Genomic DNA, 72,089 nt, shown 5'->3' on the forward strand with positions numbered 1-72,089 from the left:
AGACGTCCCCTCCTCCAGCTGGTATAATAATAACTCCACTACCATAGACGTCCCCTCCTCCAGCTGGTATAATAATAACTCCACTACCATAGACGTCCCCTCCTCCAGCTGGTATAATAATAACTCCACTACCATAGACGTCCCCTCCTCCAGCTGGTATAATAATAACTCCACTACCATAGACGTCCCCTCCTCCAGCTGGTATAATAATAACTCCACTACCATAGACGTCCCCTCCTCCAGCTGGTATAATAATAACTCCACTACCATAGACGTCCCCTCCTCCAGCTGGTATAATAATAACTCCACTACCATAGACGTCCCCTCCTCCAGCTGGTATAATAATAACTCCACTACCATAGACGTCCCCTCCTCCAGCTGGTATAATAATAACTCCACTACCATAGACGTCCCCTCCTCCAGCTGGTATAATAATAACTCCACTACCATAGACGTCCCCTCCTCCAGCTGGTATAATAATAACTCCACTACCATAGACGTCCCCTCCTCCAGCTGGTATAATAATAACTCCACTACCATAGACGTCCCCTCCTCCAGCTGGTATAATAATAACTCCACTACCATAGACGTCCCCTCCTCCAGCTGGCATAATAATAACTCCACTACCATAGACGTCCCCTCCTCCAGCTGGTATAATAATAACTCCACTACCATAGACGTCCCCTCCTCCAGCTGGTATAATAATAACTCCACTACCATAGACGTCCCCTCCTCCAGCTGGTATAATAATAACTCCACTACCATAGACGTCCCCTCCTCCAGCTGGTATAATAATAACTCCACTACCATAGACGTCCCCTCCTCCAGCTGGTATAATAATAACTCCACTACCATAGACGTCCCCTCCTCCAGCTGGTATAATAATAACTCCACTACCATAGACGTCCCCTCCTCCAGCTGGTATAATAATAACTCCACTACCATAGACGTCCCCTCCTCCAGCTGGTATAATAATAACTCCACTACCATAGACGTCCCCTCCTCCAGCTGGTATAATAATAACTCCACTACCATAGACGTCCCCTCCTCCAGCTGGTATAATAATAACTCCACTACCATAGACGTCCCCTCCTCCAGCTGGTATAATAATAACTCCACTACCATAGACGTCCCCTCCTCCAGCTGGTATAATAATAACTCCACTACCATAGACGTCCCCTCCTCCAGCTGGTATAATAATAACTCCACTACCATAGACGTCCCCTCCTCCAGCTGGTATAATAATAACTCCACTACCATAGACGTCCCCTCCTCCAGCTGGTATAATAATAACTCCACTACCATAGACGTCCCCTCCTCCAGCTGGCATAATAATAACTCCACTACCATAGACGTCCCCTCCTCCAGCTGGTATAATAATAACTCCACTACCATAGACGTCCCCTCCTCCAGCTGGTATAATAATAACTCCACTACCATAGACGTCCCCTCCTCCAGCTGGCATAATAATAACTCCACTACCATAGACGTCCCCTCCTCCAGCTGGTATAATAATAACTCCACTACCATAGACGTCCCCTCCTCCAGCTGGTATAATAATAACTCCACTACCATAGACGTCCCCTCCTCCAGCTGGTATAATAATAATCCTACTACCATAGACGTCCGCCCCTCCAGCTCCCACAGAGTAGGAGTGTATCTGGACTGGTCAGCCGGCACTCTGTCCTTCTATAGAGCCTCCTCTGACACACTGACCCACCTGATCACATTCACCTCCACATTCACTGAGCCCCTCTATCCAGGGTTTAGGGTTTATGATGTTGGCGACTCAGTGTCCCTGAAATAATAACTGGACACACACACACACACACACACACTGAACACACACACACACACTGAACACACACACACACACTGAACACACACTGAACACACTGAACACACACACACACACACACACTCTGGACAGACACACACACACTGAACACACACACTGGACACACACTGAACACACACTGAACACACACACACACACTGGACACACACACACTGAACACACGCAAACTGGACACACTCAGAACACACACACACTGAAACACACACACACACACTCACTGGACACACACACACACACACTGAACACACACTGGACACACACACACACACACTGGACACACACACACACTCAAACGGACATACAAACACACTGAAAACACACTGGACACACACACACACACACACACACTGGACAAACACATACACTGGAAACACACACACACTGGACACACACACACACTGGAAACACACACTCACTGGAAACACACACACGCTTGACACACACACGCTTGACACACACACTGGATACACACACACATACACACACAAACACTGATACACACACAAACACTGACACACACACAAACACACATAAACACTGACACACACACTGAACACACACACACACTGACACACAATGGACAAACACACACTGGACACTCACACATGACAGGCTTGTAATATTTTCTGATCTTTTACCACTTTGCATTTTTTATGATATATTTTACTGTTTGTGTTTGTACCACAGGAGGTTGGTGGGACCTTATTTAGGGAGGACAGGCTTGTAATGGCTGGAGTGGAATAAGAGGAATGGTATCAAACACGTTTCCATGTGTTCCATTTCATTCACTCTGTTCCAGACATTATTATGAGCCGTCCTCCCCTCAGCAGCCTCCTCTGGTATGTACTGTCCTGTATGTGAGAGAGATCCAACAAGGAATTACAATGTATGTATTACTTTTAATACCTGCAAATGACAAATAAACTACTGGAACTCCTTATGAATGTCTGCAGCCGACAAGAGGTGAAAATATTACCGGAATATTCTGCAAAATGTTGATGAAGACGTCACTCAATCCACCCAAAACAACATGCAGTCTTTCCAAAAGACTCCCATGAAGTTATAGTGTGACGTTATGAGTCGACGTTAAAGTAACATTCTCACAACATACTGCACTTGATTTTATCCTGTTTTAGATGTATCCTCTGTTTAAACATTTAAACTCTTACAATAACACCGTTAAAATACCAATGTGATCATTTCTTGTCTTTTATGTTGGAAAAACAAATTGTACAATTATATGTGGACATACGCTCCATAGTTGTACAAGTATACATGGTTATATTGTACTTTTCATAATAAAACATACTTGAAACAAGAAAAAGCATGTTAATTGTGGAAACAATTTCGTTATTGATTTTTACATTGCTTCTCCCTGTCTCATGTTGACGTTTGTCATGAATCTTGACCCGGAGGCAGAACTGTGCGATTTCCTCTAGATATGTCAGCTGCAAAGTCAGAATTGGCTGTGGAAAATGTTGTTTTATGGTCTTAATTTAAGGGAAGGATTAGCAGTGTGGTTAGGGTTGAGGTTAACCTGTTAGGGCTAGGGGGCAGTATTGACACGGCCGGATAAAAATTGTACCCGATTTAATCTGGTTACTACTCCTGCCCAGTAACTAGAATATGCATATAATTATTGGCGTTGGATAGAAAACACCCTAAAGTTTCTAAAACTGTTTGAATGGTGTCTGTGAGTATAACAGAACTCAAATGGCAGGCCAAAACCTGAGAAGATTTCAAGCAGGAAGTGGCCTGTCTGACAAGTTGTGTTTCATCTGGGCTCTTTTTATTGAAGACTGAGGATCTTTGCTCTAACGTGACACTTCCTACGGCTCCCATACGCTCTCAGAGCCCGGGAAAAAGCTGAACGATATCGAGGCAGCCTCTGGCTGAAACACTTTATCGCGTTTGGCAAGTGGCCGATCAGTACTATGGGCTTAGGCGCATGCCCGAGTCGACCGAATGCTTTATTTTCTTTCGTCTGTTTACCTAAACGCAGATTCCCGGTCGGAATATTATCGCTTTTTTATGAGAAAAATGGCATAAAAATTGATTTTAAACAGCGGTTGACATGCTTCGAAGTACGGTAATGGAATATTTAGAATTTTTTTGTCGCGAATTGCGCCATGCTCGTCACCCTTATTTACCATTCGGATAGTGTCTTGAACGCACGAACAAAACGCCACTGTTTGAACATAACTATGGATTATTTTGAACCAAACCAACATTTGTTATTGAAGTAGAAGTCCTGGGAGTGCATTCTGACGAAGAACACCAAAGGTAATAACATTTTTCTTATAGTAAAGCTGACTTTGGTGAGTGCTAAACTTGCTGGGTGTCTAAATAGCTAGCCCTGTGATGCCGGGCTACCTACTGAGAATATTGCAAAATGTGCTTTCACCGAAAAGCTATTTTAAAATCGCACATATCGAGTGCATAGGGGAGTTCTGTATCTATAATTCTTAAAATGATTGTTATGCTTTTTGTGAACGTTCATCGTGAGTAATTTAGTAAATTCACCGGCAGTGTTCGGTGGGAATGCTAGTCACATGCTAATGTAAAAAGCTGGTTTTTGATATAAATATGAACTTGATTGAACAAAACATGCATGTATTGTATAACATAATGTCCTAGGGTTGTCATCTGATGAAGATCATCAAAGGTTAGTGCTGCATTTAGCTGTGGTTTGGGTTTATGTGACATTATATGCTAGCTTGAAAAATGGGTGTCTGATTATTTCTGGCTGGGTACTCTGCTGACATAATCTAATGTTTTGCTTTCGTTGTAAAGCCTTTTTGAAATCGGACAGTGTCGTTAGATTAACGAGAGTCTTGTCTTTAAAATGGTGTAAAATAGTCATATGTTTGAGAAATTGAAGTTTTTGCATTTTTTAGGTTTTTGAATAACGCGCCACGGGACTGTTACGTAGGTGGGACGATTTGGTGCCACCTACCCTAGAGAGGTTAGGATTAAAATCGGATTGTATTACTTTGTGCCTGTGCCAGCTAGGGAAAACTTTGCTGAACTGCCTCCAGGGCAAGATTCATGACAATAAATTCCAACCTGCCTGCAGGGCAAGATTCATGACAATAAATGCCAACTTGCCTCCAGAACAAGAATAATGACAATAAATGCCAACCTGCCTCCCAGTCATCCCCTCATCTTTACAAGGCTGCAGAACATGCAAGCTAGTGATGTGGGGGTTCTCTCATAACCCTCAGTCCCCAGGTGGGTAGATGGCAGGTTGAATAAAGAGAAGCTAGTGATGTGGGGGTTCTCTCATAACCCTCAGTCCCCAGGTGGGTAGATGGCAGGTTGAATAAAGAGAAGCTAGTGATGTGGGGGTTCTCTCATAACCCTCAGTCCCCAGGTGGGTAGATGGCAGGTTGAATAAAGAGAAGCTAGTGATGTGGGGGTTCTCTCATAACCCTCAGTCCCCAGGTGGGTAGATGGCAGGTTGAATAAAGAGAAGCTAGTGATGTGGGGGTTCTCTCATAACCCTCAGTCCCCAGGTGGGTAGATGGCAGGTTGAATAAAGAGAAAACAATAGGCAACATAAAACAATCCATAAATGTATAATTATTAAGTAATTAACACAAAACATTAAGGACACCTTTCTTTCCATGACAAACTGACCAGGTGTAACTCAATATTAGGAAGGTATCCTTAATATTTTGTCCACTCAGTGGCTCTGACCCTTTACGTAACAGTCAATCCTCTTTTCCAGGAAACCTTCTTTAAATTTCCCCAAATGCTTCCACACTGATGCTCTCTCACAGCTGCTCCAGGGCCTCGGGTTGAGGAGTCATTCTCTTCTAACCTGATCACAGCTGCTCCAGGGCCTCTTGGGTTGAGGAGTCATTCTCTTCTAACCTGATCACAGCTGCTCCAGGGCCTCTTGGGTTGAGGAGTCATTCTCTTCTAACCTGATCACAGCTGCTCCAGGGCCTCTTGGGTTGAGGAGTCATTCTCTTCTAACCTGATCACAGCTGCTCCAGGGCCTCTTGGGTTGAGGAGTCATTCTCTTCTAACCTGATCACAGCTGCTCCAGGGCCTCTTGGGTTGAGGAGTCATTCTCTTCTAACCTGATCACAGCTGCTCCAGGGCCTCTTGGGTTGAGGAGTCATTCTCTTCTAACCTGATCACAGCTGCTCCAGGGCTTCTTGGGTTGAGGAGTGATTCTCTTCTAACCTGATCACAGCTGCTCCAGGGCCTCTTGGGTTGAGGAGTCATTCTCTTTTAACCTAATCACAAACAAAGACAAGATTCAAACAAATAAATATGATGGTCCAACATAATGGGGGGGGGGGGGGGGTAAAGGGGAGAGGGGGGGGGGTATAGGGAAGGTAGGGGAGAGGGGGGGGGGGGTATAGGGAAGGTAGGGGAGAGGAGGGGGTATAGGGAAGGTAGGGGAGAGGAGGAGGGTATAGGGAAGGTAGGAGAGAGGGGGGTATAGGGAAGGTAGGGGAGAGGAGGGGGGTATAGGGAAGGTAGGGGAGAGGAGGGGGGTCTAGGGAAGGTAGGGGAGAGGAGGGGGTATAGGGAAGGTAGGGGAGAGGAGGGGGGGCATAGGGAAGGTAGGGGAGAGGAGGGGGGACTTCCTCCATGTCAGGTAAGCAGCCTCCAAGTCTACCATCACCAACTGACCAGACTGAGTGAGTTCTGAACATCCCTCTCTGTCCTCTGATGCTGCGTCCAAGTCTTCTTGGGTCTTTCTGGTGTCTCTGTCTTGACTCTTTAGTGAGTTTTTTCAGTTCTTTCCCAGGCTGCCTGGAAAACACAAAAAGATGGCAACTACATAAGAGTTATAAACTATCAAAATAAAGAGAATCCCACACTCCATATTTAAACTCCCAGTAATTTATTGGGTATTTACCAACGTTTCAGCATCACTGTACCTTCTTCAGGGTGATGTCATTAAGTTAATTACAATGAATTAATGAAACTGTTAAAAAAAACAATAGTTTATAGCATATTAAATAAAAAAAAATAGTAGGGTATATATCCGGCTCTCAATGTAATCTGATTCATTATGATATAGGATCAGGTCCCCCCTCTCCATGTAATCTGATTCATTATGATCTAGGATCAGGTCCCCCCTCTTTCCATGTAATCTGATTCATTATGATCTAGGATCAGGTCCCCCCTCTCCATGTAATCTGATTCATTATGATCTAGGATCAGGTCCCCCCTCTCCATGTAATCTGATTCATTATGATCTAGGATCAGGTCCCTCCTCTCCATGTAATCTGATTCATTATGATCTAGGATCAGGTCCCCCCTCTCCATGTAATCTGATTCATTATGATCTAGGATCAGGTCCCTCCTCTCCATGTAATCTGATTCATTATGATCTAGGATCAGGTCCCCCCTCTCCATGTAATCTGATTCATTATGATCTAGGATCAGGTTCCCCCTCTCCATGTAATCTGACTCATTATGATATAGGATCTTTTTATTTTTATTATTTCACCTTTATTTAACCAGGTAGGCCAGTTGAGAACAAGTTCTCATTTACAACTGCGACCTGGCCAAGATAAAGCAAAGCAGTGCGACACAAACAATAACACAGAGTTACATGGAATAAACAAGTGTACAGTCAACACAATAGAAAAAAGAAAGTCTACATACAGTGTGTGCAAATGGCTTGAGGAGGTATGGCAATAAATAGTCCGTAGTAGCAAAGTAGTCACAATTTATCAGATTAACACTGGAGTGATAGATGAGCAGATGATGATGTGTAAGTAGAGATACTGGTGTGCAAAAGAGCAGCAAAGTAAATAAAATCAATATGGGGATGAGGTAGGTAGATTGGATGGGCTATTTACAGATGGGCTATGTACAGCTGCAGCGATCGGTTAGCTGCTCAGATAGCTGATGTTTTAAGTTAGTGATGGAGCAATAAGTCTCCGGCTTCAGCGATTTTTGCAATTCGTTCCAGTCATTGGCAGCAGAGAACTGGATGGAAAGGCGGCCAAAAGAGGTGTTGGCTTTAGGGATGACCAGTGAGATGTACCTGCTGGAGCGCTTGCTACGAGTGTGTGTTGTTATCGTGACCAGTGAGCTGAGATAAGGCGGAGCTTTACCTAGCATAGACTTATAGATGACCTGGAGCCAGTGGGTCTGGCGACGAATATGTTGCGAGGGCCAACCAACTAAAATGACCTGGGTTGCAATCATGAAAAAAACTACCCGGCCTTCATCGTTTGACACTGAGAACATTGGGAGAGATGAGAGCTGACGTTTTATTAAATGTGCAGATTATGTATCTCAGTCACAGACAAGAAGCTCAATTAAGACATTATCTTCACCACTGGGACTGGGGACAACAGGACCACAGGCCAAATAATACAGCTCAACACTTCCACACTACCACAGTGAGTAGAATCAGGCTTCTGAACACAGAAAACTTGCAGAATTATTAATGATGAATTGTATTAGACATTTCTGTTGTTGAGGAGGATGGGAGACCCACAGAGACGTCAAAATGTGTTTCAAAAATCGTCAAAGAGTAATTATTTTAACCTAAAGCATTTAATAAAGACACTTATAGTACAATATTATGGGGAATAGGAATGAGAGGGCTACTTACACCATTTTGGGAAGGGATCACAGCAGTGATTGAATGAGGGTATGAGGCATGAGTTGAGGTGTTCAGAGCTTGACCAGTGCAGGACAGGATTTGACTGGGAAGACAATAACACAAAAACACTACACAGTGAGACAAAAGAGCTCAGAATGAGTTAGTCCAAGCAAGGAGTAAAATCATAGATGTGTAATAATGTGATTGTGATTGTGATTGACTCTACATAAAGTAATGAGAGAAAATTAACAGGGGTTCCCTCACCGTGCTTGGAGAGGAAACATTCAATGTGCCAGTGGATGAGTGGGCCACATGAGACGTGGCTTCCAGTTCATGTGAGGAGGTAGTTGACAATGGTAGTGGAGTGGTCATCACTTGTTAAATCATGGAACAGGAGGGGACTCAGCTGGAAATACAAATAGCAGATACGTTCCCTTGAAGCTGAGCCATCGTAGGTTAGAACAACAAGTTTGTCCATGAAGATATACACGGAATTCACATAACGCCCACTTGGAAAATCAATGTAGCCCAAGAAACTTTTTCTGAATAAAGCCCTGATCATCCACATACAGAACCTGACGATAACTGAGAACGGCAAGCAGACTGGTGGCAACCATAGGTCCCAGAGTGGGGGGGGGGGGCAATTTTTTTGCCCCGGGGTCCAGAGTTTGTCCTTATCTGTTGACCTAACCAGGAAAACTCTGGACCCTATAAGGTATGACAGTGATGAATCAGTTGTAAAAGGTTTTGTAAGGGCTCTGATGGAACCAGTTTTAACTAAATCAGGGCACATGGTTTTAATAACTCTTAGGGCTCGCGGACCGCTAGCGAAACACCTACGACAACATCCGGTGAAATTGCAGAGCGCCAAATTCAAAATAGAAATATATTAAACATTCATGAAAATACAAGTGTCATACACCATTTAAAAGCTTAGAATCTTGGCAATCGAACTGCATTGTCAGATTTCAAAAGGCTTTACGGTGAAAGCATAGCTTTCGATTATCTGAGGACAGCACCCCACAATAACATATTTTCCAACAAGCACAGGCGTCACAGAATCCCAAATAGCGATAAAATAAATCACTTACCTTTGAAGATCTTCCTCTGTTTGCAATCCCAAGGGTCCCAGCTACACAATGAATGGTCGTTTTGTTCGATAAAGTCCTTCTTTATATCCCAAAATAGTCTATTTAGCAGGCGCCATGACTTCATAAATCCACTCCTTCAACATGCAGACAAAGAAGTTATAAAAGCTACCAGTAAATTTCGTCCAAACAAGTCAAATAACTTGTCTATATCATCCTCAGGTTGTCTAAAATGTTAATAAACTACAATATTTCATACGGGAAGTACTGTGTTCAATAGGAATGCCAAATTCGCAAGTGTGCACACTCTCCATCAAGCGCAAAAACACTGATTTGACCCAAGCAGTCAGCTCACTGAAAGTGTAAATATTTATTTATTTTTCAAAATAGAAGCCTCAAAACCTTGAATAAATACTGTTGACATCTAGTGGAAGCTATTATGAATTGCAATCTGGCTGACGGACATAGGAGTTTTCAATAGCTTTACAAAATATGAGCATGTGATTTTATCTATTTATGTTTTGGTCGGATATTCTTCGGGTTTTCGCCTGCCATATCTGTTCTGTTATACTCACAGACATTATTTTAACAATTTTGGAAACGTCAGAGTGTTTTCTATCCAAATCTACCAATTCTATGCATAGCTTCTGGGCCTGAGTAACAGGCATTTTACTTTGGGCTCGCCAGACTCTCCGAACTTCCGAAAACTGCCCCCTAGCCCTAAGACGTTTTAACGGTCCTCACACTGTTCATGCTCTCATTTCATAGACGCGTACTGCTCACCTGTTCACCTCGTAATGAATAATGTGGAAATTGAGCAAGTTGAGGAGACTAAACTGCTTGGAGTAACCCTGGATTGTAAACTGCCATGGTCAAAACATATTGATACGACAGTAGCTAAGATGGGGAGAAGTCTGTCCATAATAAAGCCCTGCTCTACCTTCTTAACAACACTATCAACAAGGCAGGTCCTACAGGCCTTAGTTTCTACCTTCTGTCATGGGAATTCTGTTCCCAATGTTCATAAACCGAACTTCAATCAAACTACTCTGTCTGCCCCCCAGAGGGTGTAAAATTCTGGTTGAATGACGCAGACGGAGAGCCAAGCTACAATTTGTCAGAATGTTTATTTACGAGAGCTCTGAATATCATACAATGTACACAGCCTTTTATACCTGACATTTGGTCATACCATATGTCATACCCCTTACAAATGCCCCTCCTCTTCTTTAACACTGTCAATGCTTATTTACAAGTCTTCTCCATCTCATACATTGCTTATCATATCCTGCCCCATGTTACATAATCTACTGCAAGCCTAAAGGTTTCTCCCCTCCCTGGGTGGGGAGACCTTCTTCCTGTTATCAGTTTCACAGTGGTCACAAGTTGTCTGCTGTCTGGTTACTTACATTGCTAAATCATTAACCTCTTGGGGCTATGTGGGACGCTAGCGTGCCACCCGTGGTGCACCCTATCAACAGCAGGTGCATTTCAAGAGCGGCAAATTTGAAACCAAATAAATGTCAAAATTCAAATTTTTCAAACATACACTCTTTGAAAGATAAACATCTCCTTAATCTAACCACGTTGTCCGATTTCAAAAAGGCTTTACAGCGAAAGCAAAACATTAGATAATGTCAGCAGAGTACCAAGCCAGAAATAATCAGACACCCATTTTTCAAGCTAGCATATAATGTCACATAAACCCAGAAGACAGCTAAATGCAGCACTAACCTTTTACAAACTTCATCAGATGACACACCTAGGACATCATGTTACACACAGCATGCATTCTTTTGTTCAATAAAGGTCATATTTATATATAAAAACAGTATTTTACATCGGCGTCTGAGTTGACTAACTATTTTCCCCTCAAATGCGTCCCGGGAAACAGTGCATAATTCCATTTATTACTATTCGAAAACAATTTTTTTAATTTATATTGTCAATCTAACATTTATAGATGAATATCTCTTGAGAACACCTGTCATACCAGATTTTAAATTAACTTTACTGGGTAATCACACTTTGCGATAAAAGGAGATGCGATACTCAGAAAATGAGCCTGGAATACTAGCGCCGCGCCATCTTGGAACAATCGCATGTCACATCTCATCTTGTATAATATTGTCAATAATCGCCTACCTTTAGTTGTCTTCATCAGAAAGCACTCAGAATCCCAGGTCCACAACAGATGTATTTTCGGTCGAAAAAGTCCATAATTCATGTTCCATTAGCCTGCTGTTGGTAGCGTGTCCTAGGGCTATCTCCAAATCTTCCGACGTGCGCGGGACAGAAGTTTAGGAAAATGTACTTTTCCCCTCCTCTAGGTTCGTTCAAACATGTCAAACGTTGTAAAACATTAATCTTCAGGGCCTGTAACACCAAGAGAGCCAATAAGATTTGACGGGGACGATTGCAGAGTGTTTAGAAACACTTCCAAAGGTGGGGGTAGACAGGGCCGCCGACGTCATAATGGTGATGGCTCATCCCCTGTGACCAATTTCCAACGCGTATCATTCACTGAGTTTCGACTGTATAAGGCTCAAACCACTGTGAAAAGACTGGGGACATCTAGTGGAAGCAATAGGAAGTGCTCAGTGAACCATTGCTCACGGTTTGATTAATAGGCAAAGTGATGAAGTCGAGTCCACAATTCAGAATTACACTTCCTGTTTCAATCGGTCTCGGGGTTTTGACTGCCATATGAGTTCTGTTATACTCACAGACACCATTCAAACAGTTTTAGAAACTTTAGGGTGTTTTCTATCCATATATAATAAGTATATGCATGTCCTAGCTTCTGAGTTTGATTAGTAGGCCGTTGAAAATGGGAACGAATTTTTTTCAAAATGCGCTGTGGCGCTCCCTAACCTAGGGTAGCCCCAAGAGGTCAACTTTTCTGACACACACACATTAGTACATTCATCTTATAATCACTCGGTTATACCTTTTTTAGGGTGAAATCATTTAGTCAAACCTTTAATCATATTATTTCCATTACAATCAACCCTATTGGCTAAATATTTCACATACACTATAACACATCTATTTTTATTGGATTCAGAAATGTCACACAAAATCAAACTAGATCAAAGAAAACGAATACATGTATTTTCATTACATACTTATCAATGACTGTTCTAAGCCTATGTCCAGTCATAACTCTTCGGATTAGGATTTTTGCTATGACCTTCATTTAGAGAAACAGTCTTCCTAAACATTAAAGATGGTCTCGTCTAACATGGGCTCCTCGTAATTGAATGAATCCTCCACCAGGCTCGGCGGTAGGTATTTGTCATCCCACTGGTCTGAACTTGGAATCGGTCCGTATCTCACCATCTGCTCCGTCATCGATCTCTCCAGAGCCCTGGAAATGAGACCTCTCACACAAGGGACCAAACAACAACCACATAATATCAACACAGTCATACAGGTGAAAGCAGCCCACAACAGTGATTACAACCTTTTTCCATTTTCCGAACGTACTATCAAACCATCCCGTGAGTGCCGTGTCCACCCTGGAATTTTCTGCTAACTCCTGAGCTAAATTGTTTAGACCGGCCAGGGCCTTGGTCACTGATCCATCTGGAGCTGTGTTCTCAGGGATGAAAGTACAGCATTCAGATCCGAACATCACACACACACCACCCTTTTCAGCCAGAAGCATATCCAAAGCTATTTTATTCTGCCATACCATCAAAGTGGTCGCAGCTGTCTGTTCTGCTAACCCTTGAATTGCCTCTCTGGTATAGTTGATGAAACGCTGTTGGTTATAATAAATGTAATTTATCCAATCCACATTTTTATTGAGAGTCAACCACCAAAAAAGACTTGATTCCAATCCAGCCCATATCTGATTCCTTGCTTTAAACTCATCAGGCACCCCCCTTGGAACCCCAATGCTATCAATGTAAATTCTATCGTCAAAGGACCCTGACGGAGCACTCCTCCCCTCTCTTTCACCTGGCACTAGGTCTTTGTGTTGTATAAGGGTGAAGGGCATGCCTAACTGTACCAATGCACAAATACCAGTACAATTTGCAGGCAGGTTTGGCCACAGCTTCATACCTCCACACAACCACCAGACATCCGCTCTCTGCCTTTTTATCTTACTAAAGTCCTCGGAACTCAACCACCCAGTCAGGTCCCTCATTGTCTCGTCAGTTGTAACATTCTCTGTCCTATTGCATGTTCTTACTTCCCCTACGTTCCATCCGTGTGTGTTGTGTCGAGCCACACAATAATAGTCTCCTCCTGCAACTGTGAAAGGGGAAGTCTGGATCTAATGGGCACATAGGATACAGATAATGCAGATCAGTGCAACTGTCTGGCTCCCTTGCCTTCATGAACAGCTTTACCATACAGGCCATTCCCTTTGGTAAATTAATTCCATCGAGTAGAAAGGGGATGGTTGTCAACTGAAGTTTGGCTGTTGTGCAGGCATAACCTTCTTCTTTAGCTACTGATCTAGCTGTATACTGAATCCATTCCAGCCATAGGTTGGAATCCCCAAACCAAGTCTCCACCTCAATCACTTCCTTAAGATCTTTCGTCTGAACTATCCTCACCGGTCCTTGGCTCTGGATGACTACACGGTAATGTCCGTTTTATCAGGGGTACTACTGGTATTCTGGCTGGCGGTAGAACTATCTCCTGTCCTAACCTCTACTACTTGGAATGGTACCGCAGTGTCGACAATGGTCTGGTCAAGGCCAACATACCATAACCCTAAATCCTCTTTCTTTATGCTTTTAATGGTCATTCCTATCTTCAAGCAATACTTCCCTTGCTCTGGATTGCAGTCAAAAACCCTGGCCTTCACTATACTCTATCTGTTTCTATATTGGGTGTGTGGATTGACATAGCCTTCTCTCTCTGTGTTATCTATGACCTGATTCCATGAGTTACACCGGGATCTACACAGATATCTTCCCCATGAAGTCCAAGTCCTAGACTGCCATGAGGTTAGGGACCCCATTTGGTCTGCATAGAACTCTATTGAGACATCCTTCCCTAACTCTAATCTCACTTCCTTTTTATCCAGATCGAGTGACCTTTTGTACCTAGGCCATATAAACTCCTCATCTTCTAGACTATGGGTCAAGTTACCACTTTCTGACTTGTCGAGTAGTTCATGGTGTATTAGGAATATGGCTCCCACAATCAGACAGCTCAGACTGACCAGTACCCCTGTAAAGCCCCACCCCCTCCCGGAGAATATATCACTGGCTAGAGGCCAACCCACACTTTCACTTCTATGAATGCACATAGTGAGGATTGGGCGGGTTAGGGAATCTTCGTTAGAGAGGTAACCCCCGAACCTTATTGGTATTCGGTTCTTCTCCTAACTCTGTGATTGTTCGACAGTGTCAGTGTGTCTTACCCTCCCGCAATGTGTGATATGAACCCAGGTAGCTCTTTCAGCTATTCTCACTGTGAAGGCTATTACCAGGAACACTTGGTATGGGCCCTCCCACCGTGGCTGCTTCCAGTTCTTTTCGTCTCAGGGACTGGATCCACACCCAGTCTCCTGGTTGGATTGAGTGAATCGTCTTCTGTAATTCACCTGTTGGACACAAAGTCTCGGACATACGGGTTTGGTTAACCATGTGTTCTGTTAGTATATCTTCAACTTCTATGTCTACCTGTTCTGGCCTCCCTAACTCTGGCATTCTATATGGTTTACCTGATCAGCTAAAATGTAATCCATTATTTAAAGAGATAGATCCTAGTAAACCAACTACCCTAATCGTGTCCACCCAGTAAGTTGGGACCGCTTCTTCCCATTTAATATACTTATCTATTATAAAAAATGTTTTTTTAAATAGTTCGTTATCCAATAGGCCACAAAGTGTTTCCGAACCTGCTCTACTATCCCCCCTGTTGACACATGGCTCTGCCCATGTGTCAATCTTGCTGCATCTCTAAACATTGACTTAGGTAGTATTGGTAACTTATCATGATACCAAATACCGTCCTTATATAAATTGCTCCTAACTTCTCCCATTTCGAAATCCCTTTCACTGATGCTCTAGACTGACAATTTTAACATAGATTTGTCTATGTTTACTTCCTCTTTAAGAACTGCTGTGTCGACGGCTGCGGTTTAACCTGTTTATGAATGATGACTCTGCAGTCCCTGGCTGAAAAACAGTAGCGCATTTGGATAGTGGTCGATCTGAGAACAATGAAACGGGCGCACGTGTGCACGTGAAGAGTCCATTTTACATTTTCAGTCTTTGAACAAAAACAACGTCGACCCGGTCGGAATATTATCGCTATTTTACGAGAAAAATCGCATATAAATTTATTTTAAACAGCATTTGACATGCTTCGAAGTACGGTAATGGAATATTTTGAAATTTTTTGTCACGATACGCGCCGGCGCTTCACCCTTCGGATAGTGTCTTGAACGCAAGACCAAACGCAGCTATTTGGATATAACTATGGATTATTTGGAACCAGTATAGACCTAGTCTGTTCATTATATACATCTACATGATGTATTGTTACACCATGTAGGAGCAGTATAGACCTAGTCTGTTCATTATATACATCTACATGATGTATTGTTACACCATGTAGCAGCAGTATAGACCTAGTCTGTTCATTATATACATCTACATGATGCATTGTTACACCATGTAGGAGCAGTATAGACCTAGTCTGTTCATTATATACATCTACATGATGTATTGTTACACCATGTAGGAGCAGTATAGACCTAGTCTGTTCATTATATACATCTACATGATGTATTGTTACACCATGTAGCAGCAGTATAGACCTAGTCTGTTCATTATATACATCTACATGATGCATTGTTACACCATGTAGGAGCAGTATAGACCTAGTCTGTTCATTATATACATCTACATGATGTATTGTTACACCACGTAGGACCAGTATAGACCTAGTCTGTTCATTATATACATCTACATGATGTATTGTTACACCATGTAGGAGCAGTATAGACCTAGTCTGTTCATTATATACATCTACATGATGTATTGTTACACCATGTAGGAGCAGTATAGACCTAGTCTGTTCATTATATACAGCTACATGATGTATTGTTACACCATGTAGGAGCAGTATAGACCTAGTCTGTTCATTATATACATCTACATGATGTATTGTCACACCATGTAGGAGCAGTATAGACCTAGTCTGTTCATTATATACATCTACATGATGTATTGTTACACCATGTAGGAGCAGTATAGACCTAGTCTGTTCATTATATACATCTACATGATGTATTTTTAGTCCATGTAGGAGCAGTATCGACCGATAGTAGATGGCTACTTATTTAGATGTTGTTTGACTTAACCTCTATGGGCTAGGTGGGACGCTAGCGTCCCCCCCGTGGTGCACTCCATCAACAGCAGGTGCATTTCAAGAGCGGCAAATTTGAATCCAAATAAATGTCAAAATTCAAATTTTTCAAACATACAACTATTTTACACCCTTTGAAAGATAAACATCTCCTTAATCTAACCACGTTTTACGATTTCAAAAAGGTTTTACGGCGAAAGCATAAATTTAGAGTATGTTAGGACAGTACATTTACAAGAGTTGTGTGTAATGTTTTGTCAATTCAAAGACAGGGCCACCAAAACCATAAAACCAGCTAAAATGATGCACTAACCTTTTCCAATCTCCATCAGATGACACTCCTAGGACATTATGTTAGACAATGCATGCATTTTTAGTTCTATCAAGTTCATATTTATATCCAAAAACAGCGTTTTACTATGGCATTGATGTTGAGGAAATCGTTTCCCTCCAATAACCGGCAGTCAAGTCAGCGTCACAAATTAAATAATTAAAATTAGAAAACATTGGTAAAATATTATATTGTCATTTAAAGAATTATAGATTTACATCTCTTGAACGCAATCAACTTGCCAGATTTAAAAATAACCTTACTGGGAAATCACACTTTGCAATAATCTGAGCACTGCGCCCAGAAAAATACGCGTTGCGATACAGACTAGACGTCATGTTGGGGAGATCTAAAATCGAAAATACTATGTAAATAATCCATTACCTTTGATTCTCTTCATCAGATGTCACTTCCAGGTATCACAGGTCCATAACGAATGTAGTTTTGTTCAAAAAAGCTCATCATTTATGTCCAAAAATCTCCGTCTTGTTAGCACATGATCTAAGCCAGCCGGACTTCTCGTCATGAACGAGGGGAAAAAATATATTTCCGTTCGTTCAAACATGTCAAACGTTGTATAGCATAAATCATTAGGGCCTTTTTTAACCAGAACATGAATAATATTCAAGGTGGACGAATGCATACTCTTTTATAACGTATTGGAACGAGGGTACCCAACATGAACTCGCGCGCCAGGTGTCTAATGGGACATCATCGTTCCATGGCTCTTGTTCGGTCAGATCTCCCTCCAGAAGACTCAAAACACTTTGTAAAGGCTGGTGACATCTAGTGGAAGCAATAGGAAGTGCCAAAATATTCCTCAGCCCCTGTGTTTTTCAATGGGATAGGTTTAAAGGTAATACAACACATCAGGTATCCACTTCCTGTCAGAAAATGTCTCAGGGTTTTGCCTGCCAAATGAGTTCTGTTATACTCAGACACCATTCAAACAGTTTTAGAAACTTTAGAGTGTTTTCTATCCATATATAATAAGTATATGCATATTCTAGTTACTGGGTAGGATTAGTAACCAGATTAAATCGGGTACATTTTTTTTATCCAGACGTGCAAATGCTGCCCCCTAGCCCTAACAGGTTAATGTTACTACTTAGCTTCGGCTGGTGGAAGTCCTGACGAACCATTTCCAGATAAAGCGTCCGGAGTGAAAAAGTTTAATGAAAATAAAAAGTTGAGTGAGGGAAAAACTAACAATATAAACGTAATTAAAAAGCTAAAAACCGTAAAGTTAGGTAGCAAAGTAAGGTTAGCAATAAGATGCACAGCAGCACGTAACAAGTCTGCAAGTTGTGACCGGAGACTTGTTAGGTGAAGTTATGGGTCCTACAGTAGGTCTATGTTGTTGTTAGGTGAAGTTATGGGTCCTACAGTAGGTGTATGTTGTTATTAGGTGAAGTTATGGGTCCTACAGTAGGTCTATGTTGTTATTAGGTAAAGTTATGGGTCCTACAGTAGGTGTATGTTGTTATTAGGTGAAGTTATGGGTCCTACAGTAGGTCTATGTTATTGTTAGGAGAAGTTATGGGTCTTACAGTAGGTGTATGTTGTTGTTAGGTGAAAGTTATGGGACCTACAGTAGAATTATGTTAGGTGAAGTTATGGGTCCTACAGTAGGTTTATGTTGTTAGGTGAAGTTATGCGTCCTGCAGTCGGTCTATGTTATTGTTAGGTGAAGTAATTGGTCCTACAATAGGTCTATGTTATTGTTAGGTGAAGTTATTGGTCCTATGTTGTTCGGTGATGTTTTGGGTCCTACAGTAGGTCTATGTTGTTGTTAGGTGAAGTTATTGGTCCTACAGTAGGTCTATGTTATTGTTAGGTGTAGTTATGAGTCCTACAGTAGGTCTATGTTGTTGTTAGGTGTAGTTATGGGACCTACAGTAGGTCTATGTTGTTGTTAGGTGAAGTTATGGGCCAATTGGTTAAAAACTTAGTGTACGAACCCTTATTGTCAGGCTGATGGCAAAGCTAGCCAAAGAGCATTTTACTGGTTGAAGTATTTTTTAAGTATAAAGCAGTTGATTTGCGACAGTAACACAAACATATTAAGTAGGTGATTCAAGCGAGCCTTACAATTCAAATCCAAAAGTAATGTGAAATGCACTTATAAGCAACCTGAAAATGGAGGCTATTTTTGCTGTCAGCCTCTGAGAACTCCCCTGAGTTTTCCCCCACGGTGGTGAATTAGTGAATAGACACAGAGCTTAATGTGAGTTTCCTTGAGTAGCACTCCTGATCTTGTCCTGATAGTGCGCTGTAATATTCAGAATACATTGTGAAAAACTAAAATCTTTGCTCACCATTTTTTGCTCCAGATATACTACATCCATAACTAGTGGTTTCCTCATTACCAGATATACTACATCCATAACTAGTGGTTTCCTCATTACCAGATATACTACATCCATAACTAGTGGTTTCCTCATTACCAGATATACTACATCCATAACTAGTGGTTTCCTCATTACCAGATATACTACATCCATAACTAGTGGTTTCCTCATTACCAGATATACTACATCCATAACTAGTGGTTTCCTCATTACCAGATATACTACATCCATAACTAGTGGCATCTATCTGACAGTGCACCAGAGAATACACACAGGAGAGAAACCTTATATCTGTGGTCAATGTGGGAAGGGTTTTGCTGCATCTAGCAATATTACTCTACACCAGAAAATACACACAGGAGAGAAACCTTATAGCTGTGGTCAATGTGGGAAGGGTTTTGCGGCATCTACCTATCTTACTCTACACCAGAGAATACACACAGGAGAGAAATCTTATAGCTGTGGTCAATGTGGGAAGAGTTTTAGTCAATCTGGCCATCTGACAGTGCACCAGAGACTACACACAGGAGAGAAATCTTATAGCTGTAATCAGTGTGGGAAGAGTTTTACTACATCTGGCCAGCTGACTTTACACCAGAGAAGGCACACAGGAGAGAACCTTATAGCTGTGATCAATGTGGGATGAGTTTTACTAGATCTGACCATCTGACTTTACACCAGAGAACGCAAACAGGAGAGAATCCGTATAGCTGTGGTCAATGTGGGAAGGGTTTTGCGGCATTTACCTATCTTACTCTACACCAGAGAATACACACAGGAGAGAAATCTTATAGCTGTGGTCAATGTGGGAAGAGTTTTAGTCAATCTGGCCATCTGACAGTGCACCAGAGAACGCACACAGGAGAGAAATCTTATAGCTGTGATCAATGTGGGAAGAGTTTTACTAGATCTGACCATCTGACTTTACATCAGAGAACGCACACAGGAGAGAAACTATATAGCTGTGGTCAATGTGGGAAGAGTTTTGTTAAATCTAGCCAGCTGACAGTACACCAGAGAACACACACAGGAGAGAAACTCTATAGCTGTGGTCAGTGTGGGAAGAGTTTTACTGAGTCTGGTGGTCTGACTAAACACCAGAGAACACACACAGGAGAGAAACCTCTTACCTGTGACCAGAGATAATCTGATAAAAAAAATCTCTGATCAAATATCAGAAAATACATACATGAAGAAGTTGTTTCATGATATCTATGAATTAATGTCACAATGTAGAAAGTTTTAACATTGTAGAAGGAGTATTTTAATGATGTCACAATGTAGAACCCTAAACGTTTGTCCCCTGTTCTATTGATTTCAACATGATATGGATATTAGCCTCAGGGGGAAAATCCAGGCTCTGAAATGGAAGAGTTACTATTTATGTGATTTAACAAAAAGTGACTAACAAAAAAAGAGCTGTGTTACACTTACCACGTCGGTGACCCACTTGAATCAAAATGCAACACTTCAAAATGTATCTGGCTGTTTTCTACAAGTTGTCCTCTAACCAGGGATGTACACATTATTCCCAGATTCCGTGTGGTTTTTGAGCTGTTCGTTTTAACAGGATGAGTAACCTCATCTCCCTTCTGTCACACAATTGATCATTCCTTTGTTTAGTACAATTGATCTCATCGTGATATCGATGAGTGATGACAAATAAGTGTTGTGTTTCTTTGTTTAGCGACCCCTAAATTTAAATGCATCAGTCCAAAATGTAGCTGACTGTCTTCTGCAGGTTGTCCTCTAATCAGTGAGGTAAAATATATCTCCCATTTCCATGTGTTTTTTAGTTGTGTTAGTTTCAACATCATGTACAACCTGATTTCCCCCCTAATGGATATCAGTGATTTATTGCTACTTGTCAAAACAACAGTGTTTTGGTGCTTGTGCAGTTTATAAGGAGCTTGGTTTAAAAAAAAACAAGTAATATGATTATTGTGGCACATGTTTTGTGTATATAGCACATTTTATGTTTTCAATTTATCCCAAACTGTTTCTGCATGTTGGTTATTGATTTAGACACGTTAAAACTGTGTTTTGACATTGGGGATATCCCACCTAGCAAAATATAATATAAAATAATAATATGTTTCCTCTTGAAGTCAGACATGTCTGTGATAAGGACGACTTGGTTGCTGATTGTCTCAAGGGTGGGCAGTCAAAAACATTTGTGTTTTGCGTTTAGCCAGTGCGTTGCCATGGATAACAATTTATTTTGACTGGACTTTTTTCCATATTGGAGATGTTTGTTTGAGTTCTAGAGTTCTGATTCTTAGGAAGAATTTTATATTGTAGAAGGTGAAGCATTGTAGTTGATTATTATGTGGAGTGGAAGTTGTTTTCTGTTGGTGGTGAGCAAACTTGTCCAACAAAAATATAGGATATATTTGTTGTCTTAAGGGTGAAGGTGTTACAGGCTTTGGTTTTTCCATTTATGTTTTGAGGTTGGACTTTAGCACGTCTAGCTCGTTAGCACGTATAGCTCGTTAGCACGTCTAGCTCGTTAGCACGTCTAGCTCGTTAGCACGTCTAGCTCGTTAGCCCGTCTAGCTCGTTAGCCCGTCTAGCTCGTTAGCACGTCTAGCTCGTTAGCACGTCTAGCTCGTTAGCACGTAGGACGCACTGATTGGTGTCACCTCGTTAGTCAGTATGTGTTACACCTGTGCTGGCTTGTCCATCTCGTTAGTGGGAAGGTGTTTCACCTGAGCTGGTCCAGGTTCTATTTAAGAGTGTCTGGCCCAGTGCTCCAGTTGTCTTGATACATGTGGAGAGTCAACACCTTTAGTTGCTCCACCTTTTTGGTTTGCTTCCTGTCTTTAAGTTTGGTGTGGGTTTTTCTTCTGTTTGCCTCTTCTTGGGCAGATTTAGTGGGTCTCATGGTGGGTGTCTTTTAGGTCCCAGTTGTTGTTACTAGTCAACTTCCAGTGGACACCCCCATAGTGTCTATCAGAGCCCCTCCTAAAAAACAAGTTATATTTTGGGTTGGATATTGCATCCAATTAATATTTTAATCAATGACATTTCTTTAGGGTTTATTAGTCTTTCAGTTGTTAATCTTCTGTTTTTTATCCTCTTATGTTTGTTTACTAAATATTTCTGTTTATTTTCATAATTTTTTCCTGTGAAGCCATTGTGTTGCATCCTTGTCTGACATGTGCTGTATAAATAAAGCTTGATTTGATTTGAACATATTGCAAAACAAATGAACCCAATGACTGACCAATCAACAGACTCTTGCTAAACCAATGAACAAATATGTGCAAAAGCAACACATCTTTATCCATCTTAGTATGAAAAACAGTACATCTCCCACTATGTCAAAATAGTGCTGGTATGTAAGTTTTGTATCACTTTTCAACCAACCCAGTGCATTTGTTGAAGATAAATGTTTAATTCAACAATATGTCAAAGGATTCAACTACTACAAACCGAAACAAACAAATGGATCAACCAGATCAATCCCACTTTTCCAGCCTGCTGAAGGCGTGGTGGAGTGGTAAACACCACCCCCGGCTCTACCAGGGGCTTGAGGTGGTCTCCCACAGCTCTGCTTATGTCATGTTCTGTGGCCTTGCTGTTCCATTTCTTGACTGTCCCTGCAACACAGAAACACATTTAGTCATATTATATAAAACACTCAAAGTAATGGATATGGAGCATCTATGGCCTCAGTTACACCTGGCACCAACATGTGACTTCTGTCATCTGATCTCTCCAAGCTGCATTAGGTTCAGATCTACCAGGATGGGCCTTTGACAGTCTGGACGCAGTCAGGCCACTGAATATGCATCAGCAATGTATAGAGATGCTGGGAAAAGTACATTTGACACAAATGACCTTCATAATAAATCAAATGTTGTTGGTCACATACAGGTGTTCAGCAGATGTTATTGCAGGTGTAGTGAAATGCTTGTCCTTCTAGTTCCCACAGTGCAGTAATATCTAACAATTAATATCTAACAATTTCACAACAAATACCTAATACACACAAATCTAAGTAAAGGAATGGAATTAGGAATATATAAATATATGGATAAACAATGTCAGAGCAGCATAGACTGAGATACAGTTTATACATATGAGATGAGAAATGATATGTAAACATTATTAAAGTGACTAGTGTTCCATTTATTAAAGTGGCCAATGATGTCAAGTCTATATGTAGGCTGCAGCCTCTCTGTGCTATTTATCAGTCTGATGGCCTTGAGATAGAAGCTGTTTTTCAGTCTTTCGGTCCCAGCTTTGATGCACCTGTACTGATCTCGCCTTCTGAATGATAGTGGGTGAACAGGCAGTGGCTCGGGTAATAACAAAGAACATGTATGCCTGGGGGGAAATTCACTTTCATACAGCAATACCAGTGGACAATTTGCACTAAATAAACATAAATGGAACATATTCCCTTTTGCTGACGTGATGAACCACTAAGGGGACATAAATATTTAATCCCAAAACTTTCCCTTTGGTTTAACTGTTTAAGACGGTCCCCTTTTCTAATAGAGGCCGGGATGTGATCAATACCCACAGCTTGTAGGTGTAACCGATGTGAAATGGCTAGTTAGTTAGCGGTGGTGTAACCGATGTGAAATGGCTAGTTAGTTAGCGGTGTCCCCTTAGTGGTTCATCACGTCAGCAAAAGGGAATTGTTATCATATAGAAACATCACTTGTTAGATATTAATTTGTGAATGCAAAAACAACAATGTGCCCCTCTTTGAGTCCCCAGGACTGTAGGCAATCGTTCTGAAGGGATCTCCAGTTACAAGGTATCTGTAGGAATATGGAAGACAATGTAATTATTAGACTGTTACATCACCAGGTCATTGTGGATTACTAAAGTATAATGTCCCTGATAACAAATCATGATAACATTGGATTGATAGATGCATGGGCACACATATGTACATGTGTAGCATGTGACAATGACAGAATCATATCAAGGATGGCATCACAAATGAATACATAAATACCACATGAAGCTTGATGATGAGTTGATCATTTGAATCAGCTTTGCAGTGTGAAGGCAAAAACAAAAATATGCCCCTCTTTGAGTCCCCAGGACTGAGAACCACTGCTCTTCATTGAGACCTCTTCATATGTAGACTGGCTTTCATAGAGCTCTTTATCTGAGGACAGAAAACCTCACAAGAAACAGACTTCATTATAGTCAAATTACACCACACTGAATATTATGTTACTATTATCTCCGTCCTCACTTCTAGGGACAGGAACTACACAAAAGTACCTGCCCTATCCAGAATAGCCTCCTCTCTCACTGACAGTTGGGGCTGCTATCCTTTCACCCTCCTCCATGGCTGTTAGCTAGCTACCTACAAATGCATGTGGAGTTTGTTTTTTACAGTGATAAATAGATAGCTAGCTAATATGAAGTTAGGTAGCTGGTGATATTTAATTATATCTATACAGAATGTGATATTTAATTCTATCTAGCTATCTATCTATACAGAATGTGTAGTTGGCTAGATAGCTAGCTCATTTAGCAGCTCATTTGAGTTAGCCTGCACTGTAGCTAGTTAGCTAATAATACATCGGGTTTTTTTACATTTTCAAAATCTATTTACTTACTTACTTGAATAGGTTCTTCCAGCCATGTGGACAACTGGAAACAGGGCAGTAAAGTTTGTCACCAGAGCGTTTTAGAGGATATTACTATTGAACTATGTACCCATTTAATAACCAGACCTTCATACAAACTTGCTCTGCTGAATTCTTGACGGAGTCACAATGGGCGGCCTAAGAGGCATCTAGTCCATCTGCTGACTGGACGCAGTTCAGTAAAATGTACATTTTATCTTCAGACAACAAGTTAAAGGGGTCAAATACTTATTTCACTCATTAAAATGCAAATCATTTTATAACATTTTTGACATGCGTTTTTCAGGATTTTTTGTTGTTGTTATTCTGTCTCTCACTGTTCAAATAAACCATTAAAATGATAGACTGATCATTTCTTTGTCAGTGAAAGTGTAGCCCAATGTCAAAACACAGTTTTAACGTGTCCAAATCAATAACCAATATGCAGAAACAGTTTGTGATATATCACTGATATCGATTAGGGGGGAAATCAGGTTGTACGTGTTGAAACTAACACAACTAAAACAAGGGAATGGGAGATATATTTTACCTCACTGATTAGAGGACAACCTGCAGAAGACAGTCAGCTACATTTTGGAGTGATGCATTTAAATGTAGGGGTCACTGAACAAAGGCACACAACACTTTTTTGTCATAACTCATCGATATCATGTTGAAATCAATTGTGCAGAGAGGAGGGAGATGAGGTTGCACGTCCTGTTAAAACTAACAGCTCAAAAACCACATGGAATCTGGGAATAATGTGTACATCACTGGTTAGAGGACAATTTGTAGAAAACAGCTAGCTACATTTTGAAGTGTTGCATTTTGATTCAAGTGGGTCACCAACGTGGTAAGTGTAACACAGCTCTTTTTTTGTTAGTCACTTTTAGTTAAATCTCATAAATAGTAACTCTTCCATTTCAGAGCCTGGATTTTTCCCCTGAGGCTAATATCCATATCATGTTGAAATCAATAGAACAGGGGACAAACGTTTAGGGTTCTACATTGTGACATCATTAAAATACTCCTACAATGTTAAAACATTCTACATTGTGACATTAATTCATTGATATCATGAAACAACTCCTTCATGTATTTTCTGATGTTTGATCAGAGATCTTTAATCAGATTATCTCTGGTCACAGCTATAAGATTTCTCTACTGTGTGTGTTCTCTGGTGTACTGTCAGACCGCTAGATGAAACAAAACTCTTCCCACATTGACCACAGATATAAGGTTTCTCTCCTGTGTGTGTTCTCTGGTGTAAAGTCAGCTGGCCAGATGAAACAAAACTCTTCCCACATTGATCACAGCTATAAGGTTTCTCTCCTGTGTGTGTTCTCTGGTGTAAAGTCAGCTGGCCAGATGAAATAAAACTCTTCCCACATTGACCACAGATATAAGGTTTCTCTCCTGTGTGTGTTCTCTGGTGTACAGTCAGAGAGCCAGATGTAGTAAAACTCTTCCTACAATGATCACAGCTATAACATTTCTCTCCTGTGTGTATTCTCTGGTGCACTCTCAGAGTTTCAGATTGACTAAAACTCTTCCCACATTGATCACAGATATAAGGTTTCTCTCCTGTGTGTGTTCTCTGGTGTGATACCAGATGGCCAGATCGACCAAAACTCTTCCCACATTGATCACAGTTATAAGATTTCTCTCCTGTGTGTGTTCTCTGGTGTGATACCAGATGGCCAGCTCGACCAAAACTCTTCCCACATTGATCACAGATATAAGGTTTCTCTCCTGTGTGTGTTCTCTGGTGTGATACCAGATGGCCAGATCGACCAAAACTCTTCCCACATTGATCACAGTTATAAGGTTTCTCTCCTGTGTGTGTTCTCTGGTGTACAGTCAGAGAGCTAGATATAGTAAAACTCTTCCCACATTGATCACAGCTATAAGGTTTCTCTCCTGTGTGTATTCTCTGGTGCACTCTCAGAGTTTCAGATTGACTAAAACTCTTCCCACATTGATCACAGCTATAAGGTTTCTCTCCTGTGTGTATTCTCTGGTGCACTCTCAGAGTTTCAGATTGACTAAAACTCTTCCCACATTGATCACAGATATAAGGTTTCTCTCCTGTGTGTGTTCTCTGGTGTGATACCAGATGGCAAGATTGACCAAAACTCTTCCCACATTGAGTACAGCTATAAGGTTTCTCTCCTGTGTGTATTCTCTGATGCATTTTAATGCCTGATGAGTTGAATCTCTTCCCACAGTCAGAGCAGCAGTGAGTTCTCTTCCCTGTGGATCTCTGCAGGTGTTTCTTGAGGTGTTCTGATCTGGAGAGACTCTTCTCTGCCTCTTCAGCATCATGATGTTGTTGAGGCTCCCCAGAGGATCCAAGATAGTGAAGTATCTCTCCTGTGTGAACAACAAAGTCAGACAGATGATTAAAGGCCCACAACAGCGGTAATCCACTGTAAAAGGTGATGCCAACAGCGGAGCCATGATGTTGGACAACAATTGACGTCTGTAATGAATGTAATGATTACTTGACATTTGTCTTAAAATGAGCAAGAATAGTCATATTTTATCTTGTTTTCACTATAGTAGTGAAATCGATGATTGTAGGCTAGAAATAAGTTATTCATGTTGTTGAAACTCTAAGCAGTGTGCCAGACGACTTTTGGTCTCCAATATAGGCCCCTTTCTGTGTTTGCTAAAATTGCGGCATGAGGGCAATGCGCAGAAACTCCTCCCTGCTAATGAGGAAACCGATAGTTATTACATTTACATTACATTTAAGTCATTTAGCAGAAGCTCTTATCCAGAGCGACTTACAAATTATGGATGTAGTATATCTGGTAATGAGGAAACTACTAGTTATGGATGTAGTATATCTGGTAATGAGGAAACCACTAGTTATGGATGTAGTATATCTGGTAATGAGGAAACCACTAGTTATGGATGTAGTATATCTGGTAATGAGGAAACCACTAGTTATGGATGTAGTATATCTGGTAATGAGGAAACCACTAGTTATGGATGTAGTATATCTGGTAATGAGGAAACCACTAGTTATGGATGTAGTATATCTGCTAATGAGGAAACCACTAGTTATGGATGTAGTATATCTGCTAATGAGGAAACCACTAGTTATGGATGTAGTATATCTGGTAATGAGGAAACCACTAGTTATGGATGTAGTATATCTGGTAATGAGGAAACCACTAGTTATTTTTGTAAAGTTATTTTTGAATCTGGCAATGCGGTTGCATTCACGAGATGTTAATCTATAATTCTTTGAATGACAATATTATATTTTACCAATGTTTTTGAATAGTAATATTTTAATTTGTTGTGCTGATTCACTGGTGGTATTGGACGGAAAATATTTTCTGAACTTCACCGCCATTGTAAAATTCTGTTTTTGGATATAAATATAAACTTGATAGAACAAAAAATGCATGTGTTGTCTAACATAATGTCCTAGGAGTGTCATCTGATGAAGATTGTCAAAGGTTAGTGCATAATTTTTGCTGGTTTTCTGCTTTTGGTGACGCCTGTCTTTGCATTGAAAATAGCTGTATGTAATGTTTTGTCAATGTACTGTCCTAACATAATCTAACTTTATGCTTTCGCCGTAAAGCCTTTTTGAAATCGGACAACGTGGTTAGATTAAGGAGATGTTTATCTTTCAAAGGGTGTAAGATAGTTGTATGTTTGAGAAATTTGAATTATGATATTTAATTGTTTTCAAATTTGGCGCCCTTGATATTTCACTGGCTGTTGATAGTGTGTACCGGGGGTGGGACGCTAGCGTCCCACGTAGCCCATAGAAGTTAATGCACCACCACTAATGAGTTGTGGAGCATCTCAAAGCAAATGTTTCTTCACCTCAAACAGCAAGTGCACCTCAGCCACGCTCAAGGTCCTAAACGATATATCTTAACCGCCATCGATAAGAAACAATACTGTGCAGCCGTATTCATTGACCTGGCCAAGGCTTTCGACTCTGTCAATCACCACATCCTCATCGGCAGACTCAACAGCCTTGGTTTCTCAAATGACTACCTCGCCTGGTTCACCAACTACTTCTCTGATAGAGTTCAGTGTGTCAAATCGGAGGGCCTGTTGTCCAGACCTCTGGCAGTCTCTATGGGGGTGCCACAGGGTTCAATTCTTGGGCCGACTCTCTTCTCTGTATACATCAATGATGTCGCTCTTGCTGCTGGTGATTCTATGATCCACCTCTACGCAGACGACACCATTCTGTATACTTCTGGCCCTTCTTTGGACATTGTGTTAACAACCCTCCAGACGAGCTTCAATGCCATACAACTCTCCTTCCGTGGCCTCCAACTGCTCTTAAATACAAGTAAAACTAAATGCATGCTCTTCAACCGATCGCTGCCTGCACCTGCCCGTCCGTCCAGAATCACTACTCTGGACAGTTCTGACTAAGAATATGTGGACAACTACAAATACCTAGGTGTCTGGTTAGACTAAACTCTCCTTCCAGACTCACTATAAGCATCTCCAATCCAAAGTTAAATCTAGAATTGGCTTCCTATTTCACAACAAAGCATCTTTCATTCATGCTGCCAAACATACCCTCATAAAACTGGCCATCCTACCGATCCTCGACTTCGGCGATGTCATTTACAAAATAGCCTCCAATACCCTACTCAATAAATTGGATGCAGTCTATCACAGTGCCATCCGTTTTGTCACCAAAGTCCCATATACTACCCATCACTGCGACCTGTACGCTCTCGTTGGCTGGCCCTCGCTTCATACTCGTCGCCAAACCCACTGGCTCCAGGTCATCTACAAGACCCTGCTAGGTAAAGTCCCCCCTTATCTCAGCTCGCTGGTCACCATAGCAGCACCCACCTGTAGCACGCACTCCAGCAGGTATATCTCCCTGGTCACCCCCAAAGCCAATTCCTCCTTCGGCCACCTCTTCTTCCAGTTCTCTGCTGCCAATGACTGGAACGAACTACAAAAATCTTGCTTTTACCTGCCTTATCTCACCTCATTTGCTCACATTGTATATAGACTTATTTTTCTACTGTATTATTGACTGTATGTTTGTTTTACTCCACGTGTAACTCTGTGTTGTTGTATGTTGTCGAACTGCTTTGCTTTATCTTGGCCAGGTCACAATTGTAAATGAGAACTTGTTCTGAACTTGCCTACCTGGTTAAATAAAGGTGAAATAAAAAATAAAATAAAAGATCAATGTCCCTGTTTTATTAGATAGTACTCACTGTATTTACTGGTGTTAATCAGATCAATGTCCCTGTTTTATTAGATAGTACTCACTGTATTTACTGGTGTTAATCAGATCAATGTCCCTGTTTTATTAGATAGTACTCACTGTATTTACTGGTGTTAATCAGATCAATGTCCCTGTTTTATTAGATAGTACTCACTGTATTTACTGGTGTAAATCAGATCAATGTCCCTGTTTTATTAGATAGTACTCACTGTATTTACTGGTGTTAATCAGATCAATGTCCCTGTTTTATAAGATAGTACTCACTGTATTTACTGGTGTTAATCAGATCAATGCCCCTGTTTTATTAGATAGTAGTCACTGTATTTACTGGTGTTAATCAGATCAATGTCCCTGTTTTATAAGATAGTATTCACTGTATTTACTGGTGTTAATCAGATCAATGTCCCTGTTTTATAAGATAGTACTCACTGTATTTACTGGTGTTAATCAGATCAATGTCCCTGTTTTATTAGATAGTACTCACTGTATTTACTGGTGTTAATCAGATCAATGTCCCTGTTTTATTAGATAGTACTCACTGTATTTACTGGTAATAATCAATTCTCCAGTCTTCTCTTCTTCGTCCTCCTCTAATGTGACAGTAATCTCCCCCTCTTCATCCTTCATTCCAAAAACGTCTTCATCTTCTTTCACAGTAACATCCTCCTCCTCTTTCACTCTGAACGCGTCTTTCTCTTCTTCTTTCACTGAAACGTCTTTCTCTTCTTCTTTCACGGTAACAGCCTCACCCTCTACTTCTTGTTTTTGTATTGTAACATCCTCCTCTTCCTCCTCTTTCACCAGAGCTTCTTTCTCCGTCCAGCAGACCTCTTCTTTAACAGGAGGAGAGTAGCTTAGTGAACTCATGGTCGGGGATAATAGCTAGTTAGCATTAGCGACTAGACTAGTGCTAACTTAACCACCCAGCTAGTTGACTTACAACGTAAATATTAAATTAAATGGGGTAGCTAGTTGTTTCCACATAAGTATGTTTAAATCATAGTAGCAAATAAACCACGAAATTGTCTAAAGAACTTGAATGTTCCGACTTTGTCGGCTAGCGAGCTACCGAGGTGGCTGCAGTTGTTGAAGAAGCGTTCCGTCCACTAGATTATACGTCACACTAGAAACATCGCCTGAAAGACATATATCGCCATCTCCTGTCTGGAGGGAGGAAACGCAGTTGAGGAGGGAAAACTATTTTTATTCTTCATTGAATTATAATATTATAAAGCAGTTTAGGGAAACGTTTTTTTCTCTCCATTAAATATGAATATTATATCAACACGTATAAAGAGCAACAAGTGTTGTTTGATTAGTTCAGATTTTTTTTATGAGAATTTAAAACAAACTTAACCTCTACTCCACATCTGTATTTCTGATTCAGTGAAATAACTAGATATCAAAATAAGCACCTAGTTATTGATACCCTTGATAAAGATGAGCAAAAATTACTGTATAAAATAAATAAATTAACTTTACCCACTACCAGGATATTTTAGCCCAAAACCTGGTTACCTCTCTGCTAGGAGGCTGAAACTTGGCCATAAGTGGATCTTCCAGCAAGACACATCAATATCCACAAAGAAATGGTTATTTGAGCACAAAAATCAACATTTTCAATGGCCATCTCATTCTTCAGACTCATAAAACATTTCAGTGTCATTATCCTCCCAAGGGGAGGGTGCTGGAGTATTGAAAACATGGGTGGCAATAATTCAGACCCCTACCTTTTGAGAATTACATGTTAAATTAAATATATTTTTCTGAACAATTGTATTAGTTTAAAATAATATAGGACTAGCTATAGGACTAGGTCTATACTGCTCCTACATGGTGTAACAATACATCATGTAGATGTATATAATGAACAGACTAGGTCTATACTGCTGCTACATGGTGTAACAATACATCATGTAGATGTATATAATGAACAGACTAGGTCTATACTGCTCCTACATGGTGTAACAATACATCATGTAGATGTATATAATGAACAGACTAGGTCTATACTGCTCCTACATGGTGTAACAATACATCATGTAGATGTATATAATGAACAGACTAGGTCTATACTGCTCCTACATGGTGTAACAATACATCATGTAGATGTATATAATGAACAGACTAGGTCTATACTGCTCCTATATGGTGTAACAATACATCATGTAGATGTATATAATGAACAGACTAGGTCTATACTGCTCCTACATGGTGTAACAATACATCATGTAGATGTATATAATGAACAGACTAGGTCTATACTGCTCCTACATGGTGTAACAATACATCATGTAGATATATACTACCGTTCAAAAGTTTGGGGTCACTTAGAAATGTCCTTGTTTTTTAAAGAAAGCACATTTTTCATCCATTAAAATAATAATAACATTTATCAGAAATACAGTGTAGACATTGTTAATGTTGTAAAAAAATTAACAAACAAAAAAATTAAACAAATTCACCTTTATTTAACCAGGTGGCCAGTTGAGAACAAGTTCTCATTTACATCTGCGACCTGGCCAAGATAAAGCAAAGCAGTGCGACACAAACAACAACTTGTTCTTTAACAAAGCTTTTGTAAACAGTGTTGTTGCATAACAATCAGGCAGTAGAACAACAATAATCATCACCCTCTTGACCAATCTTCCCTCCCCTTAACATTGGGTTGATTCAGACCCTGCCAGTGTACCAGGTGGACATTGGGTTTGATTCAGACCCTGTCAGTGTACCAGGTGGACATTGGGTTGATTCAGACCCTGCCAGTGTACCAGGTGGACATTGGGTTTGATTCAGACCCTGCCAGTGTACCAGGTGGACATTGGGTTGATTCAGACCCTGTCAGTGTACCAGGTGGACATTGGGTTGATTCAGACCCTGTCAGTGTACCAGGTGGACATTGGGTTGATCCAGACCCTGTCAGTGTACCAGGTGGACATTGGGTTGATTCAGACCCTGTCAGAGTACCAGGTGGACATTGGGTTTGATTCAGACCCTGTCAGTGTACCAGGTGGACATTGGGTTTGATTCAGACCCTGTCAGTGTACCAGGTGGACATTGGGTTTGATTCAGACCCTGTCAGTGTACCAGGTGGACATTGGGTTTGATTCAGACCCTGTCAGTGTACCAGGTGGACATTGGGTTGATTCAGACCCTGCCAGTGTACCAGGTGGACATTGGGTTTGATTCAGACCCTGCCAGTGTACCAGGTGGACATTGGGTTGATTCAGACCCTGCCAGTGTACCAGGTGGACATTGGGTTGATTCAGACCCTGTCAGTGTACCAGGTGGACATTGGTTTGATTCAGACCCTGTCAGTGTACCAGGTGGACATTGGGTTGATTCAGACCCTGCCAGTGTACCAGGTGGACATTGGGTTTAATTCAGACCCTGCCAGTGTACCAGGTGGACATTGGGTTGATTCAGACCCTGTCAGTGTACCAGGTGGACATTGGGTTGATTCAGACCCTGCCAGTGTACCAGGTGGACATTGGGTTTGATTCAGACCCTGCCAGTGTACCAGGTGGACATTGGGTTGATTCAGACCCTGTCAGTGTACCAGGTGGACATTGGGTTTGATTCAGACCCTGTCAGTGTACCAGGTGGACATTGGTTTGATTCAGACCCTGTCAGAGTACCAGGTGGACATTGGGTTTGATTCAGACCCTGCCAGTGTTCCAGGTGGACATTGGGTTGATTCAGACCCTGCCAGTGTACCAGGTGGACATTGGGTTTGATTCAGACCCTGTCAGTGTACCAGGTGGACATTGGGTTGATTCAGACCCTGCCAGTGTACCAGGTGGACATTGGGTTTAATTCAGACCCTGCCAGTGTACCAGGTGGACATTGGGTTGATTCAGACCCTGTCAGTGTACCAGGTGGACATTGGGTTGATTCAGACCCTGCCAGTGTACCAGGTGGACATTGGGTTTGATTCAGACCCTGCCAGTGTACCAGGTGGACATTGGGTTGATTCAGACCCTGTCAGTGTACCAGGTGGACATTGGGTTTGATTCAGACCCTGTCAGTGTACCAGGTGGACATTGGTTTGATTCAGACCCTGTCAGAGTACCAGGTGGACATTGGGTTTGATTCAGACCCTGCCAGTGTTCCAGGTGGACATTGGGTTGATTCAGACCCTGCCAGTGTACCAGGTGGACATTGGGTTTGATTCAGACCCTGCCAGTGTACCAGGTGGACATTGGGTTTGATTCAGACCCTGTCAGTGTACCAGGTGGACATTGGGTTGATTCAGACCCTGTCAGTGTACCAGGTGGTCATTGGGTTGATTCAGACCCTGTCAGTGTACCAGGTGGACATTGGGTTTGATTCAGACCCTGCCAGCATGGCCAGAAATGTATTCCAAGGTCAGTAACTTATAACCACAGAACCACCCCAGACCTTTCATGCATGACTAAAAACACCTAATTATTAGATTTACTGTCATGGTCTAGTATGTCACTGCATCAGACACCAGTCACAATGCTGGCTGAGGTACGAGTAAAACATGACATATTATTTCCTAACCATTCACAATGCTGGCTGAGGTACGAGTAAAACATGACATATTATTTCCTAACCATTCACAATGCTGGCTGAGGTACGAGTAAAACACGACATATTATTTCCTAACCATTCACAATGCTGGCTGAGGTACTAGTAAAACATGACATATTATTTCATAATTGTAAAAAAAATCCCCCCTTTTAATCAACTAGTCTCTCACTGTTTAACCAGAATAACATGAGTTGTGACCTTCAGACTGTTAGACTCTTAGTCCATAATCAACTAGTCTCTCACTGAGACAGCTTTGATGGCCCAATAAAAAAAACTGTAAGTTTCTGCCAGCCAATGTGATAATTCCTGTACAGTACATGTGTAGAAGGATATTTCCAGTGCAGTACATGTGTAAAGGGATATTTCCAGTGCAGTACATGTGTAGAGGGTGTAGAGGGATTATTCCAGTGCACCGGTTATTGACTGGAGACTTAAAATGCTGAAAACAGGTCCCTAGTGGAATGACAACAACATGGCTGCTTGTTAAAGAAGAGATGGAGAGAGAGACAGAGATAACCATATACATTGCACATGGACCGTAAGAAATCCTGAATGTATTGAAATGCCTGGGCTCGCAGGGGATGTGTTAATTCAAAACCCATCATTTATACCTGTTAATTCATAACCCATCATTTATACCTGTTAGTTCATAACCCATCATTTATACCTGTTAATTCATAACCCATCATTTATACCTGTTAATTCATAACCCATCATTTATACCTGTTAATTCATAACCCATCATTTATACCTGTTAGTTCATAACCCATCATTTATACCTGTTAATTCATAACCCATCATTTATACCTGTTAGTTCATAACCCATCATTTATACCTGTTAATTCATAACCCATCATTTATACCTGTTAATTCATAACCCATCATTTATACCTGTTAATTCATAACCCATAATTTATACCTGTTAATTCATAACCCATCATTTATACCTGTTAATTCATAACCCATAATTTATACCTGTTAATTCATTACCCATCATTTATACCTGTTAGTTCATAACCCATCATTTATACCTGTTAGTTCATAACCCATCATTTATACCTTTTGCTTGAAAGGGGTGGTTCAGGCAGGCTGGCCCGCTCCCTAACCATACTTCTTACTTGACAGGAACTAATGGGGATCCATAATAAACCCCAGGAAGAGTAGCTGCTGCCTTGACAGGAAATAATGGGGATCCATAATAAACCCCAGGAAGAGTAGCTGCTGCCTTGACAGGAAATAATGGGGATCCATAATAAACCCCAGGAAGAGTAGCTGCTGCCTTGGCAGGAACTAATGGGGATCCATAATAAACCCCAGGAAGAGTATCTGCTGCCTTGGCAGGAACTAATGGGGATCCATAATAAACCCCAGGAAGAGTAGCTGCTGCCTTGACAGGAATTAACGGGGATCCATAATAAACCCCAGGAAGAGTAGCTGCTGCCTTGGCAGGAACTAATGGGGATCCATAATAAACCCCAGGAAGAGTAGCTGCTGCCTTGACAGTAACTAATGGAGATCCTTAATAAAAACCCAGGAAGAGTAGCTGCTGCCTTGGCAGGAACTAATGGTGATCCATAATCAATACAAATACTTGTATCAATATATTTGTGTCTCTTTACTCTCGGATTCTAAAATGCTAATTAGCATCAAAGTAGACGACATGCAAGACTACAAATCCCTGCAAGCTCCTGCATGTCATCTCTAGCCAACACCTTTCACAGAACAGGTCACTGAATTGTCCATTGAAATACATTTTGACAATTTAATCATTGCTACATTAAGGCCTGATTGGTGGAGTGCTGCAGAGATGGTTGTCCTTCTCGAAGGTTCTCCCTTCTCCAGAGAGTAACTCTGGAGCTCTGTCAGAGTGAACATCGGGTTCTTGTTCACCTCCCTGACCAAGGCCCTTCTCCCACGATTTCTCAGTTTGGCCGGGCAGCCAGCTCTAGGAAGAGTCTTGGTGGTTCCAAACTTCTTCCATTTAAGAATGATGGAGGCCACTGTGTTCTTGGGGACCTTCAATGCTGAAGAAAGTTTTTGGTACCCTTTCCCAGATCTGTTTCTCGACACAATCCTGTCTCAGAGCTCTATGGACAATTCCTTTGGACCTCATGGCTTGGTTTTTGCTCTGACATGCACTGTAAACTGTGGGACCTTACATAGACAGGTGTGTGCCTTTCCAAATCATGTCTAATCAATTGAATTTACCGCAGGTGGACTCCAATCAAGTTGTAGAAACATCTCAAGGATAATCAATGGAAACAGGATGCATCTGAGCTCAATTCTGAGTCTCATAGCAAAGGGTCTGAATACTCAAGTAAATACATTTGAAAAAATGTTTTTTAAAAAAAACTGTTTTTGGTTTGTCATTATGGGGTATTGTGTGTAGATTGATGAGGGGAAAAAATTATTAAATTTTAGAATAAGGCTGTAATGTAACAAAATGTGGAAAAGTGAAGGGGTCTGAATACTTTACGAATGCACTGTATACCGCTGGTAGAGTTTTCTACCATTGGCAGTTTTGTACACAGTCATGTGATACGTGGTACAGAAAAGTCCAATCTTAGGAGAGTACATGGGAGGCACTATACAGTGTGTCTGCAGGCGGCTATCTGGTCAAAACCACTGATACAGGTGCCCCTCCACCATCTGGTGGGATGGATCATGTCTACAGAGAAACTTAGATTCAAATACTTAGATGTGTGTGTATTGGGTCTATGTTGTGAAATTGTTAGATATTACTTGTTAGATATTACTGCACCGTCTGAGATAGAAACACAAGCATTTCGCTACACCCGCAGTAACATCTGCTAAACATGTGTATGTGACCAATAAAATGTGATTTTGATTTGAAATAAACGTCCTATTTATCAAAGGTGCTTTTGTCTGGGGTCAAAATGACTCCAAAGGATTTGAATTTGTTAAAAGTCCATTTTGATACAGAAACACTAAACCATGATTTAGATTTATTAAGAACAAGTTGATTGACAAAGTCATGAAAAATTGAAAGAATTGAATAAACCACATTTTGGCCATGATAAAAGATATGCCTCTGGGATCAAAATGATCCATGTCAGAAGTATGGTTCAATGCAAATATGTAGTGGGTGTAAAGTTTGTATTAAATTCTCACTCATTAAACACGAATCAATCAACACATGCTTCTCTTTGAACGACTTAATATAATATTAAACTTTTCTGAAATAAATGAAAAATAAACGTTTGGTTCCTCAACTGCGTTGCTTAGTCCAGTCAGCAGATGGCGATGTGCGTCTTTTAGGTTCAGGCGATGCTGCCAGTGTGACGTATAATCTAGTGGACGGGACGCTCCTTCAACAACAACAGCTAGTCAGACACCTCGGTAGCTTTCTAACAAACATAGCTACAACATTCACGCTCTTTACACTGGTTTGGTGTATATTAGTCGATGTGTTTTAAACACACTTCTGTCGTATGTACTTGTTGACCCATTTAATGATATATTTACGTTGTTTGTCAGCTAGCTGGTTTGCTAAGTTAGCTTAGAACTAGGCTAGTCGCTAATGCTAACTAGCTAACATCCCCGACCATGAGTTCACTAAGCTACTCTCCTCCTGCTAAAGAAGCGGAGGTCTGCTGGACGGAGAAAGAAGCTCTAGTGAAGGAGGAGGAGGAGGAGGAAGAGGAGGCTGTTACAATACAAAAACAAGTAGAGGGTGAGGCTGTTACAGTGAAAGAAGAAGAGAAAGACGTTACAGTGAAAGAAGAGGAAGACGCGTTCAGAGTGAAAGAGGAGGAGGATGTTACTGTAAAAGAAGAGGAGGAAGAGAAAGAGGAGGATGCAGTTTATGGAGTGAAAGAGGAAGAGGGGGAGATGACTGTCACATCGGAGGAAGAAGAGGAGGTTGGAGATCTGTTTAACACCAGTAAGTACCGTCTCTGCAGTCGTTGAACCAATATGCAGTAAAGGGGTTCTACACTTTAATGTTGTTCTGTAGGAATGGCTGAAGCTACACTGTAACGTGTAGAACATCAAGAGTGGACCATCAACAAAACGTTAACAATTGATCAAATGCATCCAATGACAATGCCTGAAATACTGTAGTCCTCAATATCTCCTATTAGATTAGCCCAAGATGTTCTCTTAAAGGGGCAATCAGCAGTTGTTACATCCATTTTGGGACTTATACATTAATGATATGTACCCATCTGTTTCTTGGAGAAATCACTTATAAATGCCTCATGAGCTTAGTTCAACTGTCGTACCCCATCAGAACCCAAAATATAAGCATTTTTTTACTCCAATGTTTGTCAGGAAATATTAACAAACACTGTATATCCTCAAAACATGGTTAAAACTAGAATGTTGATATCATGGATGGTTACATTTCTCCAGCCCCATCCCTCAGCTTTTTACTGAAACGGGCAGGGAGTACGCTTTGTTATTGTTTCTACTGCTGATTGCTGCCCCCGTTACTCCTCAAGGTCCAAGGACTGTATGTTATTTTCAGAGGTAGACTGGCTCTGTTCAGTCAAAATAATCAAATATTCCATCATCAAATCAAATGTATTTATATAGCCCTTCTTACATCAGCTGAGTGGCAAGTTATCTGACCATTTCTACCAATCTGTGTGCCAGTTGTGATTTTCATATGTACATTTTACTGGAACAGTTTCATTTCATTTATAATAGTATCTCAAAATCATTGCCTGTGATTAATCTACATTCTATCTAAATGAAAATTATACAAATCTAAAAGTAACTTTTATTGCCATCTATGTAAAAAAAAACGCAAGTAAAACTAAATGCATGCTATTCAACCGATCGCTGCCTGCACCTGCCCGCCCGTCCAGCATCACTACTCTGGACGGCTCTGACTTAGAATACGTGAACAACTACAAATACCTGGGTGTCTGGTTAGACTGTAAACTCTCCTTCCAGACTCACATTAAGCATCTCCAATCCAAAATTAAATCTAGAATCGGCGTCCTATATCGCAACAAAGCATCCTTCACTCACGCTGCCAAACACACCCTCGTAAAACTGACCATCCTACCGATCCTCGACTTCGGCGATGTCATCTATAAAATAGCCTCCAACACTCTACTCAGCAAACTGGATGCAGTCTATCACAGTGCCATCCGTTTTGTCACCAAAGCCCCATATACTACCCACCACTGCGACCTGTACGCTCTCGTTGGCTGGCCTTCGCTTAATACTCGTTGCCAAACCCACTGGCTACAGGTTATCTACAAGTCTCTGCTAGGTAAAGCCCCGCCTTATCTCAGCTCACTGGTCACCATAGCAGCACCCACTCGTAGCATGCGCTCCAGCAGGTATATCTCACTGGTCACCCCCAAAGCCAATTCCTCCTTTGGTCGTCTTTCCTTACAGTTCTCTGCTGCCAATGACTTGAACGAACTGCAAAAATCTCTGAAGCTGGAGACTCATATCTCCCTCACTAGCTTTAAGCACCAGCTGTCAGAGCAGCTCACAGATCACTGCACCTGTACATAGCCCATCTGTAAACAGCCCATCTATCTACCTACCTCATCCCCATACTGTGTTTATTTATTTATCTTGCTCCTTTGCACCCCAGTATCTCTACTTGCACATTCATCTTCTGCACATCTACCATTCCAGTGTTTAATTGCTATATTGTAATTACTTCGCCACCATGGCTTATTTATTGCCTTAACTTACCTCATTTCCACTCACTGTATATAGACCTTTTGTTTTCTTTTGTTCTACTGTATTATTGACTGTATGTTTTGTTTATTCCATGTGTAACTCTGTGTTGTTGTATGGGTCGAATTGCTATGCTTTATCTTGCCCAGGTCGCAGTTGCAAATGAGAACTTGTTCTCAACTAGCCTACCTGGTTAAATAAAGGTGAAATAAAAAAATAAATGATGGGTCCTACAGTAGGTCTATGTTGTTAGGTGAAGTTATGGGTCCTACAGTAGGTCTATGTTGTTGTTAGGTGAAGTTATGGGTCCTACAGTAGGTCTATGTTATTGTTAGGTGAAGTTATGGGTCCTACAGTAGGTCTATGTTATTGTTAGGTGAAGTTATGGGTCCTACAGTAGGTCTATGTTATTGTTAGGTGAAGTTATGGGTCCTACAGTAGGTCTATGTTATTGTTAGGTGAAGTTATGGGTCCTACAGTAGGTCTATGTTATTGTTAGGTGAAGTTATGGGTCCTACAGTAGGTCTATGTTATTGTTAGGTGAAGTTATGGGTCCTACGGTAGGTCTATGTTATTGTTAGGTGATGTTATGGGTCCTACAGTAGGTCTATGTTGTTAGGTGAAGCTATGGGTCCTACAGTAGGTCTATGTTGTTGTTAGGTGAAGTTATGGGTCCTACAGTAGGTATATGTTGTTAGGTGAAGTTATGGGTCCTACAGTAGGTCTATGTTATTGTTATGGGTCCTACAGTAGGTCTATGTTATTGTTAGGTGAAGTTATGGGTCCTACAGTAGGTCTATGTTATTGTTAGGTGAAGTTATGGGTCCTACAGTAGGTATATGTTGTTAGGTGAAGTTATGGGTCCTACAGTAGGTCTATGTTGTTAGGTGAAGTTATGGGTCCTACAGTAGGTCTATGTTGTTGTTAGGTGAAGTTATGGGTCCTACAGTAGGTCTATGTTGTTAATAGGTGAAGTTATGGGTCCTACAGTAGGTCTATGTTTTTAGGTGAAGTTATGGGTCCTACAGTAGGTCTATGTTGTTGTTATGGGTCCTACAGTAGGTCTATGTTATTGTTATGGGTCCTAGAGGACACTATGTGTGTCATGCAACAACAACCAAAGTGCTTCTTCGTTCATTACATAGGTATGATTGTTGTTAGGTGAAGTTATGGGCCAATTTGGCAAAGAGTGTACAAACCCTCATTGTCAGGCTGATGGAAAAGCCAAAGAGCATTTTACTGGTTGAAGTGTTTTTTAAGTATAAAGCAGTTGATTTGCGACAATAACACAAACATATTAAGCAGGAGATTCAAATGAGTCTTACAATTATAATTCAAAGTAGTGTGAAATGAACTCATCATCAACCTGGAAATGGAGGTTACTCCCCTGAGTTTCCTCCATTCACTTTCAGAATACATTGTGAAAAACTAAAATCTTTTCTCACCATTTTTGCTCCAGGCAGATATACTACATCCATAACTAGTGGTTTCCTCATTACCAGATATACTACATCCGTAACTAGTGGTTTCCTCATTACCAGATATACTACATCCATAACTAGTGATTTCCTCATTAGCAGGGAGGTGTTTCTGCAATCAAATTGCCCTCGTGCCGCAATTTTATTAAACACAGAAAGGGGCCTATATTGGAGACCAAAAGTCGTCTGGCACACTGCTTAGAGGTTCAACAACATGAATAACTTATTTCTAGCCTGCAATCATCGATTTTACTACTAATGTGAAAACAAGACAAAATATAACTTTTCTTGCTCATTTTAAGGCAAATATCAAATAATTTTAACATTCATTACAGACGTCAATTGTTGTCCAACATCATGGCTCCGCTGTTGGCATCACCTTTTACAGTGGATTACCGCTGTTGTGGGCCTTTAATCATCTGTCTGACTTTGTTGTTCACACAGGAGAGAGACGTGACTATCGTGGATCCTCTGGGGAGCCTCAACAACCTCATGATGCTGAAGAGGCAGAGAAGAGTCTCTCCAGATCACAACACCTCAAGAAACACCTGCAGAGATCCACAGGGAAGAAATCTAACTGCTACTCTGAGTGTGGGAAGAGATTCACCTCCTCAGCAGGCATTAAAATTCATCAGAGAATCCATACAGGAGAGAAACCTTTTACCTGTACTCAATGTGGGAAGGGTTATAGCTCATCTAGCAGTCTGACAGTACACAAGAGAATACACACAGGAGAGAAACCTTATAGCTGTGGTCAATGTGGGAAGAGTTTTGGTCAATCTCGCCATCTGGTATCACACCAGAGAACACACACAGGAGAGAAACCTTATAGCTGTGGTCAATGTGGGAAGAGGTTTGCTGCATCTAGCACTCTGACTCAACACCAGAGAACACACACAGGAGAGAAATCTTATAGCTGTGGTCAATGTGGGAAGAGTTTTACTACATCTAGCACTCTGACTCTACACCAGAGAACACACACAGGAGAGAAACCTTATAGCTGTGGTCAATGTGGGAAGAGTTTTGGTCAATCTGGACAGCTGACAGTGCACCAGAGAATACACACAGGAGAGAAACCTTATAGCTGTGATCAATGTGGGAAGAGTTTTACTACATCTAGCACTCTGACTCTACACCAGAGAACACACACAGGAGAGAAACCTTATAGCTGTGGTCAATGTGGGAAGAGGTTTGCTGCATCTATCACTCTGACTCAACACCAGAGAATACACACAGGAGAGAACCCTTATAGCTGTGATCAATGTGGGAAGAGTTTTGGTCAATCTGGACATCTGACAGTGCACCAGAGAAGACACACAGGAGAGAAACCTTATAGCTGTGATCAATGTGGGAAGAGTTTTACTACATCTTGCGATCTGACTTCACACCAGAGAACGCACACAGGAGAGAAACCGTATAGCTGTAATCAATGTGGGAAGAGTTTTACCACATCTGGCTCTCTGACTTCACACCAGAGAACGCACACAGGAGAGAAACCTTATATCTGTGGTCAATGTGGGAAGAGTTTTAATCAATCTAGCTATCTGACAATGCACCAGAGAACGCACACAGGAGAGAAACCTTATATCTGTGGTCAATGTGGGAAGAGTTTTAGTCAATCTAGCCGTCTGACAGTACACAAGAGAATACACACAGGAGAGAAATCTTATAGCTGTGACCAGAGATAATCTGATAAAAGATCTCTGATCAAATATCAGAAAATACATAGATGGAGTTGTTTCATGATATCAATGAATTAATGTCACAATGTAGAATGTTTTAACATTGTAGTAGGAGTATTTTAATGATGTCACAATGTAGAATGTTTTAACATTGTAGTAGGAGTATTTTAATGATGTCACAATGTAGAATGTTTTAACATTGTAGTAGGAGTATTTTAATGATGTCACAATGTAGAATGTTTTAACATTGTAGAAGGAGTATTTTAATGATGTCACAATGTAGAATGTTTTAACATTGTAGAAGGAGTATTTTAATGATGTCACAATGTAGAACCCTAAATGTTTGTCCCCTGTTCTATTGATTTCAGCATGATATGGATATTAGCCTCAGGGGGAAAATCCAGGCTCTGAAATGGAAGAGTTACTATTTATGTGATTTAACTAAAAGTGACTAACACAAAAAGAGCTGTGTTACACTTACCATGTTGGTGACCCACTGGAATCAAAATGCACCACTTCAAAATGTAGCTAGCTGTTTTCTACAAGTTGTCCTTTAACCAGTGATGTACACATTATTCCCAGATTCTGTGTGGTTTTTGAGCTGTTAGTTTTAACAGGAGGTGCAACCTCATCTCCCTCCTCTCGCACAATTGATTTCAACATGATATCTATGAGTTATGACAAATAAGTGTTGTGTTCCTTTGTTTAGCGACCCCTACATTTAAATGCATCACTCCAAAATGTAGCTGACTGTCTTCTGCAGGTTGTCCTCTAACCAGTGAGGTGAAATATATCTCCCATTTCCATGTGTTTTTTTAGTTGTGTTAGTTTCAACAGCACGAACAACCTGATTTCCCCCCTAATCGATATCAGTGATTTATTGCTACTTGTGCAGTTTTATAAAGGTGCTTGTTTAAAAAAAATCCAAGTAATATGATTATTATGGCTGATGTTTGTGTATATTGCACATTTTATGTTTAGGTTTTCAATATCACAAACTCTTTCTGCATATTGGTTATTGATTTGGACCCATTAAAACTGTGTTTTGACATTGGGGATATCCCACCTAGCAACATGTCATTGAAAAGCTGTTGAAAGTAGACTATGCAACCAAATATTTCATATTTACATTTCATGTAACATTTAGTAATGATTATTTTTAATGCAACCAACTGACATTTTTGGTACAATTATATTGACATTGTTGCCCTGCTTTTAGAATATCAGGGTTCATTCTCAGATGTGCCAAACCAAATGTACTAGAGCATGACATTTTGGACTGGGCCTGATCCAACAACATGCCTATCTAGTGAACCCTGAAAAGAGAGAGAAGCTCTGCAGTGAGGTGGAAAGTTACTATGGATATTGCAGTCCATGGTGAGTGTCCATGGTGAGGACATCTTGGTTTCTGATTTTCTCAAGGTGGGCTGTTTTGTGTTTTGCGTTTAGCCTGTGAGTTGTCATGGATCTTATCTTGACTGCACGTTTTTCCGTTTTGGATATGTGTTGTTTGGGCTCGTTCGAGAGTTCTAGTGGGGGGGAAAAAAAATTTTTTTCTTGTTTTTAATTGTTGACAGCCAGTAGACACCATGTTTATATTGTAGAAGGTGAAGCATTGTAGTTGATTATAATGTGAAATAAAAGTTGTTTTCTGTTGGTGGTGAGCATTCTCGTAAGGTGTTACAGTCTTTGGTTTTTCCATTTATGTTTTGAGGTTGAACTTTAGCTCGTTAGCACGTCTAGCTCGTTAGCCCGTCTAGCTCGTTAGCCCGTCTAGCTCGTTAGCCCGTCTAGCTCATTAGCCCGTCTAGCTCGTCTAGCTCGTTAGCACGTCTAGCTCATTAGCCCGTCTAGCTCGTTAGCACGTAGGACGCACTGATTGGTGTCACCTCGTTAGTCAGTATGTGTTACACCTGTGCTGGCTTGTCCATCTCGTTAGTGGGAAGGTGTTTCACCTGAGCTGGTCCAGGTTCTATTTAAGAGTGTCTGGCCCAGTGCTCCAGTTGTCTTGATACATGTGGAGAGTCAACACCTTTAGTTGCTCCACCTTTTTGGTTTACTTCCTGTCTTTAAGTTTGGTGTGGGTTTTTCTTCTGTTTGCCTCTTCTTGGGCAGATTTAGTGGGTCTCATGGTGGGTGTCTTTTATGTCCCAGTTGTTGTTACTAGTCAACTTTCAGTGGACACTGAGAGCAAAATTGCAACATTATGTTATAATACTTTTATTGCATCAAATGGTTGTTTTATGCAACAGAATAGAGGGTTCTTGGAACTATTGTGTCTGTGTGTTTTACTGAGGATGGGCCTCTGGGAGAAAACACTGACAGGAGATTTACAATGTCTTTTGGGTGATAAAACCTAAAGAGACTGCATTCCAGAGCATGAGTTAATGTTTCTGTTCTATATGGTACCAGGGAGAGATGACCCCAGGGCCAGACCCTGGTCTCTACACAGAGTACTGTTTTTACAGCAGATAGTCTCTGCTGAGAATTTATAAGTATCTTTCATACAAGTCTTAACCTTGTGACCCGTTCTATACATCTGTTGTTGGTCATGTAGGTTAAAAGGGGTGTGTCTTGGCTGTAAAAGACCTTTGTACTTTTGTATCGTGGCTCTCAACGAATCATCTGGGGGTGATTCGTCGACCAGCCATCATTTATCGTAGAGCACTCAATTGATTCACTTTATATGTGTACGTTGTATTGACCTGCTCCCTTATAAGTGAATAAAGATTGATTTTAAGAATAACTCTGACTTGTGTCATAAGTTTGTCTCCTCATTTGATATTAAAGAAATTAACCACCACATTTGGCGATGGGAATGTGAATCTTGACTTGGTGACCGCTCCTGACGACCTGGGTAAAGGGTGCATGAGGGATCCCTCAAACTTGGGATCTCAGGGAAACCACACAGACCATTTATGATAGTACGGTGCACCTGTAATTGTTTTAAACCTGTAATTGTTTTAAACCTGGACCCCATTTTAGAAGTATTGAAATATGTACATGTATGAGTTACATTATCCTAGCAACTAACCATGAGATAGAAATGTGAAGATATTCCTGCAGGTTAAAATATTGTTGAAAAACAACTAATTGATTAGGTATGTTTGGGAATAGCATTGTGTGACTGTGATATGAGAGTTGTGTGACTGTGGATATGAGAGTTGTGTGACTGAGTCTTAATCTGATGTTTGGATAGTAACATAGAGATCTATAGTTCCTCACAGAGATTTATAGTTCCTCCTAGAGATCTATAGTTCCTCACAGAGATCTATAGTTCCTCACAGAGATCTATAGTTCCTCCTAGAGATCTATAGTTCCTCACAGAGATCTATAGTTCCTCACAGATATCTATAGTTCCTCCTAGAGATCTATAGTTCCTCCTAGAGATCTATAGTTCCTCCTAGAGACCTATAGTTCCTCACAGAGATCTATTGTTCCTCACAGATATCTATAGTTCCTCCTAGAGATCTATAGTTCCTCCTAGAGATCTATAGTTCCTCCTAGAGATCTATAGTTCCTCACAGAGATCTATTGTTCCACACAGAGATCTATAGTTCCTCACAGAGATCTGTAGTTCCTCCTAGAGGTCTGTAGTTCCTCACAGAGATCTGTAGTTCCTCCTAGAGGTCTGTAGTTCCTCACAGAGATCTATAGTTCCTCACAGAGATCTATAGTTCCTCCTAGAGATCTATAGTTCCTCCTAGAGATCTATAGTTCCTCCTAGAGATCTATAGTTCCTCCTAGAGATCTATAGTTCCTCACAGAGATCTATAGTTCCTCACAGAGATCTATAGTTCCTCACAGAGATCTATAGTTCCTCACAGAGGTCTGTAGTTCCTCACAGAGATCTGTTGTTCATCCTAGATGTCTGTAGTTCCTCACAGAGATCTATAGTTCCTCCTAGAGGTCTATAGTTCCTCCTAGAGGTCTATAGTTCCTCCTAGAGGTCTATAGTTCCTCCTAGAGATCTATAGTTCCTCACAGAGATCTATAGTTCCTCCTAGAGATCTATAGTTCCTCTCAGAGATCTATAGTTCCTCTCAGAGATCTATAGTTCCTCACAGAGATCTATAGTTCCTCACAGAGGTCTGTAGTTCCTCACAGAGATCTGTAGTTCCTCCTAGAGGTCTATAGTTCCTCACAGAGGTCTGTAGTTCCTCACAGAGATCTATAGTTCCTCCTAGAGATCTATAGTTCCTCCTAGAGGTCTATAGTTCCTCCTAGAGGTCTATAGTTCCTCCTAGAGATCTATAGTTCCTCACAGAGATCTATAGTTCCTCCTAGAGATCTATAGTTCCTCCTAGAGGTCTATAGTTCCTCCTAGAGGTCTATAGTTCCTCACAGAGATCTATAGTTCCTCTCAGAGATCTATAGAAACTTCCGGGTTTGGAGCGAGTAGTCGTGCTGCACTTCGCTCCGCAGGTAATATTACATTTCACTACATTACAACGGTTTGATTTGTTTGATCTGAGCAATTTTAGCTAGCTACATAGCTGTCTTTGCTGTCGTTGTATCAAAGATAGTGGTGTAGTTTAGAGAAATTATCGAGGTTAGCTAGCCAGCTATTTTCGTCCGCCGCGACACCGTTTTCCAAACCTAGTCATCACCACAGCCACTGCTAGCTAGCCTACATTACCAATAGCAGCACTGTAGCACTGTAGAAACTAAATACATTACAACGGAACGATTTGATTAGTGTAGTGTTAGCTAGCTACATAGTTGTCTTTGCTGTCTTTGTATCAAAGATAATTGTGTAGTTTACCGCCAACTTTAGAGAAATTATCGAGGTTAGCTAGCCAGCTCGCAGCGGCGCCGTTTTCCTAACAGTCAACTCCACAGCCACCGCTAGTTAGCCAACTTTACCAATAGCAGCACTGTAGCACTGCAGAAACTAATACATTACAACGGAACGATTTGATTAGTGTAGTGTTAGCTAGCTACATAGCTGTCTTTGCTGTCTTTGTGTAGTTTAGAGTAATTTTCGAGGTTAGCTAGCCAGCTATTTTCGTCCGCCGCGACGCTGTTTTCTAAACCTAGTCAAACTTAGTCAACACCACTGCTAGCTAGCCAACTTTACCGACTAGCAGCACTGTAGAAACTCAATACATTACAAAGGAACGTCTTGATTAGTGTTACGTTAGCTAGCTACATAGTTGCCTTTGTATCATGATAAAGGTGTAGTACAGATAAACTATCGAGGTTACCTAGTCCCTGTGCGCACAACCCACATGGAGTTCCAGGTCTCCGGCAGCCTCTGGAACTGCCGGTCTGTGGCCAACAAGGCAGAGTTCATCTCAGCCTATGCTACGCTCCAGTCCCTCGACTTCTTGGCGCTGACGGAAACATGGATTACCACAGAAAACACTGCTACTCCTACTGCTCTCTCCTCGTCTGACCACGTGTTCTCGCATACCCCGAGAGCATCTGGCCAGCGGGGGGTGGCACTGGAATCCTCATCTCTCCCAAGTGGACATTCTCTCTTTCTCCCCTGACCCATCTGTCTATCTCCTCCTTTGAATTCCATGCTGTCACAGTCACTAGCCCATTCAAGCTTAACATCCTTATCATTTATCGCCCTCCAGGTTCCCTTGGAGAGTTCATCAATGAGCTTGACGGCTTGATAAGTTCCTTTCCTGAGGATGGCTCACCCCTCACAGTTATGGGTGACTTTAACCTCCCCATGTCAACCTTTGACTCATTCCTCTCTGCCTCCTTCTTTCCACTCCTCTCCTCTTTTGACCTCACCCTCTCACCCTCTCACCCTCCCCCCTACTCACAAGGCAGGCAATACGCTTGACCTCATCTTTACTAGATGCTGTTCTTCCACTAATCTCATTGCAACTCCCCTCCAAGTCTCCGACCACTACCTTGTATCCTTTTCCCTCTCGCTCTCCTCCAACACTTCTCACTCTGCCCCTACTCGGGTGGTATTGCGCCGTCGCAACCTTCGCTCTCTCTCTCCCGCTACTCTCTCCTCTTCCATCCTATCATCTCTTCCCTCTGCTCAATCCTTCTCCAACCTATCTCCTGATTCTGCCTACTCAACCCTCCTCTCCTCCCTTTCTGCATCCTTTGACTCTCTATGTCCCCTATCCTCCCGGCCGGCTCGGTCCTCCCCTCCTGCTCCGTGGCTCGACGACTCAGTGCGAGCTCACAGAACAGGGCTCCGGGCAGCCGAGCGGAAATGGAGGAAAACTAGCCTCCCTGCGGACCTGGCATCCTTTCACTCCCTCCTCTCTACATTTTCTTCCTCTGTTTCTGCTGCTAAAGCCAATTTCTACCACTCTAAATTCCAAGCATCTGCCTCTAACCCGAGGAAGCTCTTTGCTACCTTCTCCTCCCTCCTGAATCCTCCTCCCCCCTCCCCCCTCCTCCTTCTCTGCGGATGACTTCGTCAACCATTTTGAAAAGAAGGTTGACGACATCCGCTCCTCGTTTGTTAAGTCAAACGACACCGCTGGTCCTGCTCACATTGCCCTACCCTATGCTTTGACCTCTTTCTCCCCTCTCTCTCCAGATGAAATCTTACGACTTGTGACGGCCGGCCGCCCAACAACCTGCCCGCTTGACCCTATCCCCCCACTCTCCTCCAGACCATTTCCGGAGACCTTCTCCCTTACCTCACCTCGTTCATCAACTCATCCTTGACCACTGGATATGTCCCTTCCATCCTCAAGAGAGCGAGAGTTGCACCCCTTCTCAAAAAACCTACACTCGATCCCTCCGATGTCAACAACTACAGACCAGTATCCCTTCTTTCTTTCTTTCCTCTCCAAAACTCTTGAGCGTGCCGTCCTTGGCCAGCTCTCTTGCTATCTCTTTCAGAATGACCTTCTTGATCCAAATCAGTCAGGTTTCAAGTCTGGTCATTCAACTGAGACTGCTCTTCTCTGTGTCACGGAGGCTCTCCGCACTGCTAAAGCTAACTCTCTCTCCTCTGCTCTCATCCTTTTAGACCTATCTGCTGCCTTTGATACTGTGAACCACCAGATCCTCCTCTCCACCCTCTCCGAGTTGGGCATCTCCGGCGCGGACCACTCTTGGATTGCGTCCTACCTGACAGGTCGCTCCTACCAGGTGGCGTGGCGAGAATCTGTCTCCGCACCACGTGCTCTCACCACTGGTGTCCCCCAGGGCTCAGTTCTCGGCCCTCTCCTATTCTCGCTATACACCAAGTCACTTGGCTCTGTCATATCCTCACATAGTCTCTCCTATCATTGCTATGCAGACAACACACAATTAATCTTCTCCTTTCCCCCTTCTGATAACCAGGTGGCGAATCGCATCTCTGCATGTCTGGCAGACAAATCAGTGTGGATGACGGATCACCACCTCAAGCTGAACCTCGGCAAGACGGAGCTGCTTTTCCTCCCGGGGAAGGACTGCCCGTTCCATGATCTCGCCATCACGGTTGACACCTCCATTGTGTCCTCCTCCCAGAGTGCTAAGAACCTTGGCGTGACCCTGGACAACACCCTGTCGTTCTTCGCTAACATCAAGGCGGTGACCCGATCCTGTAGGTTCATGCTCTACAACATTTGCAGAGTACGACCCTGCCTCACACAGGAAGCGGCGCAGGTCCTAATCCAGGCACTTGTCATCTCCCGTCTGGATTACTGCAACTCCCTGTTGGCTGGGCTCCCTGCCTGTGCCATTAAACCCCTACAACTCATCCAGAACTCCGCATCCCGTCTGGTGTTCAACCTCCCCAAGTTCTCTCACGTCACCCCGCTCCTCCGCTCACTCCACTGGCTTCCAGTTGAAGCTCGCATCCACTACAAGACCATGGTGCTTGCCTACGGAGCTGTGAGGGGAACGGCACCTCCGTACCTTAAGGCTCTGATCAGTCCCTACACCCTAACGAGGGCACTGCGTTCATCCACCTCTGGCCTGCTGGCCCCCTACCTCTGCGGAAGCACAGTTCCCGCTCAGCCCAGTCAAAACTGTTCGCTGCTCTGGCACCCCAATGGTGGAACAAGCTCCCTCACGACGCCAGGACAGCGGAGTCAATCACCACCTTCCGGAGACACCTGAAACCCCACCTCTTTAAGGAATACCTAGGATAGGATAAAGTAATCCTTCTAACCCCCCCCCCCCCCCTTAAAAGATTTAGATGCACTATTGTAAAGTGGTTGTTCCACTGGATATCATAAGGTGAATGCACCAATTTGTAAGTCGCTCTGGATAAGAGCATCTGCTAAATGACTTAAATGTAAATGTATAGTTCCTCTCAGAGAGCTATAGTTCCTCACAGAGATCTGTATCAAATACAATTTATTTATATAGCCCTTCTTACATCAGCTTATATCTCAAAGTGCTGTACAGAAACCCAGCCTAAAACCCCAAACAGCAAGCAATGCAGGTGTAGAAGCACGGTGGCTAGGAAAAACTCCCTAGAAAGGCCAAAACCCAGAAAGAAACCTAGAGAGGAACCAGGCTATGAGGGGTGGCCAGTCCTCTTCTGGCTGTGCCGGGGTGGAGATTATAACAGAACATGGCCAAGATGTTCAAATGTTCATAAATGACCAGCATGGTCAAATAATAATAATCATAGTAGTTGTCAAGGGTGCAACAAGTCAGCAACTCAAGAGTAAGTGTTATATATTATATGCAACATTTTGCTGCGTGGCAATACTGTGTTGGGATTCTGAAGGGCATTTATACAAAAGAGGTAGTCTAGACACTGTATTAATACCATTATGCATTTGAATCCCATCTAGAGCTACCATCTAAGATATTAATTTCCCTCCACAAGGGGGCGGACATGTAACGTTTCCAAAATGGGATAGTATTGTACATGTAACGTTTCCAAAATGGGATAGTATTGTCTATGTAACGTTTCCAAAATGGGATAGTATTGTACATGTAACGTTTCCAAAATGGGATAGTATTGTACATGTAACGTTTCCTAAATGGGATAGTATTGTACATGTAACGTTTCCAAAATGGGATAGTATTGTCCATGTAACGTTCTGCCCCCTTGTGAGTTAATAGTATTGCATGCTGTAGCAGGCTATATAAAGAGGAAGACCTCCATTGACGATTTAGTTCGTTGTAACATCTGGTCTGGACAGGTCACCGTCCTTAGTTAGTTAGTTAGTTAACGAAGCTAACGTTAGCTAGTTCATTATCACAAAAGTGAGAACTGCTCTAGATTGGAAACTTACGTTAATGAGTGTAAAGCCATGTTGGCTTTATAGAAACGATATACAATATATGGGAAAGAATACAGTTGAGGAAATAATCCAAACCTAGTTGTGCCTAGTTAGGACATAACGTTAGCTAGCTAGCTAACGGTACTGTACTGTAGCTCATACAACGCCGACGGTCAAACCCGGCTTTCTAATATTTACGTTCATTAACTATAGTAACGTTATGGAAGATATTCACAGAAAACCATCATTGTCTTCGTTATTCATTATTAGTATGTTATATTATTATAATAAATGATTTCGAGACATATTCAGAGCCAAACATCAACCCAACTTAACCTTTTTAACTGTTGTCGCATCCAAACTTGTCACCATCGTTTTCAGTTGTAATTGCGAAGTTCCCGGAAGAAGTCCAGCAACAACGGAGGTTCCTCGATGAACCCACCTTCTAACAAGTTCTTTGAAGAACCTTTTGGGGCTGTTTTTCATTGACCAAGAACCCTACGGTTCTTAGGTGGATCTGAGAACAACTCCAGTTGAACCCTTCATTTTTAGAGTGTAGTCGGCTCTATTTACTCTCAGATTCAAACATGATGATTAGTATCAACGATCAAGTCAGCTGCTGCTGCTCCAATACAGTATGAGGTGAGATGGTGAACTGACGTTCAACTGGGCAGTCAGCTGCTGCTGCTCCAATACAGTATGAGGTGAGACGGTGAACTGATGTTGAACTGGGCAGTCAGCCGCTGCTGCTCCAATACAGTATGAGGTGAGGCGGTGAACTGATGTTGAACCGGGCAGTCAGCCGCTGCTGCTCCAATACAGTATGAGGTGAGACGGTGAACTGATGTTGAACCGGGCAGTCAGCCGCTGCTGCTCCAATACAGTATGAGGTGAGACGGTGAACTGACGTTGAACCGGGCAGTCAGCTGCTGCTGCTCCAATACAGTATGAGGTGAGACGGTGAACTGACGTTGAACCGGGCAGTCAGCTGCTGCTGCTCCAATACAGTATGAGGTGAGACGGTGAACTGATGTTGAACCGGGCAGTCAGCTGCTGCTGCTCCAATACAGTATGAGGTGAGACGGTGAACTGACGTTGAACTGGGCAGTCAGCTGCTGCTGCTCCAATACAGTATGAGGTGAGACGGTGAACTGACGTTGAACCGGGCAGTCAGCTGCTGCTGCTCCAATACAGTATGAGGTGAGACAGTGAACTGATGTTGAACCGGGCAGTCAGCTGCTGCTGCTCCAATACAGTATGAGGTGAGACGGTGACCTGATGTTGAACTGGGCAGTCAGCTGCTGCTGCTCCAATACAGTATGAGGTGAGACGGTGAACTGACGTTGAACTGGGCAGTCAGCTGCTGCTGCTCCAATACAGTATGAGGTGAGACGGTGAACTGATGTTGAATCATAATGATTAAGTTAATTAAAATGAATTTGTGAAACTGTTAAAAAAATTGTATATTCAATATTTTACGCTATTGTTATCATATAGAAACATGATGGAATATTGTACATCATATTAGCATCAACATACATTATTGTTTCATTCAATTTCACATAATAAGGATATTTCATATTTTCAAGTTCAGAAGTCAGAACCCATCACCTGCTATGTAAAAGAGACAGAAGAATGCACAATGGTCAATGCTATCTGGGATCCTTGGGACATCCCTACCCTAAACCCTAACCTTAACCCCTACCTTAACCATTTTAAATGTCAACTTCAATGGGCTATGGACGTCCCAAGGATGTATCTCTACCTGAAAATACATGATCTAAGTGATTGATAGTTGGTATTCAGCAGTCATAAAGCCTTATTTACTTTAATGAACTACTAAAATAGTGATTTTGTCAGACAGCATAGACAGCAGCTCTACACTTTATTGACTGACTGATCCATTCATCCTTCCATCCCTCCTCAGCCTTCCTCTCCTCTGAAGACCCAGTGAGGGTGGAGCTCAGTCAGAGAGCTGTTGAGGGACTGGTTAGGAAGAACACTTCTACAGCCAGAGAGGTGAGGTCACACATGGTTTAGATGGTAAATATTTATGTCCCCTTAGCGGTTCATCACGTCAGCAAAAGGGAATCTATGTTTATTTACATTAGTGCAAATTGTCCGCTGATATTGGTGTAATTTCTCACCCCTTTTGGCTGTATGAAAGTTCATTTTCCCTCAGACACACACATTTGTTCTTTGATATTATGAAGGTAATTTGTGTCAAATTTACTTTTCCCGTCATTCACCCCATCTCTTTACATTGCTTATGCATATTCAGTGGCCTGACTGCATCCAGACTATGTCAAATTTTTGTGTTTGCTAAAATTGCAGCACGAGGGCAAAGATTTGTGTGTATTAGGTATTTGTTGTGAAATTGTTAGATATTAATTGTTAGATATTACTGCACTGTGGGAACTAGAAGGACAAGCATTTCACTACACCTGCAATAACATCTGCTGAACACCTGTATGTGACCAACAACATTTGATTTATTATGAAGGTAATTTGTGTCAAATGTACTTTTCCCCTCATTCACCCCACCTCTTTACATTGCTGATGCATAATCAGTGGCCTGACTGTGTCAAAGGCCCATCCTGGTAGATCTGAACCTAATGCAGCTTGGAGTGATCGGATGACAGAAGTCACATTTAGGTGCCAGGTGTAACTGAGGCCATAGATGCTCCATATCCATTACTTGAGTGTTTTGTATAATATGACTAAATGTGTTTTTGTGTTGCAGGGTGTCGTGTCTTTGGGGTACGATTAAACTGAAGATATGTTTATCAATTAACTCCCTGTAATTATTATCACGCGATTAAACTGATTAATCGTTTAATTGTAATTAACTAGGAGATCGGGGCACCAAGGAAAATATTCAGATTACAAAGTTATAATTTTCCTAATATAACTTTCCTATATTATAACATTATATATTATATTCTATTATAGTATAGGCCGATTATCTTCTGGCTAAATGGTGTATTTTACCTCGCGTCCAGTCTCATTCCAAACGTCGTAAATTGTTGTATCTGCACGAACCCAGTCTTTACTAAAATCATCCATACATCAATTGTCTTAAAATCATTTATTTACTAAACTAAGTAATTCACAGAAAGTATACAAACAGTAATTATCATCACAAAGAATTGGTAGAGTAATGTGCTTTCGTGGTCTAAACAGGCCTGGCGGCCTGTTGAACAATGGGTCATAAACGGTCAACTGAGGAGACACACAGAGTTCATTAATATTAACAATTGATATGCTAATCCTTTGTACATGAACGCTCACTCATTCGGGAACAACTGCAATCAATATATATTTACGCTCAGTGTGTCGTCGGGATCCTTGTTGAAGAGTCGTTCTGTTGGAGAGTTTTGTCTCTCTCTCTCTCTCTCTCGGTTAGAATGGATCTTTCAAAGCGACATTCATTAATGTCGTCATAGAATAGATGTTTCGTCGGTCTTCGCGTTCAATGATATTAATTAATAGTCTGCAGCTAGAAATTATATCAAAGACTTGTTCTTATTCTGTTGGTCTCGATAGTCTAAAAGTTAACCACGTGGTATAGTTCACTTTCAGTAGAGTACTTGGATGGTCAAACCTATTGGCCAACTCACAATGGAGTGGAGGCCTGGTCTGGAGAAATGTAAATCAGGGGGTGTTTTATAGTGCCCATAGAACAGCTTGTCAAATGACGCCTGGTCCTGTATGGGTCCCTGGGGGCGTGCCTATGACTGAGTTAGATTTGGTTACAGAAATACAATTCTATCACATTACATCAGTACATAGCATCTCAATGTCTTGCAAAAGCTTTATCCATATTAATACATTCTATACAACCATTATGATGCTATTATATAAACAGTTTTATGGTAATATGGCTATATTGTCTCTTCTGAGTATCACAAAATTGTACCAAGCGGATCAGTTCGTAGCTGGATTCTTCACCAATCTTCCATACCTTCTCCAGCACACACAAAATGTCGCTTGGCTCTCCAATTCTATGAGTTGGAAGAATTTCCTGTGTCTCTCTATGGGCCATGTGGCCAGAGACTCTCCTGGAATTTTAGAGTTTTTACAACTCTTTACACACAGGGTGGATTGGGGAGGGGTCAACTGTCCTCCCTGTACCAAAAGAGGCCAACGTCATGACACATGAATATAGAATGGACGAATAAACGTTCAGGTTTTCCTCTTCGATCAGCCAAATAATACCAGGGTTCTGGAATAGAATCACCTGTATATAGAATAATACCAGGGTTCTCCCAGGCCCTACCACCTAGTGGGCTTTCTGGAATAGAAACACCTGTATATAGAATAATACCAGGGTTCTGGAATAGAATCACCTGTATATAGAATAATACCAGGGTTCTCCCAGGCCCTACCACCTAGTGGGATTTCTGTAATAGAAACACCTGTATTTAGAATAATACCAGGGTATAGTTCACTTTCAGTAGAGTACTTGGATGGTCAAACCTATTGGCCAACTCGCAATGGAGTGGAGGCCTGGTCTGGAGAAAAGTAAATCAGGGTGGGTTTTATAGTGACATAGAACAGCTTGTCACATGACGCCTGGTCCTGTCTGTGTCCCTGGGGGGTGTGCCGATGACTGAGTTAAGCTTGGTACAGGAATACAATTCTATCACATTAACATCAGTACATAGCATCTCAATGTATTACAAAAGCTTTATCCTTATTAATACATTCTATACAACCATGTGGATGCAAGTCTCATCGCTGAGGCTATTATATAAACAGTTTTATGGTAATATGGCTATATTGTCTCTTCTGAGTATCACAAAATTGTACCAAGCGGACCAGTTCGTAGCTGGATTCTTCACCAATCTTCCATACCTTCTCCAGAACACAAATGTCGCTTGGCTCCCCAATTCTGTGAGTTGGAAGAATTTCCTGTGTCTCTCTATGGGCCATGTGGCAAGAGATTCTCCTCAGAGTTTTTACAACCCTTTCACACAGGGCCTGGGTGGGGTAAGGTAGGTTGGGGGATGGTGTAAGGGGGGAGGGGGTCAACTGTCCTCCCTGTACTCAAAGAGGCCAACGTCATGACAAGGGGCAGTCAGAAATGGAACAGCAAGGCCACAGAACATGACATAAGCAGAGCTGTGGGAGACCACCTCAAGCCCCTGGTAGAGCCGGGGGTGGTGTTTACCACTCCACCACGCCTTCAGCAGGCTGGAAAAGTTGGATTGATACCGTTTTTCGGACCAAGAGTCTGTTGCTTGGTCAGTCATTGGGTTCATTCAATAGTTTTATTTATACAGCACATGTCAGACATGGATGCAACACAATGGCTTCACAGGAAAAAACTATGAAAATAATCAGAAATATTTAGTACACAAATATGAGGATAAAAAACAATAATAACAACTGAAAGACTAATGAGCATTGTAAGGAAATGCCATTGATTAAAATATCAACAATATGATGCAATATCCAACCCAAAATATAACTTGTTTTTAGGAGGGGCTCTGAAAGACACTATGGGGGTGTCCACTGGAAGTTGACTAGTAACAACAACTGGGACATAAAAGACACCCACCATGAGACCCACTAAATCTGCCCAAGAAGAGGAAAACAAAAGAAAATCCCACACCAAACTTAAAGACAGGAAGTAAACCAAAAAGGTGGCGCAACTAAAGGTGTTGACTCTCCACATGTATCAAGACAACTGGAGCACTGGGCCAGACACTCTTAAATAGAACCTGGACCAGCTCAGGTGAAACACCTTCCCACTAACGAGATGGACAAGCCAGCACAGGTGTAACACATACTGACTAACGAGGTGACACCAATCAGTGCACCCAAGACACATTTCAGTTGAATGTATTCAGTTGTACAATCAATCAATCAAATGTATTTATAAAGCCCTTCTTACATCAGCTGATATCTCAATGTGCTGTACAGAAACCCAGCCTAAAACCCCAAACAGCAAGCAATGCAGGCGTAGAAGCACGGTGGCTAGGAAAAACTCTCTAGAAAGGCCAAAACCAAGGAAGAAACCAGGCTATGAGGGGTGGCCAGTCCTCTTCTGGCTGTGCCGGGTGGAGATTATAACAGAACATGGCCAAGATGTTCAAATGTTCATAGATGACCAGCAGGGTCAAATAATAATAATCACAGTGGTTGTCGAGGGTGCAACAGGTCAGCACCTCAGGAGTAAATGTCAGTTGGCTTTTTCATAGCCGATCATTCAGAGTATCTCTACAACTTCCATTTCACGTAATCATCTACAAAGCTTCACCTTCTACAATATAAACATGGTGTCTACTGGCTACACGTATTTCTAAATAATAATATACAATCATACTTTTTTATCCTTTCTCTTTCTATAGAATCCTAAAACTCACTAGCTTCTAGAACTCTCGTCCCCTTGGAACGAGCCCAAACAAAACTCATCTCCAATACATTTATTGTATATATACAATACAGTGTGTTCTCTGGTGTAATGTCAGCTGGCTAGATTGACCAGAACTCTTCCCACATTGATCACAGCTATAAGATTACTCCCCTGTGTGTATTCTCTGGTGTAAAGTCAGCTGGCTAGATGTAGTAAAACTCTTCCCACATTGATTACAGCTATAAGGTTTCTCTCCTGTGTGTATTCTCCGGTGTAAAGTCAGAGAGCCAGATGTAGTAAAACTATTCCCACACTGATCACAGCTGTAAGGTTTCTCTCCTGTGTGTGTTCTCTGGTGTTGAGTCAGATGGCAAGATCGACCAAAACTCTTCCCACATTGATCACAGATATAAGATTTCTCTCCTGTGTGTGTTCTCTGGTGTAGATTCAGAGAGCCAGATGTAGTATAACTCATCCCACATTGATCACAGCTGTAAGATTTCGCTCCTGTGTGTGTTCTCTGGTGCACTGTCAGCTGTCCAGAATGACCAAAACTCTTCCCACATTGACCACAGCTATATGGTTTCTCTCCTGTGTGTATTCTCTGGTGCACTGTCAGCTCTCTAGATTGACCAAAACTCTTCCCACATTGATCACAGCTATAAGGTTTCTCTCCTGTGTGTATTCTCTGGTGTTGAGTCAGATGGCAAGATTGACCAAAACTCTTCCCACATTGATCACAGCTATAAGGTTTCTCTCCTGTGTGTGTTCTCTGGTGTAGATTCAGAGAGCCAGATGAAGTAAAACTCTTCCCACATTGATCACAGCTGTAAGATTTCTCTCCTGTGTGTGTTCTCTGATGAATTTTAATGCCTGATGAGGTGAATCTCTTCCCACAATCAAAGCAGTCTCCTCAGAGGACCCACGATAGTCATGTCTCTCTCCTGTGTGAACAACAAAGTCAGACAGATGATTAAAGGCCCACAACAGCGGAAATCCACTGTAAAAGGTGATGCCAACAGCGGAGCCATGATGTTGTACAACAATTGACGTCTGTAATGAATGTTAAAATTATTTGACAATTGTCTTAAAATGAGTAGGAATAGTCATATTTTGTCTTCTTTTCACATTAGTAGTGACATCGATGATTGTAGGCTAGAAATAAGTTATTCATGTTGTTGAAACTCTAAGCAGTGTGCCAGACGACTAATTGGTCTCCAATATAGGCCCCTTTCTGTGTTTGCTAAAATTGCAGCACGAGGGCAATTTGATTGCAGAAACTCCTCCCTGCTAATGAAGAAACCGATAGTTATGGATGTACTATATCTGTCAGGAGCAAAAATGGTGAGCAAAGATTTTAGTTTTTCACAATGTATTCTGAAAGTGAATGGGGGAAATTCAGGGGAGTAACCTCCATTTCCAGGTTGCTTATGAGTTCATTTCACACTACTTTGGATTATAATTGTAAGGCTCATTTGAATGTCCTGTTTAATATAATATTTGCTACAGTATTATGAATTGTGTGTAATTATTGAAGAACCGTGTTAATGACAGTATCCATTTGGGTGTTGTCAATAAAGTTAAGATTTTATTTTTTATTTCACCTTTATTTAACCAGGTAGGCCAGTCGAGAACAAGTTCTCATTTACAACTGCGACCTGGCCAAGATAAAGCAAAGCAGTGCGACAAAAACACAACAGAGTTACACATGGGATAAACAAACGAACAGTCAATAACACAATAGAAAAATCTGGAGTACGGAGGAAAAGCAATAAATAGGCCATAGTAGCGAAGTAATTACAATTTAACACTGAAGTGATGGATGTGCAGATGATGATGTGCAAGTAGAAATACTGGTGTGCAAAAGAGCAGAGAAAGTAAATAAAAACATGGGGATGAGGTAGGCAGTTGGATGGGCTATTTACAGATGGGCTATGTACAGATGGGCTGTGTACAGCTGCAGCGATCGGTAAGCTGCTCAGATAGCTGATGCTTAAAGTTAGTGAGGAAGATATATGTCTCCAACTTCAGCGATTTTTGCAATTCGTTCAAGTCATTGGCAGCAGAGAACTGGAAAGAAATGTGTCCAAAGTAGGTGTTGGCTTTGGTGATGACCAGTGAGATATACCTCTTTGAGTGCGTGCTATGGGTGGGTGTTGCTATGGTGACCAGTGAGCTGAGTTAAGGTGGCCTAGCAAAGACTTATAGATGACCTGGAGCCAGTGGGTTTGGCGACAAATATGTAGAGAAGGCCAGCCAACGAGAGCTTACAGGTCGCAGTGGTGGGTGGTATATGGGGATTTGGTGACAAAACGGATGGCACTGTGATAGACTGCCTCCAGTTTGCTGAGTAGAGTGTTGGAGGCTATTTTGAAAATGACATCGCCGAAGTCAAGGATCGGCAGGAAAGTCAGTTTAACGAGGGTATGTTTGGCAGCGTGAGTGAAGGAGGCTTTGTTGCGAAATATGAAGCTGATTCTAGATTTCATTTTGGATTGGAAATGCTTAACTTCATCGGGGTAGGGGGCAGTATTTTCACGTCCGGATGAAAAGCGTGCCCAGAGTAAACTGCCTGCTACTCAGGCCCAAAAGCTAGAATATGCATATAATTAGTAGATTTGGATAGAAAACACTGAAGTGTCTAAAACGGTTTGAATAATGTCTGTGAGTATAACAGAACTCATATGGCAGGCAAACCTTAGAAAAATCCAACCAGGAAGTGTGGAAATCTGAGGTTTGTAGTTTTTCAAGTGATTGCCTATCTAACACACAATATACATCCAATATACAGTGTCTATGGGGTCATATTGCACTTCCTAAGGCTTCCACTAGATGTCAACAGTCTTTAGAATGTTGTTTCAGGCTTCTACTGTGAATGGGGAGAGAATAAGAGCTGATTGAGTCAGGTGTCTGGCCGTCAGCCATTATTTTAGTTACGCACGCAGCCATGAGCACAAGCTCAGTTCTCTTTCCTTTATGAAGACAAAGGAATTATCCGGTTGGAATATTTTTGAAGATTTATGATAAAAACATCCTAAAGATTGATTCTACACATCGTTTGACGTGTTTCTACAAACTGTAATATAACTTTTTTGACTTTTCGTCTGGACTTTAGTGCGCGCGCCTTCTGCATTTGGAATAGTGAACCTAACGCGCGAACAAAATGGAGGTATTTGGACATAAACATGAACTTTATCGAACAAAACGTACATGTATTGTGGAACTGGGATTCCTGGGAGTGCATTCCGATGAAAATCATCAAAGGTAAGTGAATATTTATAATGGTATTTCTGACTTCTGTTGACTCCACAACATGGCGGGTATCTGTATGGCTTGTTTTGGTGTCTGAGCGCTGTACTCAGATTATTGCAAAGTGTGCTTTCGCCGTAAAGCTTTTTTGAAATCTGACACAGCGGTTGCATTAAGGAGAAGTATATCTTTAATTCTATGCATAACAGTTGTATATTTTATCAACGTTTATGATGAGTATTTCTGTAAATTGATGTGCTCATTCATCGGGGGTTTTGGAGGCAAAACATTTCTGAACATTACATGCCAATGTAAAATGGGGTTTTTGGATATAAATATGAACTTTATCGAGCAAAACATACATATATTGTGTAACATGAAGTCCTATGAGTGCCATCTGATGAAGATCATCAAAGGTTAGTGATTAATTTTAGCTGTATTTCTGGTTTTTGTGACGCCTCTCCTTGCTTGGAAAATGGCTGAGTGGTTTTTCTTGTCTAGGTGGTGTCCTAACATAATCTAATGCTATGCTTTCGCTGTAAAGCGTTTTTGAAATCGGACACTGTGGTTGGATTAATGAGAAGTGTATCTTTAAAATGGTGTATAATACTTGTATGTGTGAGAAATTTGAATTATGAGATTTTTGTTGTTTTGAATTTGGCGCCCTGCTATTTCAATGGCTGTTGGCGAGTGGGACGGTAGCGTCCCACCTACCCCAGAGAGGTTTTAACATGCCGGTACATACTGCTGTAATAACAAGCAAGCAAATTGTCAGCCAAAATATTGTGTAAGGTAACTTACTTGAAAAGAAATGTCTTTATTACATTGCTTAACATGTTCTTAACATTTGTCATAATTAGTTAAAGCAATGAATTTGTTTCGGCTCTCGTTGGACTTCGGCTGCATATTTTCCGCCATTTTCTTCAAATCTGAAAATGATGTGAAGCTACGTCCATTTCATGAAGAATTGCATTATGGGCCCTAAAGTACTGCGTGTATACGTCGTATTTTGGCGAATTTAGTACGACATCCGGGAACTTTTGGCATACTAACTACATCAACGACATCATAACCGCCATCGATAAGAGACATTACTGTGCAGCCGTATTCATCGACCTGGCCAAGGCTTTCGACTCTGTCAATCACCACATTCTTATTGGAAAAATCGACAGCCTTGGTTTCTCAAATGATGGCCTCGCCTGGTTTACCAACTACTTCTCTGATAGAGTTCAGTGTGTCAAATCGGAGGGCCTGTTGTACAGGCCTCTGGCAGTCTATGGGGGTGCCACAGGGTTCAATTCTCGGGCCGACTCTCTCCTCTGTATACATCAATGATGTCGCTCTTGCTGCTGGTGAGTCTCTGATCCACCTCTACGCAGATGACACCATTCTGTATACTTCTGGCCCCTCTTTGGACACTGTGTTAACTAACCTCCAAACGAGCTTCAATGCCATACAACTCTCCTTCCATGGCTCCTTCCAAACTAAATGCATGCTATTCAATCGATCACTGCCCGCACCTGCTCGCCCGTCCAGCATCACATCACAGCAGCAGGTATATCTCACTGGTCACCCCCAAAGCCAACACCTAAAATTGCGACAAGGGCGATGCGCACACAATTTGATTGCAGAAACCCCTCCCTGCTAATGCAGAAACCGCTAGTTATGGATGTAGTATATCTGCCTGGAGCAAAAATGGTGAGCAAGTGGCCTAAGCTGTGCCATTAGAGATTCTGGGTTCGAGTCCAAGCTCTGTTGCAGCCGGCCGCGACCGGGAGGCCCATGGGGCGACGCACAATTGGCCCACCGTCGTCCAGGTTAGGGGAGGGTTTGCCCGGCAGGGATATCCTTGTCTCATCGCGCACTAGCAACTCCTGTGGCGGGCCGGGCGCAGTGCACACTGACCAGGTCGCCAGGTGTACGTGTTTCCTCCGACACATTGGTGCTGATGGCTTCCGGGTTGGATGGGCATTGTGTCAAGAAGCAGCGCGGCTAGGTTGGGTTGTGTTTCGGAGGACGCATGGCTCTCGACCTTCGCCTCTCCTGAGTCCGTATGGGAGTTGCAGCGATGAGACAAGACTGTAACTACCAATTGGGGAGAAAAAAGTGTTGATTTTTTTTTTAAATATATTTAAAAAATGGTGAGCAAAAATTAGTTTTCACAATGTATTCTGAATATTACAGCACTAGATCAGGAGTGCTACTCAAGGAAACTCACATTAAGCTCTGTGTCTATTCACTAATTCACCACCGTGGGGGAAACTCAGGGGAGTTCTCATAGGCTGACAGCAAATAAAGCCTCCGTTTCCAGGTTGATTATGATTATTATTATCATTTGACACTACTTTGGATTATAATTGTAAGGCTCGTTTGAATGTCCTGATTTAATATAATGTTTGTGTTATTGTCGAAAATGTACTACTTTATATTTAAAAACGACTTCAACCAGTAAAATGATCATTGGCTAGTTTTTCATCAGCCTGACATCAGCCTGACAATGAGATTTTGTCCACGCCAAAATGGTCTATAATCTCACCTAACAATAACATAGACCTACTGTAGGACCCATAACTTCACCTAACAACAACATAGACCTAGGACTATAAATCATTTAATATTTCAGGTGAAACAAGGAGACTAAAATGTCTTTGTCATGACATTTCATAACCTGATCACCAGATCATTTTGTGAATAATCCCACTAGGCTACTCTGTAATGTGTTGTCATTCTAAATGTCCTGAATAAAGGAAAATAGCTCTGTGTGTTGTACAATAGCCTATCCACCAAGGAACAGTTCTCTACACATTATGAGCTAAGTATCTCCGTTTCCAAACGGACTAACGAGACCCTACTGTAAATCAAGTAGACAATAACACATTATAAATATCGATTTGTTTGGGATGATGGATCCAACGTGGAGCACGGCATAACTGTCTTTACTGATTTCCTGGATCAGCTGATGATAGTTGAATATGTGACTGTAACTAAACAGCTACAGTATTAAGTATTATGCGTAATTATTTAAGAACCGCATTAATGACAGTATCCATTTGGGAGTTGTCAATAAAGTTAAGGTGACTCTCGGTTAGAACCATTGGATTTAGTAAACTGAAATGATTTAGGATTTCTGTGCCCATGAAAACTGTTTTCCCAGCGTAATATAAGGAGACAATAAATGTTACGTAGTTAGAGAGCATTTCAGAGATCTGAATACAAAAAACTGTCCGACAGCAAGATCCAGTATATAAGTTAAAGTTCATCATATGACAAGCTTAATGTTATGACTATAACTACTGTTCCCTGAAGGAGGGGAACTAGGTACAACATACTATTAAATCCACACGTTATGACTATAACTACTGTTCCCTGAAGGAGGGAAACTAGGTACAACATACTATTAAATCCACACCTCGCTGGAAGCCCCGCATTCCACAGGTGATGAGCGTGAGACTCGGATATATTCCTTAAATGATTTAATCCTTAAATTTAATACCTCACTTCACCGACCCAGGAAGTGGCGGAGCCAAACAGGTGTTGTAACTCGTTCATAACTGGCACGCAGATCGGTAGAAATGGTAAGATAAATTGGCACTTCAAACGGAAATGGAAAAAGTTTTCGTATTTTACCGGAAACTTCAGGAGCATAACGTCAGAATTAACGAAGGCCAGCAGCAGGTGGGGAATTGGTTATTTTCTTCTGGTTATATTGACCTCTGGCTTCCTCAAGTCATTTGTGTGTGTTAATTATTTAATCAAACGCTTGAAGCATCAGTTCAGTTCAAGTTCTGCACATACAGTTGATTTTATTAAACACATGGGGTGTGTCTATATGAACAAATACACGTCATAACATTTCAACCAATCAATTGGTAGAAAGAAAATACTATTTTTTTTAAAAATCTGCCCTAGAACATACAACATACATGCATTCAGACCCCTTCCCTTTTTACACATTTTTATTATGAAATAGATTTTTTTTTCAATTATCAATTTTCAGACAATACCTCATAAAGACATCACAATACCCCATAAAAGTGAGAAAAAAAGTTTAGAAATGCTTGTATATATATATATATATATATATATATATATATATATATATATATATATATATATATATATATATATATATATATATATATATCTAGGTCATGCCAGTAGGCTACAGTAGGTTGTATCTCTCTAGGTCATGCCAGTAGGTTACAGTAGGTTGTAACTCTCTAGGTCATGCCAGTAGGTTACAGTAGGTTGTAACTCCCTAGGTCATGCCAGTAGGTTGTATCTCTCTAGGTCATGCCAGTAGGTTACAGTAGGTTGTATCTCTCTAGGTCATGCCAGTAGGTTACAGTAGGTTCAATCTCTCTAGGTCATGCCAGTAGGTTACAGTAGGTTGTATCTCTCTAGGTCATGCCAGTAGGTTACAGTAGGTTGTAACTCTCTAGGTCATGCCAGTAGGTTACAGTAGGTTGTATCTCTCTAGGTCATGCCAGTAGGTTACAGTAGGTTGTATCTCTCTAGATCATGCCAATAGGTTACAGTAGGTTGTAACTCTCTAGGTCATGCCAGTAGGTTACAGTAGGTTGTATCTCTCTAGGTCATGCCAGTAGGTTACAGTAGGTTGTAACTCTCTAGGTCATGCCAGTAGGTTACAGTAGGTTGTATCTCTCTAGGTCATGCCAGTAGGCTACAGTAGGTTGTAACTCTCTAGGTCATTCCAGTAGGTTACAGTAGGTTGTAACTCTCTAGGTCATGCCAGTAGGTTACAGTAGGTTGGAACTCTCTAGGTCATGCCAGTAGGTTACAGTAGGTTGTATCTCTCTAGGTCATGCCAGTAGGTTACAGTAGGTTGTAACTCTCTAGGTCATGCCAGTAAGTTACAGTAGGTTGTATCTCTCTAGGTCATGCCAGTAGGTTACAGTAGGTTGTATCTCTCTAGGTCATGCCAGTAGGTTACAGTAGGTTGTATCTCTCTAGGTCATGCCAGTAGGTTACAGTAGGTTGTATCTCTCTAGGTCATGCCAGTAGGTTACAGTAGGTTGTATCTCTCTAGGTCATGGCAGTAGGCTACAGTAGGTTGTATCTCTCTAGGTCATGCCAGTAGGTTACAGTAGGTTGTAACTCTCTAGGTCATGCCAGTAGGCTACAGTAGGTTGTATCTCTCTAGGTCATGCCAGTAGGTTACAGTAGGTTGTATCTCTCTAGGTCATGCCAGTAGGTTACAGTAGGTTGTATCTCTCTAGGTCATGCCAGTAGGTTACAGTAGGTTGTATCTCTCTAGGTCATGCCAGTAGGCTACAGTAGGTTGTATCTCTCTAGGTCATGCCAGTAGGTTGTATCTCTCTAGGTCATGCCAGTAGGTTACAGTAGGTTGTATCCAAGTGGAAACAATTATCAACCCAATGTGGAAAGTGTTGAATGTGGTCAACAACAAAATGAATGGCTTATTTGCTACGTGAGGTTTACTTGATCTAACAGAAGTTTCGTAATGATTAAGTTGTTACGTGGACACGTGACATACCGACAACTTTGATAAAAACACTATAGGAGTTGTCTTCAGATCGCTATGCATATTCATGCTAGTAGCTTAGCATCTCTCTCCATTGAATACAGGCGGTTGACGACAACAACCCTCATAGAATATAAACAATAGATTACAATAATAAGATGTATCCACCAATCCAAAGACAGGATAGGCGGGAGATAGACAACCCACAGAGCTTCGTGGACAACGACTCCCCTTGTCAGGACGGAGAGACATCTTGTCAGTATATCCATAATCTTTGGTGTAGCCAACCCAACTCTCACATGGCTCTATTGGGGGTCACGGTGTGTAGTAAAACATCACTACATTAAAATCACTACATGCTGTGGCCCCCCAGTCTGCGGTCAGCAGATAGACCCTCCTCAAATATATATGTTAAGTCACTTTTTGGAAACGGAACGGAAAAAACAAGGGGTAGCTTGTTCTCTACGTTGTCTGATTCTAGACATATCAGTCATCATCCCAGGGCCCTCCGTTGAAGAGGTATTGACGAGCCAACTCCGAATATCCAAAGTTAAAAACGAATTGAAGGCGGTACTTACTGGTGTTAATCAGATCTCCTGTCTCCTCCTCTTCATCTTCCAATGTGACAGTAATCTCTCCTTCCTTCTTCACTCCAAAAACAGCATCATCCTCTTCTTCCTCTTGTTTAACTGAAACGTCTTTCTCTTCTTCTTTCACTGTAACAGCCTCACCCTCTACTTCTTGTTTTACTGTAACATCCTCTTCTTCCTTCTCCTCTTTCACGACAATGTTCAGCCCCAGAGCTTCTTTCTCCGTCCAGCAGACCTCCTCTTCTTTAACAGGAGGGGAGTAGTTTAGGGAGCTCATGTTCGGGGATGTTAGCTAGCTAGCTATCATTAGCGACTAGGCTAATGCTAACTTAACCAGCCAGCTACTATAGCTGACTAATAAAAATAACGTAATATTAAATTAAATAGGTTAACAAGTAGATACGATAGAAGTGTGTCTAAAACACAGTAGCTAATATAGACCGAAAGCGTCTAAATAGCTTGAATCTTTCGGCTATGTTGGCTAGCAAGCTACCGAGGTGGTTGACGAGCTGTTTATGAAGAACCGTCCACTAGATTATACGTCACGCTGCAGCATCGCCTGAAAGACGCACATCGCCGTCTGCTGACTGGATGGAAACGCAGTTGAGGATCACATTTTAATTACAGACAAAGATTATTTTACATGAATTTAATTAACTTTTTTTAAATGTAGTTTATAGCGTATTCGGAAAGTATTCAAACGCTTTACTTTCTCCACATTTTGTTACGCTTTATTCTAAAATGGATTTAGGAGAAAATGTTCCTCATCAATCTACACACAATACCCCATAATGACAAAGCGAAAGCAGGTTTTTAGAAATGATCAGAAATGTATTACAAATAAAAAACTAAAATACCTTATTTACATAAGTATTCAAACCCTTTGCTATGAGACATATTACAGACATATTCAATCTCTCCCTATCCCAGTCTACTGTCCCCACATGCTTCAAGATGTCCACCATTGTTCCTGTACCCAATATATATTTATTTTATTTAACTCAGCAAGTCAGTTAAGAACAAATTCTTTATTTACAATGATAGCCTGGCCAAACCCGGACAACGCAGTGACTCCCAATCACAGCCGGATGTGATTCAGCCTGGATTCAAACCAGGGACTGTAGTGACGCCTCTTGCACTGAGATGCAGTGCTGTAAACCGTTGCACCACTCGGGAGCCCAGAAAGCAAAGGTAACTGATCTAAATGACTATCGCCCCGTAGCACTCACTTCCATCATCATGAAGTGCTTTTTGAGACTAGTCAAGGATCATATCACCTCCACCTTACCTGATACCCTAGACCCACTCCAATTTGCTTACCGCCTCAATAGATCCACAGATGATGCAATCACACTGCACACTGCCCTATCCCATCTGGACAAGAAGAATACCTATGTAAGAATGCTGTTCATTGACTATAGCTCAGCATTCAACACCATAGTATCCTCCAAGCTCTTCATTAAGCTTGAGGCCCTGGGTCTGAACCCCGCCCTGTGTAACTGGGTCCTGGACTTCCTGACGGGCCTCCCCCAGGTGGTGAAGATAGGAGAAAACACCTCCACTTCACTGATGGGTGCTCAGCCCCTCCTGTACTTCCTGTTCACCATGACTGCGTGGCCACGTACGCCTCAATCATCAAGTTTGCAGACGACACAACAGTAGTAGGCCTGATTACCAGCAATGATGAGAGCCTACAGGAAGGAAGTGAGGGCCCTGGGAGTGTGGTGCCAGGAAAATAACCTCTCGCCCAACGTCAACAAAACAAAGGAGATGATCGTGGACTTCAGATAACAGCAGAGGGAGCACCCCCCTATCCACATCAATGGGACGCAGTGGAGAAGGTGGAAAGATTAAAGTTCATCATTGTACACATCACTGACAAACTGAAATGGTCCACCCACACAGAAATGTGGTGAAGAAGGCGCAACAGCGACTTTTCAACCTCAGGAGGCTGAAGAAATTTGGCTTGGCAACTAAAACCCTCACAAACTTTTACAGATGCACAATTGAGAGCATCCTGTATCACCGCCTGGTACGGCAACTGATAATGCCTGCAACTGCACCCCCCCGGTGATGCGGTCTGCCCAACGCATCACTGGGGGCAAACTACCTGCTCTCCAGGACATCTACAGCACCCGATTTCACAGGAAGGCCAAGAAGATCATCAAGGACAACAACCACCCGAGATGGTCGATGGTCACTATGAAAGCACTCCAGAGTTCCTCTGTGGAGATGGGAGAACCTTCCAGAAGGACACCATCTCTGCAGCACTCCACCAATCAGGCCTTGATGGTCCAGTGGCCAGACGGAAGCCACTCCTCAGTAAAAGGCACAATATTCTAATTAAAAAGGTACACTGTATTTAAAGGGATGGCTTAAGATGGAAAGGACTGAAAACCCTATTGAAATTAAAACTCCATGAGAAAATATGTTGGCCAACAAGTGTGAGGGTTTTCAGCCGTTTAATGAAATGTATTCAGAGTGCCCAAGGTAGGTATGCAGAGCATGAAATTAGTGTGTAGGCAAAGCATACATTCCTAAATGGGGATCGGCCCCAGTCTCCTGATAAAACACAGACCCCTCCTCCTACAGCAATTTCATGCTCATTTTGAGAAAGTGGCACTACAGTCTCCTGGTAAAAGAATACTTTGCCAAAAAACCCATGCAAAGTGCTGGAAGTGTGTTGATTTTATGGATCTACTTTTGATGAAATAAGGAAAATATTCAATTTACTTTTAGGGAAGAAATTGTACAATAAAACCGGAATAAACGTTAAAATCCCCACTTGCTCCTTGATTATCGATAAACATTTTGGGCATTCAACAAAACATATAGCGTCCTCCATTACTCTGGGTACAGCCTACCTCTGAAAGCAATCTGCACAAACCTGATCACATTCGACATATCAACATTTTGCCATATAGCCAGTTGGCAGGCATGCTGTAATGTCTCTTTTGTCAGTCAACATGTTTGAACACAACTGTTACAGTGGCTTAAATGAAGGAATGGAATGGAACACTATTAGATTCTATATAGAGGAAAGGATGGAATGGAACACTATTAGATTCTAAATAGAGGAAAGGATGGAATGGAACACTATTAGATTCTATATAGAGGAAAGGATGGAATGGAACACTATTAGATTCTATATAGAGGAAAGGATGGAATGGAACACTATTAGATTCTAAATAGAGGAAAGGATGGAATGGAACACTATTAGATTCTAAATAGAGGAAAGGATGGAATGGAACACTATTAGATTCTAAATAGAGGAAAGGATGGAATGGAACACTATTAGATTCTAAAGAGAAGAAAGGATGGAATGGAACACTATTAGATTCTAAAGAGAGGAAACGATGGAATGGAACACTATTAGATTCTAAAGAGAGGAAACGATGGAATGGAACACTATTAGATTCTTATCCCAACTATATAGTGAACAACATTTAG

At 41.6% G+C, this 72,089-nt stretch overlaps 3 protein-coding genes across 3 annotated transcripts; 1 reads left to right on the forward strand and 2 right to left on the reverse strand.

Moving 5' to 3' along the window:
- Positions 1-26,105: 26,105 nt before the first annotated feature.
- Positions 26,106-27,479, reverse strand: LOC145866119 (uncharacterized). The gene has a single exon (XM_082970975.1). The coding sequence runs from the start codon at positions 27,347-27,349 to the stop codon at positions 26,288-26,290; it is 1,062 nt and encodes a 353-aa protein (XP_082827101.1). The 5' UTR covers positions 27,350-27,479; the 3' UTR covers positions 26,106-26,287.
- A 10,044-nt stretch (positions 27,480-37,523) lies between these two features.
- On the forward strand, positions 37,524-44,115 carry LOC145866084 (uncharacterized). The gene is made up of 2 exons (XM_082970945.1): positions 37,524-37,530; positions 42,538-44,115. The coding sequence occupies exons 1-2, from the start codon at positions 37,524-37,526 to the stop codon at positions 43,779-43,781; spliced, it is 1,251 nt and encodes a 416-aa protein (XP_082827071.1). The 3' UTR covers positions 43,782-44,115.
- A 14,563-nt stretch (positions 44,116-58,678) lies between these two features.
- LOC145866085 (uncharacterized) lies at positions 58,679-71,543 on the reverse strand. Its single transcript, XM_082970946.1, has 2 exons — positions 71,504-71,543; positions 58,679-60,203 (listed from the first exon to the last, which is right to left on the reverse strand). The coding sequence occupies exons 1-2, from the start codon at positions 71,541-71,543 to the stop codon at positions 59,458-59,460; spliced, it is 786 nt and encodes a 261-aa protein (XP_082827072.1). The 3' UTR covers positions 58,679-59,457.
- Between the last annotated feature and the right edge of the window lie 546 nt (positions 71,544-72,089).

Source organism: Salmo salar, unplaced genomic scaffold, assembly GCF_965601325.2.
Source record: "Salmo salar unplaced genomic scaffold, fSalSal1 ptg000129l, whole genome shotgun sequence".
Taxonomy (NCBI): domain Eukaryota; kingdom Metazoa; phylum Chordata; class Actinopteri; order Salmoniformes; family Salmonidae; genus Salmo; species Salmo salar.

What these genes read in the sequence shown, in the direction of transcription:
- LOC145866119 (XM_082970975.1), bottom strand. Translation starts at nt 27,349, where the DNA reads ATGCATCAGAGAATACACACAGGAGAGAAACCTTATAGCTGTACTCAA.
- LOC145866085 (XM_082970946.1), bottom strand. Translation starts at nt 71,543, where the DNA reads ATGTCGAATGTGATCAGGTTTGTGCAGATTGCTTTCAGAG. An exon ending in TGTGCAGATTGCTTTCAGAG is followed by an intron (nt 60,204 to 71,503) that starts GTAGGCTGTACC and finishes TCCTCTGAGGAG; the next exon opens with ACTGCTTTGATTGTGGGAAG.